At 40.6% G+C, this 60,948-nt stretch overlaps 1 protein-coding gene across 3 annotated transcripts; it reads left to right on the top strand.

Moving 5' to 3' along the window:
* Positions 1–262: 262 nt before the first annotated feature.
* On the top strand, positions 263–53,751 carry SAMD13 (sterile alpha motif domain containing 13). Of its 3 annotated transcripts, none has more exons than XM_006070871.3 (4): positions 263–353; positions 5,014–5,098; positions 32,541–32,652; positions 52,589–53,751. In XM_006070871.3, the coding sequence occupies exons 1-4, from the start codon at positions 344–346 to the stop codon at positions 52,730–52,732; spliced, it is 351 nt and encodes a 116-aa protein (XP_006070933.1). In that variant the 5' UTR covers positions 263–343; the 3' UTR covers positions 52,733–53,751. The 3 variants fall into 3 exon arrangements, with proteins under 3 accessions (XP_006070933.1, XP_006070934.1, XP_025144168.2); XM_006070872.3 differs by lacking the exon at positions 263–353 and adding an exon at positions 3,274–3,643; XM_025288383.2 differs by lacking the exons at positions 263–353; positions 5,014–5,098; positions 32,541–32,652 and adding an exon at positions 45,455–46,250.
* The last annotated feature ends 7,197 nt before the right edge of the window (positions 53,752–60,948 follow it).

Here is a 60,948-nt window from a genome sequence, read left to right as displayed (position 1 = left end):
TCAAAACTTCATCAGAATTGCCACGTGCGAATAAGACAGGAAGAAAATGGTATTAAGCCTGAAAATTCCCTGTTTAAAAACCTCTCTCGGAGTGTTTCACACCTCCAGCTCCCAGGAAGTTTTAAGTTCTTGCAAATGTCCTCCCTTTACCTTCTTAGCGCCCCGGCCCCATCCCTTCCCTCCCGGGCCTCTCAGCTTCCTCGCCGACCCAGCCCTCGGACCCTCGCCCCGAGGGCGGAGACTACAAGTCCCGGCGTGCCCCGCGAGCCCGGCCGGGTGCACTGGGGCTGGGCGCGTGGCGACCGGCGAGCTCTGCACCGGGGAAAGCCTCCCGGCGCTGGCCATGCGGGGAGGTAAGTGATCGCTCGTGCTACGAGGGCACTGGGAACGCGCCCGTCCTACCCCACCCTGTCCAGGATGGAAGGAAACGAAGAAAGCCACGAGAAAAACTGCCCTGCCCTCCCTCGTCTCTGCTGTGTGTCCGGTGCTCCTGCAGCTTGTTGTACCCCCCGAGTGTGTTATCTGTCATCCCGGAGTGGAAGTGGGGGCAGAAGCGTGCCCGGCCCCGTGGAGCGCTACGGCTCCCCGGGGGCTGCAGGGCGGAGCTAGCAGGAGGGGACCAGGAGATGGCAAGGCTCGGCTGGGCGCTTACCGAGCGCCACACCTCCCTACTCCCTTTCCAAAGATGAGTTCCCCTGGGGAGCCCCCAGTCCCAAAGACAAACGATTTCTTCTTGAAAATCTTAGCCAGAAACTTTCCCCTCTGTCACCAGTGCCACAAGCGAGTCGTTTGGCTGTCGGACATGACCGCTGATTCAAGAGTCGCTCCGGCATCCCCTCTCCTGCCCTATGTTCTGCCCCCACCGCCCCCTCTCCAGGCCCTCCTCAGTTTCCCCTAGAGACCCTCTAGGGCCCTGCTGAGCTCGGCCCTGCCCTTCGGCGACTTCTTGAGATGACTTCTGCAGCGCTGTGTACCCAGGTCTGCGCTCGGAGATTCGGGCTGGAGACGCCTGCGGGCGGATACCTGGAGGCAAGGCAGGGAGGATGGTTCCCCCGGGAGGGTGCTTGCTCACTGGGGGATGAGAGATCAATAAAAGAAGCCGATTGAGGCACCAGTTTCCCATCCTTCCTGACCCATCTCCCTTCCTATCTGAGCCCATTTCCAAGTGTCCCCGAAAGTACTGCTCCGAAATTTCAGCACGAGGACTTCTGAAGTTACTTTAGCACATCCCATGATATCCTGGATTAGAGGGTCTTGTTGGTTTGTATCTCTATCTCTCACTCCTCTTACACACACAGACACAAACACAATGCATACTGCACATTCTGCAAACACACGAATACCACGACACTACGCACACCACAAACACACACTTATACCACAGGTACAACACCCACACATATTACACAGCATACGCTTATCACACATACTGCATTTATGCTATGCCCTACACACACACCAGACACCACACTACACACAAATAAACTTAATTTTTATTAGCAGAGAAGAGGGTTAATATCACTTTGTGGAGGGAGTGAGGAGGAAGTGGTTGAGTACTAGTATGGATGCTTACACCCACAAATGTCAGTTTTCTCCAAAATTAGAAATTAGCTGATGAATGAAACCTGTTGTCAGGATATGTGGCTCATTTTTTATAAAATGGGATTGATTTTTCACAACACCTTCTGAAACCCATACCCTTGTCTAACAGGCAAATTTTGATCACAACAGGCAAGACAGTAAGGGATGTCCTCTTCTATACGTAGGAAGAAATTCTTGGAGGAACAGAATCCTTTCTCCTGTGAGGGTGTCTGAGAGTCAATGTAACTACACTTGCTTTGCCTCTCTCCTTTCAAGAGTGGTGGGCTGAACCTAGTATTGTTCTAAGCAGTGCCATGACAGTGCTGTCAGGGTGCTCTCTTCTCTATCCCTTGCCCCCAGGACTCACAGCCCAGCCCCCTTTCATTTGAATTTAGTTGGAAAACAGTTTAGACACCTCAGATCAAGTTCAAAAGCATTATGGAATCTGTTGGTGAAAGAGTCCTCTGTCTCCAGAAGAGTTCATCATTTTGATCATTGGTGATAAAACAAACCAAGAAAAAAACCCACTTGTTTGAGCTGTGCTCAAAAAATAGTACTCAAAAATAAAAGAATATTTAGAAGTCTTCCCTAAATTATTATTATTTACTCTTTCAAGGGGGGCAATGGCAAAGATGTGCAGAGAGAGCATTTGAAATTTTTCTCAGCGATGATCTTCCAAGAAGTTGAAAATTTCTAATACCATTCCTGCAATAAGTAAGGGGAAGAAAATTGACTTTGAAATTCAGACTGCAAATTTAGATCATAGTTGCTGATTTTCTAGTACCCTTAAAAATTGCTAAAGAAAAGAGAGACTAGCAGCTTTTTCCTCAGTTCTGCCCACTCTATACAGTATTTCAGCAGGAGATGACTTTTTCTAGGATCCTTCTGCCCTACCTTGAGAGGTTTTGTTGACATCTTGACCTAAAAGTGTGCAAATATTGATTGTTTATTTCCGTGAGAACCATTTATGTTCCTAGTTATATACAGTATGTTTGTGGAATGGGAATGTTTCCCTTGAGCAGTAGTTCCTAGTCAAGCAAGAGAACTGTAAGAATGATCAGGGTAACTTAATCAAAAGATCATGCCTGGCCTTTATTCTACCTTCCCCTTTCCTGAACTGGGACTTAGGATGGTGGAAGATACTATGAATTTGGGGGTTGGCACAAATCCTTTTTTTCATATGTAATTAATATAGTAGCAGGTGCTCATAGAAAAGAAATGTTGAATTTGTTGAATTATGCTTTTTATGCAACTGGGGAAGTATGGTAAAATGAAACCTCCCAGACTAATTGTTTTTGTTTCGTAGAATAAAGTTTGTTTTATTTTGAGTTTTTGGCTGACTTCATCTGGTAGGATGAATGCCAAAATTAAAGAATGTGGGCGTCCTCAAGCGATCTGGTCATCTCCTTTGCATCCTCTCTGAAATATGTTACTTCCTGCATAATGAAGTAAAAGGATTTTCTGCTGGGCAGTACTTTCCTTATTCTCACAAAGAGCTTGAAAGCCAGCCCTGGGAATTTTGTCAGCAAAAGAGTAACACAGGACTGCAGCTTCTGGGTGTTCACTGAATATAGTCCATAGGCACTGGACTTTCTCTTATTTTTTCTCCCACAGGGAAGAAAAAAAATAGTTTGACACATGACATTCATGCTCAAAACAGCAAAGACATATGATGCAGAAACAAGGAGGGGGAGGGAGAAAATAATAGCCTCTTGATACAGTTTGTTTTCCTTTGATCAAGACAGGTGCAGAGAGAATTCTGCAGCTTGGGGACTTGTGATTCATTCACTTCCACTAATTGTGCTGAAGGTAGTTAGCAAAAGTGAACCGGCACACTGTAGCTTTAAAAAGTCAGCCATGAACCAGAAGGCAGTTGGTGCAGCTTGTGTGTGATTCCTAACGTCATGTTGGCTGAGAGCCAGCCTGGTTTTATTTCACTGTGTCAAATTGTACCTCCTTATTGAATTCCTTTGCCAGCCTACTTTGTGAAAGAAAACATTGGGGTTTCTTTGGCTGTTCTTGATAAGCCTATAAAAAAATGACATGTTTTAGTTGCTTCTAGGTAGGTTTTCTTTTTACTCTTCCACAAGAAAAGAAAATAATAATAATAAGACAATGTAGTGTGGTGTTGCAGAGTATCATTGTGAGTGTTTTGTTTTGTTTTGTTTCTGAGATGCTTAGAAAATGGTGAATGTGTAACAGTTTCCAACTGAAGTGAAATCATTCTTTTGGCATGGAGCAAGCAGCACTATCTTCTGTCTACTCTATAGCGGTGTGTGGATGTATGTTAATATCTAGATGTATATTAAATGTTGGATTTCTCTATGAATGATCTAAGTGGTATAGTGACTGGAAGTTTGTGTGTGTGTGTGTGCGTGTATATCAGCAGTGAAGATTATCCCACACTTAACAGTATTATTTGTTAATCATCTACTTCTGTAACAGTGATAAAATCTTGTGAATATACTAAATGATGCACTTGTCATGTCAGAGTAATAATCCCTAGGGAAGAAGTGCCGAAGTATAAAGTGATTTGAGAGGAAATGTATTTAATTTATGGCTTCAGCTGTAGAAGAACAAGCACGTTTCAGAACTAGTTTTTTTTTTTTTTTTCCAGCAGTTTTGTTTGTAGCTTTTTCGTCTTGCTAATTGCATATTAATTGTAGAGGGATTTTATTTTTTCTGTGTTCTTCCTACTAAACAAAAAGACAAAGTGATGGATGCTACTATATCTCTTTGAATGTTTTGATGATTTTTACATAAATCTAATGAGCTGCCTACCCTCTCTTACACACACACACACACACACCAGCAGCACCTTTCTGTGTTAAGGGCTATCTGACATTTTCGTGAGCTTCCAGCTTTACCAGAGCATGGCCATCTCACAGACAGGTTTTTAAGGTTTTCATTGAGAATATATGAGGTAGGGGAATACTTGCTGACAAAAGCTTTAAGTGCTCTTTTGCATCGCAGTGAAAAAATAGAGGAGAAGTGGGAGTGGACAGAAAAAAAAAAATACAGTAAGAAAAAAAGAAATCACAGCCCGAGGTGGAAAGGGGAGGAAAAGGGGGATTGTTTTTGTCGACTTTGACTCATTTATGAGTTGCAGTGTCTTAAGTGAGAGCTTGGCACTGGGAGAAGCTGTGCCAGTTCACACAGCACTTGTTTTGAACAAGGATTCAATTTCATTTGCAAATGCTTATTGTCGAGGCAGGGAGTGCCAGCACAGATGAAAGCACCCCAATCTGTCTCCTCCAATTCTTTAGGTTTAATCACATCTCTCCAATCACTGAGGGAACTGAAGATTTAAGCAAACATATACGTGAATTGGTGTGAGGCTGTAAAAGGGACCATTATGTTTCCGATTCAGAGTATATATTCTTCTCTCACTTTCAAAGAATTAAACACGAGCTTTTCTCCCTTATTGATTAGTTGCTGAAGTAAAGGAACCCTGCAGCCTCCCCATGCTATCTGTTGACATGGAAAACAAGGAAAATGGCTCTGTCGGTGTAAAAAAGTAAGTGAAACTGGCTTGTGAGTTCTGCTTCTGCAAACAACAGAGGGACTTGGGTTCTATTTTTATACTTCTTGCTTACCTACTACAATACACTGTGGGGGCTGTCTTGGTTGAGTGGTCTACACTGGTGACCAGCTTCCCCTCTCCCCCCAGCCTCAATTGCCTTTTTCTGTATTCCATTTCTAAGAGATGACTCAGACATCAAAGTGCATAAAGGGTTAGTGTATCAGGCTTTAAAACAGGGAAGGTTGAAGATTCCAGTCCTGAATTCTGTATATTGAAACAAAAACACAAAGCAAACACAGACTCTGCCTCCCAAGTCCATTGGCTACATGGAGTATGGGGGGGGGGGGCGCGGGAGTGGGGGGTGGGGTGTGTGTGTGTGTGTGTGAGGGGGAACAGAAAAGAGAGATTGCGTCTTTTTTGAATAAAACCACCTATCTCAAAAATGAAAGCTATAGGAAGGGAAGGAAAAAAGTGTCAGAATACTAAGTTTAACAACTTCTCTGTCCTCATTTTATGAACTGTTCCTTGAATGTGAAACATTTCTGCATATACCAAAGTCTCTTTTTTATATCTGCTCTTACAATTGAAACTTCTGATTATATCTATTGTGAGTTATATGCTTGATACTTTTAAATAGGAAAATTCAGTTGCATTATGTGGTGTATTCTGAAACATGCTACGTATTTTAGACATAAAATATCTGTAAGTATATGAAAAAATATTTATTCTAGGAGTTATATTTTGGCTGTAACCATATTGCTTACAAGGAAGAAGTATGCTCCAAGACAGTGTTGTCTGTTTCATTTTTTCCCTGTCATTTTAGTTTAAAATCTCCTTCAACTTGAGCTTTGGAAGAAGCTAATGTAATCTGTAGAAGTTGTGATAACTGAATGAAAAAATAGTATGCTATATATGTTTATGAATAGAAGGTATCTTTTATATTAAAGTTACATTAAACTTAATAAAATCTGCTTTAAAATTTTCTCCTGTAATTTATATATCAATGCCATGCTTCCATGCTTGTTCCCATGTTTGAAGTTTGGGGAAGGTAGGTGGAGGAGGAACGAAAGAAACAGATGCTTTTTGTAATGTGTTGGTTAGACCAACTGCTTCCAATAGTACCCTGGGCAGTGATGGGAATGACCTACACAGATATTGTCCACCATGGTAGCCACGAGCTGCATGTGGCAATTACAAACTTGACATATGACTAATGTCTGATGAACTGAACTTTTAATTTTATTCAATTTGAATCCATTTTAAAAGTTAACAGCTTCATTGAAATATGATTGCCATATAATAAACTGCATGTGTTTAAAGTATAAAATATGATAAGCTCTGACATTTGTATACACCCATGAAACCATTACCAAAATTAAGATAACAAACATATCCATCATCCCCACAGGTTCCTCATAAACCTTTATAATCTCTTCTTCCTGCCCTTCTCTGCCCTTATATTCCCCAGGCAACACTGGTAGTCTCTCACTGAAGATTAGTTTATTTTTCCTAGATTTTTATATAAATGGAATTATTCAGAATGTACTTTTTTAGGGGGAGGGAAGGGGTCTGGTTTCTTTCTCCCAGAATAATTAATTTAGGATTTGTTTATGTTATAATATGTATCAATAGTTCATTGATTTTTATTACTAAGTAATGTTTTATTGTATGGATATACAACACTTTGTTCATTGTTTGTCCACCCACTTGTTCATAGACTTTTGGGTTGTTCCCATTTATTAGGGATTACAACTAAGCTGCCTTGGTCACTTGTGTACAAGTGTGTGTGTGAACATATACATTCTTCTTGGATAAGTATCTAGGAGTGAAGTGACTGGGCCACGTGGTAAGTGAGTAAGTGAAGTCGCTCGATCATGTCCGCTCTTTGCGACCCCATGGACTGTAGCCTACCAGGCTACTCTGTCCATGGGATTTTCCAGGCAATACTACTGGAGTGGATTGCCATTTCCTTCTCCAGCGGATCTTCCCGACCCACGGATTGAACCCGGGTCTCCCACATTGTAGACAGACGCTTTACCGTCTGAGCCACCAGGGAAGGCCATGTAGTAGGTATATGCCAAACTTTGTAAGAAATTGCCAAACTATTTTCCGAACTAGTTGTGCCATGTTACATTCCCACCAGCAGTGTGTGAGCATTCCAGTCGTTCTGTGTCCTCAGGAACTTGGTGTGATCGGTCTTCTTCATTTCATTAGGTGTGTTTTGTTTTGTTTTTTAATCTGAAGATGCTTTGTGTAGTATGACCATTTTAACAACATCAATTCTTCCAATCCAAGAGCATGGTATATCTTCCCATTACTTTGAATCATTTTCAGTTTCCTTTATCAGTGTTTTAGATAGTTCTCTCCTTGGTTATTAGGTATGGTTTTAATTTTCATTTCTGTAATGACTGAGGATGTTGAGTTTTTTTTTTTATGTGCATGTTTTATCTACAGATCTTCTTAAGTATTGTTCAGATCTTTTGCCCATCTTTTTATTGGGCTGGTTTTTTAGTATATTATTATGTAGAATTTTTACATATTCAGGTTACAAGTCCTTTGTTATATACATGATTTGAAAATATTTTCTTGTTGTGTATAATTTGTTTTTTCATTCTCTCTACAGTGCCTTTCAAAGTGCAGAAGTTTTAAATTTTGATGAAGTCCAGTCTATAAATTTTTTATTTTATGGATAGTGCTTTTAGTGTCACTTATCTAAGAAATATTTGCCTCGCCCAAGGTCACAAAGATATTCTCTTATGTTTTCTTAGATTTGGGACTATAATTTTTGAGTTAATTTTTGTATATGGTGTGGAATAAGGATTAAAGTCTTACTGTTGATAGTGGTTTCGGTTGTTGGTTTTTTTGCCTTTGGATACCCAATTGTTCCAGCACCATTTGTTGAACTATCTCTGCAACTTTGTTGAAAAAAAAAAAACTGATCATATATCTGTAGATCTAGTTCTGGACTCTATTTTATTCCATTGATATTTTGTATATATTTATGAGAGTCCCATGGATGGAGGAGCCTGGTAGGCTGCAGTCCATGGGGTTGCTGAGGGTTGGACACGACTGAGCGACTTCCCTTTCACTTTTCACTTTCATGCATTGGAGAAGGAAAGGGCAACCCACTCCAGTGTTCTTGCCTGGAGAATCCCAGGGACGGGGGAGCCTGGTGGGCTGCCGTCTACGGGGTCACACAGTGTCGGACACAACTAAAGTGACTTAGCAGCAGCAGCAGCAGCATCCCAATACAACACTGTTTGGGTAACTATACCTTTATGATAAATCTTGAAATCAGGTAGTATTATCCATTCAACTTTGATTTTTTTTTGGAACTTGTTTTGGCACTCTTAGGTCCTTTGCTTTTCCATATAAATCAGCTTTTAAATTTCTACCCCAAAAAATGCCTGTTGGTCATTTGACTGGCATTGCATTGAATTATAGATCAATTTAAGGAGAATTGACATCTTAACAATATTGTGTCTTCCAACTCATTAACACAGCATTTTGATCCATTACTTAGGTCCTCTTTAATTTCCCTCAGCAATGTTTCATAGTTTTCAGTGTGCAGGTCTTGCACATATTTCATCAGATATATCCCTCCATATTTCATATTTTTATACTATTATTAATGGTTGTTGTTGTTTAGTTGCTAAGTCATGTCTGACTCTTCTGTGATCCCATGGACTGTGGCCTACCAGGCTTCTCTGTCCGTGGGATTTCCCAAGCAAGAATACTGGAGGAGGTTGCCATTTCCTTCTCTATGAGATCTTCCAGACCCAGGGATTGAACTTGCATCTCCTGCATTAGCAGCAAATTCTTTAACACTGAGTCACCAGAGAAGCCCCATTATTGATAATGCTTTTTAAATTTAAATTTCTAGTTGTTTATTGCTAGTATAAAGAAATATGGCAGGTTTTTTTTAATGTTGATCTTGTATCCTACAACCTTGCTAAACTCACTTATTACTTCTAATGGCTTTTTCATAGATTCTATCAGATATTTAACATAGACAGCTATGTCTTGTGAATAAAGACAGTTTTACTTTTTCTTTCCCACTGTGGATACCTTTCATTTCTTTTTCTTACTTTATTGTGCTCAATAAGACCTCCAGTAAAAAGTTGAATAGCACTGGTGAGATTAGACATCCTAATTTTGTTCTCAATCTTAAGACAAGAAAAACATTTTTACTTTTTTTCTTGTCTTTCTTTTCAGCCTGCTTTTAAATTTTTCTCTGGGTCATTGATTGTTGAGCAATTTGATTATGAGACTCAGTGTAGTTTTATTCATCTTTCTTGTGTTTAAAGTTTGTTTTTTGGGAGGGGGAATCTATGGGCTTAGTTTTTATCAAGTTTGGAAATTTCTTTTTTTTTAAATTTTATTTTTTTCTTTTTATTTTAATTGGAGGCTAATTATTTTACAATATTGTGGTGGTTTTGCCATACATTCACATGAATCAGCCATGGGTATACATGTGTTCCCCATCTAGACCCTCCCTCTGACCTCCCTCCCCATCCCATCTCTCAGGGTCATCCCAGGGCACCAGCCCTGAGCACCCTGTCTCATGCATGGAACCTGCTCTGGTGATCTGTTTCACATATGATAATATACATGTTTCAATGCTATTCTCCCAAATCATCCCACTCTCACCTTCTCCCACAGAGTCCAACAGTCTGTTCTTTACATCTGTGTCTCTTTTGCTGTCTCGCATATAGGGTCATCGTTACCATCTTTATAAATTCCATATATATGCATTAGTATACTGTATTGGTGTTTTTCTTTCTGACTTACTTCGCTCTGTATAATAGGCTGCAGTTTCATCCACCTCATTAGAACTGATTCAAATGTATTCTTTTTAATAGCTGAGTAATATTTCATCGTGTATATGTACCACAGCTTTCTTATCCATTCGTCTGCTGATGGGCATCTAGGTTGCTTCCATGTCCTGGCTATTGTAAACAGTGCTGCGATTAACATTGGGGTACGTGTGTCTCTTTCAATTCTGGTTTCCTCAGTGTGTATGCCCAGCAGTGGGATTGCTGGGGGAAATTTTCAACTGTTATTTTTTAAATTTTCTTTGGTCTTTCTCCACTTCTCCTTTGGGGACTCCAGTTATAGGTTTATTTGATCACTTGATATTGCCCCACAATTCACTGATACCCTGTTAATTTTTTTTCCAATCTTTTTTCTGTGTTTCATTTTTGGATAGTTTCTATTGCTTTTCCTTCAAGTTCACTAATCTTTTCTTCTGAAATGTATAATCTCTTGTTAATCCCACCCAATGCATTTTTCATTTCAAACAAGTTTTCATCTCTAGAAGTTCAGCTTGGTCTTTTTAAATCTTTCGTGTCTTCACTTTACATATCCTTCCCTCTAGCTTCTGAACGTATGAAATATAGTCATAAAATTGTTTCAATGTCCTTGTCTACTAATTCTATCACTTCTCAGTCGGTTTCAGTTGATTGGTTTTTCTTTTCACTATGGGTCATATTTTTCTGCTTCTTTGCACGCTTGGTAATTCTTTATTGAAAGTTAGGTGTTTTGAATTTTGCCTTGTTGAATGTTGGATAATTTTGTATTCCTGTAAATATTCCAGATCTTTGTCCTGGGATGTGCTTAAATTAGTTGGAAACAAGCAATTGATCCTTTTAAGCCTTATTTTATTAATAAGTATTGTTAGTCAGGACTAGAGCTGTATTTACCCTTTTTTTTCCCCCTTTTATTGAAGTAAGACCCACATTTCTACTCTAACCAATACTCCTGAATGATGCAATATTCCTCTCTGGAAGATAGAAACAAGCACAATTCCCAACTCTGTGTGATCTCTAAGGATTTTTGTCTCTAATTCTTTTTCATGATTCTTTCCCCAGCTTATTTCTTCATGTGTATGTGATAATCAGTACTCCACTGAGCACTTGAAGGGAAACCTCTACACATCTCCAGAGTTCTCTCTCTGTAGCTCTCTCTTCTCTGGAACTCTGCACCCAGGCACAGCCTAAAATCTCTCTTCAGGCAGTAAGTGGCTAGGGCTACCATGCTTGTTTCCCACCCTTCAGGGACCACTATTCTTTACTGCCTGTGTCCAGTGCCTTGAGTGCCAGTTTCATACATCTTGTCAATTGTTTTAGTTGTTTTAGGCAGAAGTGTAGTTCTGGGCCCCATTACTCCACCTTGATCAGAAATAGCAGTCTCAGTTTATATAGCAAGTGGCTATTGGCTAACCTGTTGGCCAAGATAGAGTTAGATTATAATACTGAATCCCTAAAACATAGAGTCTTAAGGCTGTCTCTGAGATCTGCTCAAATTGGGGTCACAGTTGCTTCCATTTTGTTTTCCAGGCATGGAAAATAAAGTTGCTTTATTAGACAATGTACTTCACAAAGGATCATTTCCAAAGAAGCCTAGGATAATGACCTATTCACTGGCCATGTGCTCCTGCTCAGAGCTTTAGTTTTACAAGCCTATTATTTATGGAGTCCTTTCTCTGTGTCTAGCACTTTGTGTGAGCCTTGTTAATCCTCACAACCATATTTTGAGGTATGTGCTATAATTCCCGTTTTATAGTGGAGAAAACAAAAGCTCCAGGAGGTAAAAGACCTTCTAAGAGTTCATTGCTTATAAGTCCTGATGTTGGTATTTAGGTTTAAAGTCTGGCATTGAAAACTGAGCCCTTTCTTCTGCACTGGGGTGACTAGGTTGTCAAAGGTAGCTTTCAGTCTCTTTCACCAGAGGCACAGCTCTCACTCCCAGGGGGCTATAGAAGCCTAAGTACCCAAGATTTGTAAATGATGGAAACATTCAATACTATGACCATAACTTAACAAAGACAGGACTTCCCTTTTCAAAATGGCATATTTCTTCTAAGTATAAAATATATCATATGTCCGTTCTAAGTTACGCTAGGCAGTGTTTCTCAAAGCGAATTTGTATCACTTGGAGGGCATGTTAAAATACAGGCAGCTGGGCCACACCTCCAGAGTTTCTGTTTGGTACATCCCAAAGGCCTGGGAACTTGTGTTTTAACATGTTCTCTCGTAATGTTGATGCTGATGTCCAGTGGCTTTGGAAAACAATTTGGCGTTATTTTCCAGTGTTGAACCATAAAATATTTTATAACTCAACAATTCCGTTTCTGGATATATGTTAGTGCCAGATATATACTAGAAATGACATTTGAGCCATAGATGTAATTTAACATTTTCTGGTGGTCATATTTAAACAGATGAAATTAATTTTAATATAATTTATATTTGACTGAAAATACCCAGGATGTTATCATTTTTAAATGTAATCAACATAGCACATTATTAATGAGATAGTTTATATTTTTGTGCTAAATTTTATCAGTCCACTATATATTTTACACTTAGAGTATGTCTCAGTTTGGATGGAAAAATTTTATTATAAATACTTGATCTCTATTAGATTTCATAAAATTTGTGATTGAAAAAGTAGAATCACATACCTAAATAATTCTTAAAAGTCTCAATAAATGAATCAAGTACCAAAAATTATTTTCCTTTAATACATTCGTGTACATCGACACAACTTGTTCTTCTTCTAGTTTGTATATTTACTTTTTGTTCATTTATTTGTCTGCAGGTCTTAGTTGTGGCATGTGGGATCTAGTTCCCTGACCAAGGATCGAACCTGGGCCCCCTGCATTAGGAGCAGGGAGTCTTAGCCACTGGACCACCAGGGAAGTTCCTGGTTCTTCTCTTTTAGATTTGATTTGACTTAGAAGCAATAGCATATCCTTTCAAAACTGTCTAAGTTAAATTTGCTGATACTCAAAAAAATCATATTGTTAGCATTAAATTCAAAAGTGTATTACATAAATTTATAAGACATATAAATTTATCCAATAAATCATTCTTCAAATTTCTCTTAAAATTGATTTATGTTTAAAAGATGTGTAAAATTATTTTTACTATACTCTGAAAAGTTTCAATTTCAACACAAAATTTTGTGCCTCTTTACCTAGGTTACAAATCAGCATTTCCTTTTTTTTCTTTTTCAGGAGCTTCAAATTAATCTCATTTACATGTAGTCTGATATGTCAATGAGAAAATACAAATTTCTCTGCCATTTTTTGTCTTTAATTATTGACTATTTGGAAAGCATTTTTTGTTTTAATGAAATCTTGAATTGGACTTAACAATACAATAAGTCTTTGTATATTTCTTCTATGACTTAACAAGTATTGGCAAAGAACATAGATCTTTAAATATGCTCTGTTTCTTTTAAGAGGTCCATTGTTTGGCATTGATCTGTGGCATTTACAAATATTTATGGAATGATTTAACAATGGCATTCTTGACACTTTTCAGGAGTCCGCTTCAAAAAACCGAACACGTGTATCATACAGTAGAATGAAGCAACGAAATATGTCTCCTGTTTTAAAAGTATATTAAAACCAGATTTTTTTAAAACTTAGTGTGGCTGAAGTACCATCTACCAGGATAGGATTTAATTTTTTCAAATCTAGCTGAAGTTATTCTTCAACAAATATAAAACATTTAAAATATTTAAATAGAAATTCAGTTTTTCAGGCCATAAGTTGATAACATTTCTTCTTAAATTTGGAAGTCTTCTGAGATAAAGCAAGACTCCAAGAATGATCTTGGCAGTGTCTTTGATGTTCCGGGCTTCCCTTGTGACTCCGAAGGTAGAGTCTGCCTGCAATGCAGGAAACCCGGGTTTGATGCCTGGGTCAGGAAAATCCCCTGGAGAAGCGAACGGCTATCCACTCCAGTATTCTTGCCTGGAGAAGTCTATGGACAGAGGAGCCTGGCATGTTACAGTCGGTGGGGTCACAAATAGTCAGACATGACTGAGTGACTAACACTTTTCACTTTTGATGTTGCACTACTCATCTAAAGCTAAAGAAAAGTAGCTGTGTTTTTCCAAATTTGAACCAATCAATCTTAGATACTGTTAAAAAGATCTTACATTCTTCAGGCAATTGTTTGATGGCATGATTGAAAAATGTCTCACTTTTGATGAGACTGCCTTTTTAGTATTTTATCATAATATTCTAAAAACTGAATATAACAACATAGCTATTGAAAAAACTGTGTTCTTTTTTTGTGCTAGAATCCAAGTTGTTTATAGCTGGGCAAATTTATGAGCTCAGATTCTGTTTAAAATCACTTCAAAATGTTTTGCTGGACGTTGAATTTTGATTACAGGTGACTAATGTTATTAGCTCTTTTTGACTGTTGAGAAGCAAGTTACCAAATTCGCCATGTCTTTGCTAAAAATGTCACTTAATGTTTATCCATTTTTCAAACAGCTTTTTTTCCTTTTGCTCTGCTCCAGTGAATTGCAATTGCTGTTCATCATGAAATTTCCAATATACTTTGAGTTAGGCTCCTTTTTTCTTTACTGTTCTGACTCTGGTGCTGGTTTCTGCATCTCCTTTTGATTCTGCATCAGTGGTATGCCTCCTTTTTACATTTTAAAATGTATCCATACTTACTTTTAACTAAAATATTTTATTGCAATTAAAATTGTAAGATTATTAATTACCAATTACAACATACAAAGAGAGTCTTATAACCTGTGCTGTCTGCATCAAACACATTACAATATTACATGGGTGCATAGAAAAGATCATTTATCCTGAATCAATGTATAGATGCCAACTGGATTGCCGTGTGTTTATGTGTAAAACTAGAGAAAGAGAGCTGCATCTGATTGAACTTCAAAGTAGTATCTAGGCACTGCAATGGTTAAAGAGAAATGTTATCACACCAAAACAATGAAGTTGTGTCGATCAGAAACATAATTTACTTTAATTCAGGTTTTTAAATTTAAACTAGTTAAAATGAAAAACCCAATTTCTTAGTTGGATTTTTAATGCTCAACAGCCACTTGTGTTTAGAGGCTACAATATTGCACAGGTTATAGCCAAAACAAGCTCTTGCACACATGCATGGGGAGAAAGGTTAAATGAATATGGGATTGGGGAGGATGATTCCCTCAGGTCAGGGATGCAGGGGTGGGATGGATATAAGCATTGTCAAGATTATAGTTTTTTAAAAAAATATGATACCTTTTATTTTGCATGGTAGATTCATGGTGATTATTAAGTTTTAAAATAATTAAATAACTAAGAGGGAGCCATCTTAATAGTTTGGGGTATGTTCTTCTAGACAGTTTCTATATAGAGCTCTCTGCATCCATATATATGTGTGCTGTGCTGTGCTTAGTCACTCCGTCATATCCGACGCTTTGTGACCCCATGGACTGCAGCCAGCCAAGCTCCTTTGTCCATGAGGACTCTCCAGGATACCACTCCAAAAATACTGGAGAGGGTAGCCATTCGCTTCTCCAGGGGATCCTCCTGACCCAGGGATCAAACTCAGGTCTCTTGCATTGCAGGCAGATTCTTTACTGTCTGAGCCACCAGGGAAGCCCAATGTATATGGAGACATAAACTTTTATTGAACAAATGGGATCATAATGTTCTCTTTTTTATGGATTTCAGAATCACAGATTTTGAATTAATCAAAACTTTGGTACATGACACTCTTGCTATTGATCTATGTTTAATCATGTAGAATTTTCAATAAATTATAAAAAATTCTAGGTGTTTCACATATATGTGCATATCTATACAACTTACAAGTATACATGTGAATATTTTTGCCCATTCATTTAGTCTTATTACTCCATTTTTCATCAGTTGGTCTTTTATCCCTTTTTTCCTTTTCTTCTAGGAGGGAGGAGGAACTAATATTCCCACACACAATAGATGCTTTTAGTAAGTTAGCAGCTTTTCAAGTGGTTTATCTCCTCACCACCACCAACCCCTCACCCCACAATGGAGAAGCTCTACTGCAATAGAATGCTCACAGCAACAAAGTTTAGCAACCTTCGAAAGAAGCTATTTCTTATTAAAAGCATGCCTTTTCTTGCTCATGTATCTCACCATCTTCTGCCTTTGTGTTCAGTTGGTGGTTTTATTATGAAGCAAAGACTAAATTTTGGAACTAACATTTCTTTTATAATTAGTAAAGTGATACTTTTCTTAGTAATGAATGTTGGAAAGTTTTAAACTCACTTTAATATTGAAATACTAACTTTTAAACATTGAGATATAATTTTCATATAATCTATTAGTTTCAGATATACCACATAATAATTCATTATTCACCATGATAATTCAAATGTTCACCATGATAACTGTAGTTAACATGAATCACATACAGAGTTAAATTTTTTTCTTCTGATAAGAATTTTTAAGATCTACTATCTCTAACAACTTTCGAATATACAGTGCAGTATTATTATAGTTATAGTTACCATGCTGAATGTTACATCCCCATGAATTACTTATTTTATAACTGGAAGTTTGTACATTTTGACCACTTTCACCCATTTAATGCTCTGCGACCCCTCCCCCCACCTCTGGCAACCACCAGTCTGTTCTCTGTACCTATGGTTTTGGATTTACATTTTTTTAATATTTTATTTTTAGATTCTACATATAAGTGAGATTATGTATTTGTCTTTGTCTGACTTATTTTACTTGTAGAGGGCATTTAAAATGCCCTCACATTCAATTTATATTGTCAGAAAAGACAAGACTTCCTTTTTATGGCTGAATACTATTCTATTTTATATATATATATACACACACACACACACACACACATATATATACACCACATTTTCTTTATTTTCCAGTGATAGACACTCAGATTGCTTTCATGTCTAGGCTATTGTAAATAGTGATGTAATGAATGTGAGGGAGCTATATCTTTTTGATTTAGTGTTTTTCTTCTTTTAGTTAGATACCCAGAAGCAAAATTGCTGAATTGTATGGTAGTTCTGTTTTTAATTTTTTTCGGGAACCTCCCTACTATTTTCCATACTACAATTCTACTAATAATGCATAAGGGTTCCCTTTTCCACATCTTTGCCAACATTTGTTATCTCTTGTTTTTTTTCTTATGCCTTTCTAAAGGGCATAAGATACTTCCTTATTGTTTTGGTTTGCATTTCCCTCGTGATTAATGGTTCAGTACATCTTTTCATATACCTGTTGGCCATCTGCATATCTTCTTTGGAAAAAATGTCTATTCAAATCCTCTGCCCATTTTTAAATTTGATTGTTGATTAATATTTATTTTTTACTGTGGAGTTATATGTATTCTTTATGTATTTTGGATTTGCAAATATTTTCTCCTGTTCAGTAGGTTGCCTTTTCACTTTGTTGGTTCTGTTTGCTCTGCAGAAGATTTTTAGTCTAATATAGTCCCACTTGTTTATTTTTGCTTTTGTTGCCTCTGTTTTTGGAGTCAGATCCAAAAAAAAAAAAATCATCACCAAGACTGATGTCAAAGAGCTTACCACTTATGTTTTCTTATACAGGCTTTATGGTTTCAGGCCTTACATTCAAATCTTTGATCCACTTTGAATTAACTTTTCTATGTGGTATAAGGTAGTGTTCCAGTTTCTTTCTTTTGCACATCGTTCTCTTGTTTTTCCAGCACCATTTATTGAAGAGACTATCTTTTCCCCTTTGTTTATTCTTGGCTCATTTGTCATTAATTAATTGGCCATATGTGCATTAATACTAACTTTTGAAATAGCCCTCTCTGAGGACTGTTAACTATTAAATATTAAGCTAATTATTAAATTTAAAGAAGTTGTCATTCTTAATGTGAATTACAAGATTAAGAAGTGAATGATAGAAGTAAGATATTAGGATAAAGTTAGAAATTATTATTGGTATTACTAGAATTTCTATTGGTATTGCTAGAATTTTTAGGTAGGGCTTCCCTGGTAGCTCAGATGGTAAAGAATCTGTCTACAATACATGAGACCTGGGTTCGATCCCTGGCTTGGGAAGATCCCATGGAGAAGGGCATGGCAACCCGCTCAAGTATTCTTGCCTGAAGAATTCCATGGACAGAGGAATTCAGGTGGGCTACAGTCCCACTGTAGATGACACAAAGAGCTGGACACAACTGAGTGACTAACATGCCAAATTTCAAAACTCTGGCTTCATTGTAGAATTATTAAAGAGACCTTTCATATAACAAAAATAACAATAGCTACCATTACTTCATAAAAAAAAATGCAACAATGTTTATGTGTATAGCAGCCCACATATCAGTCAGGCATCTAATTCTAAGGGAATCAGTCACATCTAGGGTTAAATAAATAACTTCACAGGATATTTATTTATTTGCCTGGAAGTCCTGCCAGGTTCCTTAGGGAAGGAGGAAGAGGAAGCTGTTAGAAGTAATTGTGCATCTGATCACTGGCTTCAGCTTTTGTTCATTTACTCGTATTCCTGTCCTTTTGTGTTGTCAAGTAAATAATCAGCAGTCCTTAGATGTGTGTTCTTTGAAAGCAAGGAGGAGATTGCAACCAGCTTGCTAGGTAGTTCCTGGATGTTCGGTTTCATCCACCTTTCCCAGACCCCACCACAATACTGCTTGAGTCTACCTGCTTGAGTGAGGGTTCCTGGCATGCTGGTCTTTCCAGGGAACAGCAGTCTGGAACAGGGAGTGATCTCAATGTAAGATTCCACTCTACTAAACACATGGGAGAATAAAATAAAGCTCCCAAGACATTTAAGTGGCTAAATACCAAATACTTCTTAACAGATAGTTTGTTAGAAAGAAAGGAAGAAAGGGAGGGAGGGAGAGAGGGAAGGAGAAAAAAAGAAAGAAGAAGAAAAGAGAAAGAGAAAGGAGAGGGGGGGAGTGAAGAGGAGAGGGGGAAAGTGAGCCACTAATTCAAACATGCAACATGACCTTTCTAATCAGAATCTGATGTCGTAACCCTTCTGTGGATATATTTGGTAGGATAAGTCAGAATGCTATATGTATGGATTCTTGAATCAGAGAATATATGGTAGTTGATAGTGATACTTGTAATTGGTAGTTCTATTTTTCTTCAGTTCAGTTCAGTCACTCAGTCGTGTCTGATTCTTTGTGACCCCATGAATCACAGCATGGCAGGCCTCCCTGTCCATCACCAACTCCCAGAGTTCACTCAAACTCACGTCCATCAAGTCGGTGATGCCATCCAGCCATCTCATCCTCTACTGTCCCCTTTTCCTTCTGCCCCAATCCCTCCCAGCATCAGAGTCTCTTCCAATGAGTCAACTCTTCGCATGAGGTGGCCAAAGTACTGGACTTTCAGCTTTAGCATCATTCCTTCCAAAGAACACCCAGAGCTGACCTCCTTCAGAATGAACTGGTTGGATCTCCTTGCAGTCCAAGGGACTCTCAAGAGTCTTCTCCAACACCACAGTTCAAAAGCATCAATTCTTCGACACTCAGCTTTCTTCACAGTCCAACTCTCACATCCATACATGACCACTGGAAAAACCATAGCCTTGACCAGACGGACCTTTGTTGGCAAAGTAATGTCTCTGCTTTTCAATATGCTATCTAGGTTGGTCATAACTTTTCTTCTGAGGAGTAAGTGTCTTTTAATTTCATGGCTGCAGTCACCATCTGCAGTGATTTTGGAGCCCCAAAAAATAAACTGTGACACTCTTTCCACTGTTTCCCCATCTATTTCCCATGAAGTGATGGGACCAGATGCCATGATCTTCGTTTTCTCAATGTTGAGCTTTAAGCCAACTTTTTCACTCTCCTCTTTCACTTTCATCAAGAGGCTTTTGAGTTCCTCTTCACTTTCTGCCATAAGGGTGGTGTCATCTGCATATCTGAGGTTATTGATATTTCTCCCGGCAATCTTGATTCCAGCTTGTGCTTCTTCCAGCCCAGCGTTTCTCATGATGTACTCTGCATATAAGTTAAATAATCAGGGTGACAATGTACAGCCTTGACGTACTCCTTTTCCTATTTGGAACCAGTCTGTTGTTCCATGTCCAGATCTAACTGTTGCTTCCTGACCTGCATACAGGTTTCTCAAGAGGCAGGTCATGTGCTCTGGTATTCCCATCTCTTTCAGAATTGTCCACAGTTTCTTGTGATCCACACAGTCAAAGGCTTTGGCATAGTCAATAAAGCAGAAATAGATGTTTTTCTGGAACTCTCTTGCTTTTTTGATGATCCAGCGGATGTTGGCAATTTGAGCTTTGCTTCCTCTGCCTTTTCTAAAACCAGCTTGAACTTCAGGAAGTTCACGGTTCACGTATTGCTGAAGCCTGGCTTGGAGAATTTTGAGCATTACTTTGCTAGCGTGTGAGATGAACGCAATTGAGTGGTAGTTTGAGCATTCTTTGGCATTGCCTTTCCTTGGGTTGGGATGCAAACTGACCTTTTCCAGTCCTGTGGCCACTGCTGAGTTTTCCAAATTTGCTGGCATATTGAGTGCAGCACTTTCACAGCATCATCTTTCAGGATTTGAAATAGCTCAACTGGAATTCCATCACCTCCACTAGCTTTGTTCATAGTGATGCTTTCTAAGGCCCACTTGACATCACATTCTAGGATGTCTGGCTCTAGGTGAGTGATCATACCATCATGATTATCTTGGTCATGAAGATCTTTTTTGTGTAGTTCTTCTGTGTATTCTTGCCACCTCTTCTTAATTTCTTCTGCTTCTGTTAGCCCACCCTCATGACCACATTTAACCTTAATTGCCCTATCTCCGAAAAGCCCTAGCCCACACTGAGGGTTAGGACTTCAGCATAGGAATTTTGGGGGTCAGGTGGACACAATTCAGTCTTAACATATTGTCTTATGATAAAAGTTTGGTTATGTTTGGTTATTCCCTTAAATAAATGACAACTTGGGTTAAGGATTGAATCTGTTCAATTTACCATTTGTCCATTGTAAATAGCTACCTTAAGGAAATATACATTTCAAAAGAGTAAGATGAGCAAAACTTAGAGTCAGCTAATCATATCATCATATTTTAAATGTGATAACAACAAGGAGTTCCTATCAAAGTCAGCAGAATTCACAAACATGCATTGTATATCTTCTATACATTAGTAGCTTAAAGGGTTGCTGTTTTCTACATAGATTCTGGTGTGCTACTGATATTCCTACGAAGGAAAATCGAGTTTGTTAAAGCATTAAAGCCACAGTCAGTCCTTTGGAGTAGTGACCACTGTGCCTGGCTCAGAGCAGGGAGGGGGAGCTCTGCAGGCCGTCTGTATGCAGTTGTCTTTAATATTATTACGGGAGTATGAAACATTCCTATGTTTATGTGTAGTGTGAATGTAGGTGTGAATTGTATCTGATAGCAAATAAAATACAAAAATGCATGGAATCCTCTTGAGAGGAATGTCTTTATTTTCACCAGGTCAGAGGTCTTTATTTGTACTAGGAAGTTGAGAACAGGTGGGGGAAAAGGCAGATTTGTTTTCAGAAAAATGAAGTGGGGTGTTTGGGAGACATTCCTAGCAGAGGAATGCCAAGGACAGAGTGCCATGTGATTTCAGAGGAAACGCATGAGCCTGAGGGAAGATGTCTCTTAGGAAAGAAATGATGCAGGAAGACTGACCTCCCTGTTCCTGGGACCTGATCCTGGTGTTGCTCTGGATTCAGGGCTCCACACGCCTAACACAGCCTGACTCACACTGCCCTCCCTCCCTCCATTCCTCTTCTTCCTTAACTGCTCTTTGTAATAAGGCAGGGAACATGTTAAAACTGTTCTTCATCATGCAGCTGACTTGAAATTTTCCTTTTCACTAGACTGCAAGTTCCCAAGCCTTATTAAGTGCCAGACTCGTCGTGAGCTGGTGAAACTTAATTGATGATGGGAATAAAAGATTGATTGGGTTTATTAGGAAGGAGACATTTAACCAGTATCTATTTTAAATAAGTAGAGTTCTAACCCTTAAAAGCTGAACAAACAGGGCTTTGAGTAGCATAACCAAAGCTGTGGATATGGGAAGGTCCAGGATGTTGACTGGTTGGATTTCAGTACAAACTTGGAATGGGAAAGAAGCCTGGAAAGTTATGTTTGAATTAAATCCCTGAGTGCCAAATATACAGAAGAGCTATTTGCTCTTTCAGTACTTTTGTTGCTTGAGTATGTGGCAGTGAAATGCAGTCAACTCTTACATAGCTGGATATTAAAAAATGAAAAATGTCCTGTCAGGAAATTTTGAATCATCCTTTCTCTTTGTCTGGCTGTCTTTAAGCCAGATACCTACTTGTTAGGATGAAGGGAGAGGGAGAAAAAAAAAATGGAGATAAACTGAAAGCTCATTTGGTTACTTCATCCTTAGCTATGTCCATAGGCCAAGAGATCAATGTTGATTTATTGTGATCAAATTTATATTGCTTTTAGCCAAAGGCTGTTTTAAGATATGACCAAAGAGTAGGTTAATATAATTTGAAAAGTAAGTTATCAAGATCAAAATAGTACAAAGTTCAAGTGTATTTATGAGTGGAAACACAAGTAACATTGAGAATTAGCTTTATAAAAGGAGTAGCATGATAAATAAATGTCACCGTAATATATTAACTAGTAGAAAGTAACTTTTGCTCTGAACTTTAAAGTTGAAATGCAACTAATAGGTATAAGAGGGTTTTGAAATCCCATATGGGCTGTATTTATCCAGAGTTTCCTTCTGGTCTTATCAACCTTCAGAATCCATAAAAGCATAACTATCGTAAAATATACACACTAAATCCCAAGAAAGAGTTTCGAATATTTTTCACCTGTTTCCACTAATAAAATTAAAGGGCAATGGGCACTTTTGCTGCTAGCACTTCAAATTATCATGTGCCAACATGAAAACATTCACCATAAGGTCATAATCTGCATGTATCTGCCAAATTTGTTATTTATTGCATTTCTGTCCTCACGGTTGTGTCTCTTTAGCTCTCTCTAAAAGTGAGGTGATTGTTTAATTAAGGGATAATCAGTTCCCAGTGTGAAGTATTCATGCATGATATAATTCTTATCCATACATGATGTTCCCAATCATATGCACAGGGACTGAAAGGAGACAGTGTTAAATGGGAACATTGATTTGAATAAGTGATGGGACTGGAGACAAATTCTGCTGTTCATTTCTTGCTAGTCTTTTTATAATAAGGCAAAAATGCATATATATATTTTCAAAGTCTCCATGCCTGGAAAAATATTCATGAATTTATCATCTTTATATTTACATTATATTCTAGGAAATATTTTGCTGTGACAATAATAATAAATACCAAATGATAATGGAACTGTTATATCTGCCATCTCATTTCATTAGCAAAATTAGCAGCCACAAAGGGAACCACCATCTGGGAGCTGTTTCAAACAGCACCATTTAAATTCCTCCTGGAGTTTGACATGGACATGTTTGTTATAAGAAAAGATTTGAAGAGAATGGCCCATTTAAAAGGAAACAAAGCATCTGAGTTTGGCCACAAATAACAGTCCTTGAGGAAACATATGGCTTTCCCAGTGGGGAAAGGTGACGCTTAAATCCATCCTCTGAAATGTTCTCATCATTTTTTCTGGCCTTGGCACTCTGGCCTCCTGAACCCCCACCATCATAGGCCTTGGACCACCTCCAGGTTTCTTCTTAATACTGTTGCTGAAACCACTGGACAATTCTGCAGACAATTCTCCTCTCAGGGAGGACCTGAGTGTGTGTTTGAAGCAAGTGATGCCTTTCAGAATTGCATTAAAAATTTTCAAGTATCCTAGTCAAGCAGCATTCTCCAGGCCCTCCGGTGCATGCATCCTCAGAAGCACCAGTTCATTCCCCCAATTCTAACACTTAGAGTACACTGTTTACATGTCTGCTTCCCCTTACCAGAGTGCCGGCTCCGTGAAGGATATGCGTGCCTATCCTCGTAACCTGTCTCTAAGCACAGCACTGAGAGGACAGTAGGCTTTTAGTAAACATTTATTGTATCAGTAAGTATGGGCTGGAAAAAGAATCAATATGAAGACAAACATGTATGGAATTCAATCCTGGTTTTATATACTATGTGATTTGCGGTGAGTTCTTAACCTTTCTGAGCCTTAGTTTCCTGAAAATCAGGTCACAGTAGCCAGTTTACAAGGAGCTAGAAGACTGACAATAGGTAATAAGTGAAAAGCCTATTGTAGACTGTAAGTACACTCTGGTTGTTAGTCCATTAATGTAACAGATCTTTGCTGTGTATCAACTGTACATTCCAGTCCAACCAGTGCTGGGTGCTGGAGAGATGCAGAGATGGAGACAGTTTCTACTTTCAGGATGTGTGTGATCTAACATTGTGATTTTTATGTTACTTTGTCTTTTGAGCTAATCAGCTGTAACTTAGGTGGATCAGACGTTCCCCTAGATTCTTCTGTAAGGATCCCCTCGCCCTAAGTAGGAGACTTTCCTCATTACTCTTGCTCTTCATGGTAGGCTGCCAGCACTTATGCAAAGCCTTTGTTCTCTGCTATGATGCTAGTACTCAAGAATATTTCAGAACTGAGGAAGTGATGATGTCATATCCCAGCAGAATAAGAATCAGGAAAGGCTCCCATCCTAAAATTACAATGTAGCATACTTTGTATGTATATATATTATGTATATTATATATATATAATATATATATATAATATTTGTATGTATAGATGTAGAAGCTCTATACAGTCAGCAAAAACAAGACCAGGAGCTGACTGTGGCTCTGATCATGAACTCCTTATTGACAAATTCAGACTTAAATTGAAGAAAGTAGGGAAAACCACTAGACCATTCAGATATGACCTAAATCAAATCCCTTACGATGATACAGTGGAAGTGACAAATAGATTCAAGGCATTAGCTCTGAAGAACTATGGACGGAGGTTCATGACATTGTACAGGAGGCAGTGATCAAGACCATCCCTAAGAAAAAGAAATGCAAAAAGGCAAAATGGTTGTCTGAGGAGGCCTTACAAATAGCTGAGAAAAGAGAAGGTAAAGGCAAAGGAGAAAAGGGAAGATATACCCATTTGAATGCAGAGTTCCAAAGAATAGCAAGGAGAGAGAAGAAAGCCTTCCTCAGCAATCAATGCAAAGAAATAGAGGAAAACAACAGAATGGGAAAGACTAGAGATCTCTTCAAGAAAATTAGAGACACTAAGGGAACATTTCATGCAAAGGTGAGCACACTAAATGACAAAAATGGTATGGACCTACCAGAAGCAGAAGGTATTAAGATGAGGTGGCAAGAATACACAGAAGAACTATGCAAAACAAAGTCTTCATGACCCAGATAACTACAATGGTGTGATCACTCACCTAGAGCCAACATCCTGGAATGTGAAGTCAAGTGGGCCTTAGGAAGCATCATTACAAACAAAACTAGTGGAGGTGATGGAATTCCAGTTGAGCTATTTCAAATCCTAAAAGATGATTCTGTGAAAGTGCTGCACTCAATATGCCAGCAAATCTGGAAAACTCAGCAGTGGCCACAGGACTGGAAAAGGTCAGTTTTCATTCCAATCCCAAAGAAAAGCAATGCCAAGGAATGCTCAAACTACCTCACAATTGAACTCATCTCACACACTAGGAAAGTAATGCTCAAAAATCTCCAAGCCAGGCTTCAACAGTCAGTGAACCGTGAACTTGCAGATATTCAAGCTAGACTTAGAAAAGGCGAGGAACCAGAGATCAAATTGGCAACATCTATTGGATCATCACAAAAGCAAGGGAGTTCCAGAAAACCATCTACTTCTGTTTTTATTGACTATGCCAAAGCCTTTGATTGTGTGGATCACAAAAAAACTGTAGATAATTCTTTAAGAAATAGGAATATCATGCCACCTGACCTGCCTCTTGAGAAATCTGTATGCAGGTCAAGAAGCAACAGTTAGAATGGGACATAGAACAACAGACTAGTTCCAAATTGGGAAAGGAGTACATCAAGGTTGTATATTGTCACCCTGCTTATTTAACTTACATGCAGAGTACATCATGTGAAATGCTGGGCTGGATGAAGCACAAGCTGGAATCAAGATTGCTGGGAGAAATATCAATAACCTCAGATATGCAGATGACACCACCCTTCTGTCAGAAAGCGAAGAAGAACTAAAGGGCCTCTTGATGAAAGTGAAAAAGGAGGGTGAAAAAGTTGGCTTGAAGTTCAACATTCAGAAAACTAAGATCATGACATCTGGCCCCAACACTTCATGCCAAATAGATGGGGAAACAATGGAAACAGTAACAGACTATTTTCTTGGGCTCCAAAATCACTGCAGATGGTGACTACAGCCATGAAATTAAAAGACATTTACTCCTTAGAAGAAAAACTATGACCTACCTAGACAGCACATTAAAAAGCAGAGACATTACTTTACCAACAAAGGTCCATCTAGTCAAAGCTGTGGTTTTTCCAGTAGTCATGTATGGATATGAGAATTGGACCATAAAGAAAGCTGAGCTCCGAAGGATTGATGCTTTTGAACTGTGGTGTTGGAGAAGATTCTTGAGAATCCCTTGGACTGCAGGGAATTCCACCAGTCAGTCTTAAAGGAAATCAACCCTGAATATTCTTTGGAAGGACTGATGCTGAAGCTGAAACTCTAGTACTTTGGCCACCTGATGCGAAGAACTGACTCATTGAAAAAGACCCTGATGCTGCAAAAGATTGAGGGCAGGAGGAGAAGGGGACACCAGAGGATGAGATGGTTGGGTGGCATCACCAAAGCGATGGACATAAGTTTGAGTAGGCTATGGGAGTTGGTGATGGACAAGGAAGTCTGTCGTGCTGTAGTCCATGGGGTCGCAAAGAATGGGACACGACTCAGTGACAGAACTGAACTGATATTTTGTTATCACATTTTGATAGCTGTTCTTAATGAATAAAGGCAGCTAATTGAAGTCAGCCACAGGGGTAGTGAATTCAGATGTTTTCTGGGGGCACTTAAGAGTGTATTGGATGGGTCACTGTGCTTACTGCTAGAAGTGAGCTGATTAAAAAACGTAAAAAATGTTTTAGAACAATGAACTCCTTTCCAAACATTTTTTCAAGCCTATCTTAAGTAAGAGAGGGAAGGTAAATGGTACCTAGAAAAGAGTCCTCAATGTCAGCTCATGACTGCTTATGCTGATAGGATGATGGAAAATCCCAGCATGGTATTTTTTTTAAACCCATTTAGCTTTAATTTGAAAATACATGTTAACACCCTAACATGTTAAGAATGTTAGGATGAAAAATAGTTTTTCCCCATGTGTTTTGCCTAAATGGTAGGAAAGCGTTGTGGGGGTGGGGGTGGGGAATCAGGGTGAGGTGAGGGACATGTGGCATGTGTGAGTGAGCAAGTACATGAGTGTGTGCACACAAGGGCAGTACTGACAGATTTACAATCTCGATGCCCCAAAGGGACCGTACCTCTAATTAGTAAGCATTGATTCTGTTTTTAAATTAAGTGTTGTGTTAATAAGTAATTGATCACACGTGCCATTGATTACGGAGAAGGCAATGGCACCCCACTCCAGTACTCTTGCCGGGCAAATCCCATGGACGGAGGAGCCTGGTGGGCTACAGTCCATGGGGTCGCTAAGAGTCGGACACGATTGAGTGACTTCACTTTCACTTTTAACTTTCATGCATTGGAGAAGGAAAAGGCAACCCACTCCAGTGCTCTTGCCTGGAGAATCCCAGGGACAGGGGAGCCTGGTGGGCTGCCATCTTTGGGGTCACACAGAGTTGGCCACAACTGAAATGACTTAGCAGCAGTAGCAGGAGCCATTGACTAGTGACTCCTTTTTCTTTAGGAGAGAATTTTGTTGTTGTTGTTGTCGTTTTAATTACTTTTTACTGGAGTATAATTGCTTTACAATGTATTAATTTCTACTGTACAGCAAAGTGAATCAGCCATACATATACATGTATCCCCTTTTTTGGATTCCCTTCCCATTTAGATCACCACAGAGCACTAAGTAGCATTTGATGAGCTACACAGTAGGTTCCCATTAGTTATCTACTTTATACATAGTATCAGTAGTGTATACATGTCAGTCTTTATCTCCCAAATCATCCCACGCCCCACTTACAGCCTTGGTGTCCATGCCTTTGTTTTATACATGTGTCTCTATTTCTGTTTTGCAAATAAGATCATCTACACCATGTATCTAGATTTTTTTAATCAAATATTTTAAGTTTCTACTATGAGCAAGGCATTATTCTGAGGGTGAAGCAGAGGTACAGCTCAGCCCTTGACTTCTAGATATTCGAAGACTTTCAGAAATGCACAAACTCTGGGCAATTTTATTTCCATTGAAAGTAACATGAATCTTTTCAATTTGCACTGAATGTTGAATGTTTCCAAGCTTAGTTCTTGGACCCAGTTCTCTCCTTGTCCCCTCCCAAGGTTTCAAATGCCATCTGAACACTCTGACTCCCCACTGTGTACCTCTAGCCCACTTGTCTGCTTTGAGCTCCAGACCCATATTCCGAATTAAATCTCAACTTGGATGTCGATGGTACCCCACACTCAGTGTGTCCAGCTAAACCTGGGGGTGTGGTCTAAGTGAAGTTACCACCATCCATCCAGTTACAGGACACTTTCATCTCCTTAGTTCTCATGTTTAGTCCACCACTGGGCTTCTCAGGTGGTCCTCATGGTAAAGAACCAGCCTGCCAATGCAGGTAGACATAGTAGACATGGGTTCAGTCCTTAGGTTGGGAAGATCCCCTGGAGGAGGACATGGCAACTCACTCCAGTATTCTTGCCTGGAGAATCCCATGGACTCAGGAGCCCAGCAGGCTACTGTTCACACGGTTGCAAAGAGTTGGACACAACTGAAGCAACTGAGCGTGCAGGTACTTTGTCGTTGTTCACTTGCTCAGTCCTGTCTGATTCTGCGATCTAATGGACTGCAGCATGCCAGGCTTCCCTGTGCTTCACCATCTCCCGGAGTCTGCCCAACTCATGTCCGTTGAGTCGATGATGCATCCAACCACCTTGTCCTCTGTCATCCCCTTCTCCTCCTGCCTTCTCTCTTTCCCAGCAACAGGGTCTTTTCCAGTGAGTCAGCTTTTCAGATCAGGTTGTCAAAGTATTGGAACTTCAGCTTCAACATCAGCCCTTCCAGTGAACACCCAGGACTGATCTCCTATAGGATGGACTGGTTGGATCTCCTTGCTGTCCAAGGAACTCTCAAGAGGCTTCTTCAACACCACAGTTTGAAGGCATCAATTCTTCAGCTCTCAGCCTTATTTATGGTCCAACACTCACATCCATATTTGACTACTGGAAAAACCATAGCCTTGACTAGACAGACCTTTGTAGGCAAAGTAATATGTCTGCTTTTTAACATGTTGTCTAGGTTTGTCATAGTTTTTCTTCCAAAGAGCAAGCATCTTTTAATTTCATGGCTGTAGTCACCATCTGCAGTAATTTTGGAGCCCATGAAAATAAAGTTTGTCAGTGTTTCCATCATTTGCCCGTCTTTTGCCATGAAGTAACAGGACCAGATGCCATAATCTTAATTTTTTGAATGTTGAATTTTAAGCCAGCTTTTTCACTCTCCTCTTTTACCTTCATCTAGAGGTTCTTTAGTTCCTCTTCGCTTTCTGCCATAACAGTTATATCATCTACATATCTGAGGTTATTGACAGTTCTCCCAGCAATCTTGATTCCAGCTTGTGCTTCATCCAGCCCAGCATTTCACATGAGGTACTCTGCATATAAGTTAAATAAGCAGGGTGACAATATACAGCCATTGATGTACTCCTTTCCCAATTTGGAACCAGTTGGTTGTTCCATATCCAGTTCTAGCTATTGCTTCTTGACCTGCATACAGGTTTCACAGGAGACAGGTAAGGTAGTCTGGTATTCCCATCTCTTTAAGGGTTTTCCAGTTTGTTGTGATACATACAGTCAAAGGCTTTAACATAGTCAGTGAAGGAAAAGTAAATGTTTTCTAGAGCTCTCTTGCTTTTTCTATGATCCAACGGATGTTGGCAATTTGATCTCTGGTTCCTCTGCCTTTTCTAAATCCACCTTGAACCTCTGGAAGTTCTACAAAGCAGAAGTAGATGTTTTCTGGAATTCTCTTGCTTTTTCTATAATCCAATGGATGTTGGCAATTTGATCTCTGGTTCCTCTGCCTTTTCTAAATCCAGCTTGGACATCTGGAAGTTCTTGGTTCATGTACTGTTGAAGCCTACCTTGGAGGATTTTGAGCATGCCCTTGCTAGCATGTGAAACGAGTGCAATTGTGTAGTAGTTTGAACATTCTTTGCCTTGCCTTTCTTTGGTATTGGAATGTAAACTGACCTTTTCCATTCCTGTGGCCACTGCTGAGTTTTCCAAATTTGCTGGGATTTTGAGTGTAGTACCTTAACAGCATCACCTTTTAGGATTTGAAATAGCACAGATGGAATTCCATCACCTCTTCTAACTTTGTTCATAGTGATGCTTCCTGAGGCCCACTTGACTTTGCACTCCAGGATGTCTGGCTCTAGGTGAGGAATCACACCATTGTGGCTATCTGGGTCATTAAAAATTCTTTTTTGTGTAGTTCTTCTGTGTATTCTTGCCACCTCTTCTGCTTCTGTTAGGTCCATACCGTTTCTGTCCTTTATTGTGCCCATCTTTGCATGAAAATTTCCCTTGCTATTTCTAATTTTCTTGAAGAAATCTCTAGTCTTTCCCATTCAATTGTTTTCCTCTGTTTCTTTGCATTGTTAATTGAAGAAGGCCTTCTTATCTCTCCTTGCCTTTCTCTGGAACTCTGCATTCATTGTGTATATCTTTCCCTTTCTCCCTTGCTTTTTGCTTCTCTTCTTTTCTCAGCTATTTGTAAGGCCTCCTCAGACAACCATTGTGCCTCTTTGCATTTCTTTTTCTTGGGGATGGTTTTGATCACTGCTTCCTGTACAGTGTTATGAACCTCTGTCCATAGTTCTTGAGGCACTCTGTCTATCAGATCTAATCCCTTGAATCTATGCATGCACTACTCCACCACTAGCTGTTGCTGATTCTGTTGGTTAAATACTTTTTAAATCCACATGTTTCTCTCCTTTTCTACCATAGTCTCAGTCACCATGAGCTCTTACTTGGTCCTGTCTTCTCTGACTCCTCTCCAATACTCTTTTTCCAGAAATGTGAGTCAGATCAGGTCACGCCCATTACCTCAGACCATTTAACAAATCTCATTGCTCCTAGACAAAAATTCAGAATCCTCAATGTGACATCCAAGACCAGCATGGCTCTCTGTATGTATTCCTGTCAGAGAGCCTGAAATCATCTTTACCTGACTTCTTCATATGGTTAACTTTCTGGCTGCTCTCTAGACCTTACCTGAAAAGAAACTTCCACAAGAAAGCTTCTCATAGGCCCTCCCACTGCCATAGTACACAGTACCCATCCTTAGCTACATTGCATGACTATGCATTTAGTTGTATGATTGTGAGTCAGTGTCTACTCCCCCTGTGCTGTGTGCTCACAAAGTAAGGACTATTCTGTTTTACTCACCAAATGTATTCCCAGATGGAGGACTAGGAGGGGGCTTGGTCCTGAAGGACCCCTGAGCCAGGTGAAGCTATTTGGAATTTATCCAAAGGGCAATGGGAAGCCTTTGAAAGTTTGGAAGCAGGGGACAATGTGATAGGATGTATACTCTAGAAGAATCACCGTGGACAAGGCATAGAGAAATCCAAACAAGTACTCTTGAAACACGGAAATAAGCAGAGACACAGTAACTGCAGGTCCACTCTTTCTCTATTCCACCTTTCCTCCTCTCCTCGCCAAATCCAGTGAGGTTACCCAGATACCCTCTCAAACAAATGCTTGATCAATATCTAGTTGCCTGAACACTGAGTGAATTCCTAACAACTTGGTTGATGCAAGGAATAATAAAGTGAGAACTGGTCCAGACCCAAATGTACATCTTCAGCCCACATCTCCCACTTTAGTAGAAAGTCTAGAGACTGTCTAATAAGCAGAGTATAATACAATGTGGAAAGTGCTCTGATAGGAGTTAGAATGGAGGTCTGGAACTCAGAGGCGGTTATAACTAATACACTTTCAGGTGGAGCAGAAAATGCCTCACAGGGACTGTGGCATTTGATCCAGTAGGAAGGATAGGATTTTTTCAGAGACAGCTGAGGGGGGCCTTCAGTGGCTGGAACAGCACGTGAAGGGCATGGCTGTTGGGGAATGGCTTTAGCTCTGGATGGGGATGGGGGTGGGGAAAGTGGTGATGTGTTGGGGCCTTATTGTAGAAGGTCTGGTATTCTTAGTTCAGGAGTGTGAATATCATATTGTGGGCTGCCAGAAGTCACTGGACCACTCCGAATATCTCTAAATTAAAAAAAAATACATGAGGGAATACTTTATATTAAAGGTTTATAGAGAAAGCAGTGACTGGGCCAGTGAGAGCAATGATCTTCTGAACCCAAGAAACACAAGAATGATTCTGGTCCTGAAGCATGTACTGTGAGGTCTGGGCCCCCGGTTGCAGTGAGCTGACCCAGGCCTGCCCCCGGGAGACCGAGTGGGGACCTGGCCACACACGGTCGTGAGCATGCTCTGCCCTGATAGCCGTCCTGATTGGTATTTTATTTTGCAGTTCCATGGAGAACGGGAGGCCACCGGATCCTGCAGACTGGGCCGTGATGGATGTCGTCAATTACTTCCGAATGGCAGGATTTGAGGAGCAAGCTAGTGCATTTCAGGAACAGGTAACTCAGTCTAGAGAAATACACAATGAACATGATTGCCTCCCTTCCCCACAACAAGCAGAAGGGACTGAAAAGGAAAGGCATAGAGAGCAGTGAGGGATCAGTGATGCTCCAGGTCACCCCAGCCCCCGGGAAACTGAGAGGGTGGAGAAGGGAAGTATGGAAGTGACAAGCTAATGATTCCTTCCTGCAAGAGGAAAACCGAAGCTCTGAGACAGAGACATGGGTGCAGCTATAGAGAGGAGGTCCAAGTCTCATCTCCATCTGCATCTCAGAAAGCAGAACACAGAAAAAAGAGGAAAAGGAGGGGCGAATCTGGCAGAGAGACACACTTCTGTCTGCCACTGGCCTCTGCGCCACCTGAGCTGTTAATTAAGCCTCCTCCAATTTGCTTGCTGGGTGCTGAGCAAAGTCGAATGGAAAGAACACAGGGTTTGGACTTCAATCCTGCTTCTTATAATTCTGTGTGATCCCAGGCAAGTTGTTATTGACTCTCTGAGTCATGTTTTCACATCTGTAATACCAGGCTCTCAGTGCCTAGGGTGGTATTGTGAGAGTTAAAGGGTGAGGGCACAGTGCCTAGGGTAGGTGCAGGCCCAACTTTGATGCCCCCCAAATGTGAATTCCCTCACTCAGATCCAGTGTTGGTACTGGAGAGATGGAGAGAAGAGCAGGGGATCGCTCCCAGTTGTCTGGGTGATTCCTGATTCCATTGTCCAGGCTGGGCCAGCACTGCAGGGATGGTTCTCAAAGGGCTTTGACCATGAGGAAGCAAATCAGGGTACATGTGATCACCACCAGACCAGCTCTGTAGGAAAACACAGAGTTCCCATTTCCCTGTCAATGAAGTCTGCAGTCGTCTAAGCATTCAGTTCACTTTTCTAATTTTATAATGTAATTGAGAGAATTATAAACTGAGCAATACATTTTGCTGCTTCTTGCACATCCCCTTAGCCATTTCTTTCTCTCTCAAGCTAGGTTTGGATAAGTGTAGTTTTCTAATATCATATTTTCTAATGAGATATATATCTTGTATTCTAATAAATATCTAATATCGTATATAGACAAGTACACTTCTCTAATATCATAAATAAATCTAATCTGTAGATTTCCTTCAGCCAGTTTTTTCCTTCAACTTTATCCCTGCATATGTGTTTTTTGTTAATTTGGAAAATTTGCCAGAATAACAGCTTAAATCACTTCACACCCACCAGGACAGCTAAAATTAGAAAAACTGATAGCAAATGTTCATGAGGATATAGAGCAACCACATTCTCCTACATTGTTAGTGGGAGTGTAAAAAAACACTCATATATCTACCCCATGATCTAGCAGCTTCATTCCAGAGTGTTTACCCAAGGGAAATGAAAGCATATGTCCACCAAAGATTTGCACATCACTGTTCAAGTAGCTTTATTCCTAATAGTCCAAAACCAGAAGCCCAAGTGTCCATCAATAGACTGAATATACAAACTGTGGTCTAGCCATCAGATCAGATCAGATCAGATCAGGTCAGTTGCTCAGTCGTGTCCGACTCTTTGCGACCCCATGAATCGCAGCACGCCAGGCCTCTCTGTCTATCACCAACTCCCGGAGTTCACTCAAACTCACGTCCATCGAGTCAGTGATGCTATCCAGCCATCTCATCCTCTGTCATCCCCTTCTCCTCCTGCCCCCAATCCCTCCCAGCATCAGAGTCTTTTCCAATGAGTCAACTCTTTGCATGAGGTGGCCAAAGTACTGGAGTTTCAGCTTCAGCATCATTCCTTCCAAAGAAATCCCAGGGCTGATCTCCTTCAGAATGGACTGGTTGGATCTCCTTGCAGTCCATGGGACTCTCAAGAGTCTTCTCCAACACTACAGTTCAAAAGCATCAATTCTTTGGCGCTCAGCCTTCTTCACAGTCCAACTCTCACATCCATATATGACCACAGGAAAAACCATAGCCTTGACTAGACGAACCTTTGTTGGCAAAGTAATGTCTCTGCTTTTGAATATGCCATCTAGGTTGGTCATAACTTTTCTTCCAAGGAGGAAGCGTCTTTTAATTTCATGGATGCAGTCACCATCTGCAGTGATTTTGGAGTCCAGAAAAATAAAGTCTGACACTGTTTCCACTGTTTCCCCATCTATTTCCCATGAAGTGATGGGACTGGATGCCATGATCTTCGTTTTCTGAATGTTGAGCTTTAAGCCCGCTTTTTCACTCTCCACTTTCACTTTCATCAAGAGGCTTTTGAGTTCCTCTTCACTTTCTGCCATAAGGGTGGTGTCATCTGCATATCTGAGGTTATTGATATTTCTCCCGGCAATCTTGATTCCAGCTTGTGTTTCTTCCAGTCCAGCATTTCTCATGATGTACTCTGAATATAAGTTAAATAAGCAGGGTGACAATATACAGCCTTGACATACTCCTTTTTCTATTTGGAACCAGTCTATTGTCCCATGTCCAGTTCTAACTGTTGCTTCCTGACCTGCATACAGATTTCTCAAGAGGCAGATCAGGTGGTCTGGTATTCCCATCTCTTTCAGAATTTACAGTGGAATAAATAAAAATGAACTATACTGATACACACAACAGTTTGGATGAGTCTTAAAACATTATGCTGAATGAGAGAAGCTCTGCATAAAAGAGCTTGTTCTGAATGGTTTTTGTCTTATTCCATGTGGGTTGCTATAACAAAAATACCATGAACTGTGTAACTTTTAAACAATATTTATTTCTCATATTTTACAGGTAGGAAGTCTAAGATGAAAGCATTAGCAGACTGGGTGTCTGGTGAGGGCCCACTTCCTAGGCAGCCATCATTTTGCTGTGTCCTCACACAGAGGAAGGGATGAGCAAGCTCTCTGGGCCCGCTTTTATTAAGGCACAGATACACATGGGGGCTCTGTTCTCATCATCTATTAATAATTGTCTCCCAAAGGGCCCACCTCTTAATATCATTACTAATACCTTCAAGATCCATTGCGGGGTTGGTTTCAACATACAAATTTGGGGGAGAACACATTCAGACCACAGCAGTTCTGTTTAGATAAAGGATGAAAACAGGAAAATACACTAATGATAGAAAAAAAATCAGACAGTGCTCGCCTCTGGGTAGGTAGGAAAGGGGAATGACTAGGAAGGAGCATGAGGGAACTTTCTGAGGGGTGGTAGCATTTTGCATCTTGATAAAGCTTTGGGTTATGGGTATATGCATTGGTCACTGCTTATGCACAAACATATGCAGATGATTCAGATTTGTGTATTACACAGCCAGTAAATGTTTCCTCAAAAGTAAAAGACCTATAAAAAATAATTAATGGTATACAAACTGAAGTATTTAGGGGAGAAGTATACTGATTATGCAACTTACTTTGAAATGCATCAGAATACAGACTCACAGTTGCATAGAGGGATGAGTAGATGGATAGACATATGATACGGTAAGCGTGGAATATATTCATTGTAGAATCTAGGTGGTGGCAATACAGGTGCTCCCTATAATATTCTTACAACTTTATGTTTGAAATTTTTTATAATAAAATTGTGGGGGGAAATAACTGCGGTTGGAGAGTGGAAGGCTGATCAGCTGAAACCTATTTTGTTTTGGTCTAATGTTATAATGTCCCTTTGTGTCATTGCAGTTGAATAACTCACTTCTAAAATTAAATTTAAATAATATTATGAAAGGTTAACAAAAAAAAGAACTGAGCTAAAAGGTCTCTTGGCCAGATTCCCAGCTGCCCAAAAGCATTTTTCAGAAGGAGCTTTTGCTCAGACTCCTCTGATGCAGATGGCCCAGACTGGGGGTGGAGGGTATTCTTTGGGCCTTTCAGACTCTGAAATGGAACTGGCAAGCTCTGAGCTCTGCCCAGGAGCAGGCCCTTTCTCCCAGGAATGACATCAGTCTAGCACCAGTGACATGGGAGTCAAAAGGGGACACAGTTCCCCAATGCATCTCATTCAGAAGTCCTTCAAGGGAGGAAAGGAACACTGTCTTGTTTCTTCAACTCTGGAGCCTGAGAAATGAATTCCTGAGGGAGTGGAATTTTGCAAGCATGGTCTAGATGCTCAAGTTACTTCATTCTTATGGAAAGGTAATTGGAAAGGAAAAGAATCCGCCTTGAATTATTCTCTGGAAGTGACTTGAATCTTCCTCCTACTTTGAATCTCATATCTTTCCTCTTCTCATTAAATGAGGTAAACTTTGCAAGGAAGCAACCACTGGCCAGACTCAGGCTGACAAGACCAGCAGCTGCTGTGTTTTTCACGAGGACTGAGGATCAGGATCCTCTGCTATGTTATCCTCTTCCATCACCATGCTTCAGAGGCCTTCAGTGTTTCACCTCCAGTGATCTTCCTGGAAATGAACCCCAAGCAGTCAGCAGTCACTCACCACATTCATCCCTGACGGGAAGACTACAGGCTATCCCCGGCCCAAACACAGGACCCTTTTAGGCACTTCTAGGTCACAGCAGCTGAGAGAGAAAAAGAATGGCCACATCCTTAAATCTCCATAGGGTAGGCTCTGCCCTTCCATGTGATAGAAACAGGCCAGGAAAGTGAGCATCCTCTAAACCACCTTAGAAAGTGGCAGGTTCAGAAAGGGTAGTGCAATTGACAAACGCAGCACGTCTTGGTGTGAGAGCTTAGTTTCTTGGCTGTTATGGATGGAATTTTTGTCCCCCTCAAATTCATTTTAAAACCCTAACTTGCAATGTGATGGTGTTTGGAAGGAGGGCCTTCAGGAGATAGATTTAGATGAAGTTTTGAGGCTGGAACCCTCGTGGTGGGGTAAATGCCCTGGAAAGGGAGCTTGCTCTTTCTCTCTGTGTTATATGTAAGGATATAGCATGAGGGCAGCCATCTGCAAGATGGGAAGAGGGCCTTCACCAAGAGCCACATATTGGCACTGTGATCTTGGACTTCCCGCCCCCAGACTGTGAGTAATAAATCTCTGCTGTTTAGGCCACCTGATCCTTGGTGTCTTGTTACAGCAGCCTAAGCTGACAAAGACATGGACACTGACACCAGACATGTCCACCATGACATGTGCTGACTTTCAGGAGAATGTCCACCTTCTTGGTATGGTCTCACAATATATTACTGGATATCCTGTTGTTGTACCAACCAGACTAAGAGGTGGATTTCTAGCAGCATGTTCCTTTGGAAGAGGTCAGGCCATTGATTTGTCCAAAGTGCAGGGATGTCCCATGTTCCTGTGGTATGGAGGGGCAGCTGGATTAGCCGAGGGATCTTTGTGTAACCTCCTTTTCTCTATGCAAGCACACTGACACCTAATAATTATCTCCCTTAAGTTTCCCACTGGTGCAGTTATCACCATCAGGTTTTCCTTTGATCAACTTCTTTTGAGCTTCTGTGTGAGCCACAAGTACAGACCAAAAGAATTATCAAGAGGGAAGGCCTAAGAACCTGCCCAGTCCCCTCCACACCCCTGCACCAAGGATCCACTGTCAACAGTGTGTATGTTTGGGGTCGTTTCCTACTCTGGCCATTCTGTCATGACCAGTGACATGGCTCTCTGTCGGCCCACTGGCCTCATTAACATTGCTCCCCAGAGGACTCACTGGCCCATAAGAGGAGGAGGCACTGGGATCCCTTCCTAGACAAGGCAGTGATTACAGCTATTGCCAACACTGTCTCTCATTCCCACCAACATGGTAGTGTGGTGGCTCTTTCCCCAAGTGTCTTCCTGCATTCAGACCTCTTAGGCTGTGGTGTGAAGGATATGAGTGAGAGTCACGACTCCTGGTTTCTTTCCTTCTAATCAACTCATGGTCATTAGAAGACCCTACAGGGTTGGCCTTTCTGGGAATCAGATTTCTCTGATGAATGTTGAGTTAAACAAGCTGAATATTGCTCAAGTTCCTGCTTTAAGACTCAAGTGTTACCTTTCAGCTGGCCCTCACGAAGTAAGCTTTCAATGCACAACACAGGGCACAACTAGATGATAAAAAAATTGGCACTTGCCCAGGGATGTAAGTCACTTGCTTTTCAAGAGTCAAAGGTAACTTAGGAATTTTACTTTCCTAAGGGTTTAGTTTTTAAGAAAGAATTTCTTGACTAACTCATTCAGAGGCACCTCCACCTTCCTTACATAGAACATTTAGGATAAAGTTTATTTTGTTAAACTCTGAAGGCTAACTGAGAAGCTTCTGATGGTGCTTTCAGTTTTCAATTAAGGCCATCACAGCAAATTCATCACTCCAACTGGACCCTACCTGCCTGTTGTAGGGTAGTCACTTCGTGTCTTCTTTATCTGACTCGCACACTCAGAATGTATGTGAAGAAGATAGAAATGGAGAGCTGCCATTCAGTCACTGTCACACAACTCATATCGTTCAGATCCTCAGACTCACAAGTGAGCGACATCACTGACTCTGTTTCTAGAATAATATATATCACTAAGATCATTTTTTTTTTCAGAGTATCATGACAAAATAATATGCAACTCATGGTGACTAGTTTTACTCCATTATCTCCTCACATTCCCCAAACCATGTGACTGGAACAGTATTTCACTGTGAAATGTCCAACTGATTGTTAAAGCTGTTCATCTGAAATGCCAGGACTGATCATTCTTTTCAGATGGCTTATTACTAACTTTTGGTAATGTTTCTGAGGCCACTGACTTGCTGCTACTACTGCTGCTAAGTCACTTCAGTCGTGTCCGACTCTGTGAGACCCCATAGACGGCAGCTCACCAGGCTCCCCTGTCCCTGGGATTCTCCGGGCAAGAACACTGGAGTGGGTTGCCATGTCCTTCTCCAATGCATGAAAGTGAAAAGTGAAAGTGAAATCACTCAGTCGTGTCCAACTCTGTTCGACCCCATGGACCGCAGCCCACCAGGCTCCTCCGTCCATGGGATTTTCCAGGCAAGAGTACTGGAGTGGGGTGCCATTGCCTTCTCCGACTGACTTACTAACTATAAATAAAATAATTTATTGCTACAAATTGCCAAGTAACACTAACCTCCTCAGATGGAGCAGTAAAGTAGACAAGCCAGTCAGAGCAACTCTGAGACCTACTCTGTGTCCTAAGTTGTGGTCAGATGGACTTCAACTGTAGTGATTCTAGACAGACACTTCTAATCAGACCCAAGACACATCCAGGTTTGTGGAGGTAGCGGGAGAAAGGGGTCAAGATTATACAATCATAAAAGCCTTCTTTTGTAATAAAAGTACAAAATTATGATACAAATTTGCTAAGACAAAATTTAAGCTTCATTAGCTTTATGGTAAATCCAGCTCTGAATTAGACCAGTTAAAATCCCGCAAATTGGAACTAACTTTTATTACCTTGTTAGCATATTATAATACCAAGTACTAGAAGTATTCAAGGTGCTTTGACACATGATATTTCTTAACAGTTGAAGGCTTCTGAAATGCTTAGACTATTTTGTAGCATAATAAACAGGGGAAGTGGCAACTCAAACTCTGCTGATATGTCCTTTAAGCCCACAAAAATTTTGAAAAGAAAGAGTTAAAAAAACAAATGGGTAATGTTAGCAATAAGAAAACATCCAAAAGAATGGAAAGCAAAACTGAGAAGAAACTTCTGAATTTTTTGATTGAATGAAATAGAATAGATTTCTATAAACCAAAACCCCAAATGATTTTTAAATCATTTGCTTGAAATGAGAAGTTATAAGATAGCCAGGTACATGGTGCTTCTTTGGCTTATTCACTTGTTCAGTTGTTTCTATAGTAGTTATAGCTTTTTCTAATACTTATGAAGATAAATATAAAACTATTAAGTAAAATAATGGTCATTATTACAAGTATTTCATTTTACTTTAATAAGGCCACCCAAAAGCCTTGTAGGCATAAGAATCATTTGAAGGAAGCATGGAAGATTCTGGGCAGAAGGGGGATTAGATACAAAGGTATGGGGACATGAAAAAATATAGTTTATCTTGAAAACTCCTAGTACCTTGAAGTAAGAGATATGGAGCAGGGAATCCCTGAGGATAAAACTGAAAGATAAATAGGGGTCCAGATAACAGACAGTCTGTTTGCCTGAGAGGGACTAGGAACCACTGGAGGATATTGAGTGGGGAGTACCATGATGAAATTTGTGTTTTTCAAAGATCAGTCTATTGTCGATGGAAAGCAAGGAGACAAAACACAGCTGTAATTGTTCCACTGGGGATGGAAAGGCAGAAACAGAAAGTCTAGGGAAGATGGTCAAAGAATTTAGTGGATCATTGGCAATGGAGGATGAAGATTTGTCCTGTTTCAGTTCTCTGCCTTAGCACCAGGATTGAGCTCACTGCTCAAAATGGGAGAGGGAAGAGGCTTGGTTGATGACTGCAAGATTTCTAGATTGGTTAGTTGCAAAATCATCCCATTAACCAGGACATCTATGAGAGGTTTGTTATTTTTCTTTTTTTTTTTTTTAAACATTTTATTTTGTATTGGGGTAGAGCTGATTAACCATGCATGTTGTGATAGTTTCTGGTGAATAGCAAAGGGGCTCAGCCATACATATACGTGTACTCATTCTCCCCAAACTCCCCTCCCATCCAAGCTGCTACATAACATTGAGCAGAGTTCTATATGCTACACAGCAGGTCCTTGTTGGTATAGCACTGTATACATCCATCCCAAACACCCTAACTATCCCTTCCTCCTAGCCTTCCCTCTGGGCAATCATAAGTTCATCTCTAAGTCTGTGAGTTTCTTTCTGTTTTGTATGGTTCATTTATATTATTTCTTTTTAGATCCCACATATAAAGAATGTCATATGATATTTCTCCTTCTCTGTCTGACTTCATTCAGTAGGACAATCTCTAGATCCATCCATGTTGCTGCAAATGGCATTATTTCATTCTTTTTTATGGCTGAGTAATATTCCATCGTGTATATGTACCACATCTTCCTTATTCATTCAAGAGGTCAGTTTTAAGAGTTTTAAGAGGAATAAATGGATGGATGTAGAGATTGACCCAGCAGGTCAGCTCATGACAGTAGGGTTTCACTGGAGCTGAGGGGAGGCCTGGGAAGTGGAGGACACTTTCCTTCAAGTAGAGGAGTGAATGGGAGGTGAGTGGAGGGAGAACCAGCAGTGGGAGGGTTGTATAGACATGAGGGCTCTTTTCTAAGAGAGGATACTTATTTAGATGCAGGGAAGTAGCCAAAATAATTGGATAGTTTAAAACAGAATGAAATTTAGAACAGTTCAATGAAGCAAAATCCCTGAGGATAGGAAAGGGATGAGATCAAAGAGGGTGGAGGGACAAGGATATGGAGAAATTTAAACCCTCGTGCATCACTGGTGGGAATATAAAATAGTGCAGCTGCTACAGAAAACAGTTCTGGCAGTTCTTCAAAAGGTTAGGCATATAATCACCATGTACCTAATCCTGTCCAACTCTTTGCAACCTCATGAACTGTAGCCCACAGGGCTCCTCTGTCCATGGGATTATTTCCAGGCAAGAATACTGCAGTGGATTGCCATTTCCTCTTCCATGGGACCTTCCTGACCCAGGTATTGAACCCGTGTCTCGTCTCCTGCATTGTAGGTGGATACTTTACCACTGAGCTATCAAGAAGGGCTTGAAAAAAAAGAAATCACCATATGACCCAGCAATTCCACACAAAAGAACTGAAAAAAGGGACTCAAATAGATAATTGTACAGAAATGCTCATTGCAGCATTACTCACAATAACCAAAAGGTAGAAACAACCCAAGTGTCCATGCACAGATGAATGGATAAATAAAATGTGGTCTAGAACATAGAGGGCTTCCCTGGTGGTTTTAGCAGTAAAGCAGTGTAGGAGACATGGGTTGGATCCCTGGGTTGGGAAGTTCCCCTGGAACAGGAAATGGCAACCCCCACTTCCCCCAGTATTCTTGCCTAGGAAATCCCGTGAACAGAGGAACCTGACAGGCTACAGTCCATGGGGTAGCAAAAAAGAGTCAGACATGACTCAGCAACTAAACCACCACCCTCAAGGAACATACAAAGGAATGTTATTCATGCATAAGAAAGAATGAAGTTCTGATACAAGTTGCAAGATTAATGAACTTTGAAAATATTATGCTCAGTGAAATAGGCCAGTCAAATATTATATGATTCCGTTTATATGAGATATCTTAAATAGGCAAATTCATAGACATACAACCAGGTTAGAGATTATCAAGGGCTAGTAGGGGAGGAAGGGTTATTGATTCATAGGGTTTCTCTTTGGTGATGGAGGAGTTTAAAAATTAGTGGCAATAATTGCATAACATTGTGAATATAACTAATGCCACCACTGAATTGTACACCTAAAAATAGTTAAAATTGTCTTTTTTGTGTTATATATATTTTATTGGGCTTCCCTGGTGGCTCAGACAGGTAATCTCCCAGCAATGCAGGAAACTCAGGTTTGATCCCTGGGTTGGGAAGATCCCCTGAAGAAGGGAATAGCAACTCACTGAGTATTCTAGCCTGGAGAATCCCATGGGCAAAGGAGCCTGGTGGGCTACAGTCCAGGGGGTCACAAAGTCGGACACAACTGAGTGACTAACACTTTCACTTTTCTTTCATATTTTACTGCAATAAAATGTAATGTCAGGTAATATACATGATTCAACTTGGTTGATAAAATATTCAACTATTATATTTTTAAAAAGAACATGAAGGGGTTAATTCTGATCAAGACTGGTACATCGTCCTCTGTCCTTCCCGTGCTCTGGGAGCAAGGAAAGCATGTGTACAGAAACAGCTGAGATGTTCCTTTCCCTCGGGGACATTCAGGGAGTTCCTGACAGTTTCTGCTTTTTTTTTTTTTTTCTTTACTAACCAAGAGGCAAGCTTCTCTGCTTACAGTGGATAGGATGGGTAGAGGTTTAACAAGGAGCTAGAGGAGAGAGTAGTGAAGTTAAGAATGGCCACCAAGAGGAAAGGGAAAGGGAGCTGAGCAAGGACAAATAAAATAACTGTTGATATATTCTCCTGACCCAGCCAAGATGGGCATACTGCACATGTTTAGTGTTTATCTTCATGGTTTCTTGATTCCCACCCCTATCCTCATCCCCACTGCACCAGGTATAGGAATCAGAGAACCTGGATTGATTGCTAAATTGTTCCTGGGTGGAGTGTTCATGGCATGGGCACAATGGAGGACTCAACCATAGAGGGTGATTCTAGAGCATGTAAAAAAAATGGTTCCCAGGGCCACCCAATGTGTGCAGACTTGATACAAAAGAGGAGTCAGCAGGTGACACATTACCCTGGAGAAGGAGAAAGAGATGAAAAAAGTGGGTTTAATGGGAGGGAGGAGTGGGAGAGAGATGAAGATATTGGACCTTCAGTGTTACAGAGGTGGGGCGCTCCTGGCTGATGACATAGGTGATGTGATTGAAATGGTTGGTGTACTAAGAGCAGACGTCATGAAAATGGGTATAATAGCTTAACTACAGTAGAGGATTTTTACTCTGTAGTCTAAGGAGATTGGTTGGGGGGTGTTCTGCTTCACTGTAATTCAAGGTCCTAGGCTGATGGGAGCTCTGTCATCTTCAGCTGGACACTTTTAAGATCACTTGGGAACTGACATCCAGTTGGTGTAAGGATAAAGAGCAAGAAGGAGCACATGTGGGTGGTTCTATGGGTCATGCTGAAGAGAGGTCATCCTTTCACTTGTCATTGGCCAGACTGTGGTCACACGGCCACACCTAATTGCAAGAAAGTCTGGAAAATGTGTAGTTGTGTGCCCTGGGAAAAAGAGCGGCCCTGCTACACTTGAGCTTTAAAGCCATTCTTTAAAGCATTGGCTGTTGCAACACCAATACTCAGTTCTATCTTTAAGTCCAGAGAGGCTAACTTTAAGAGAACAGCTGAAGTGAAGAAGCCATATCTGACTGTACATGGAAGTCTTCACTTCTAATTCTGTTCCTTCAATCTGTTCTTTCTTATCTGGGCAGAAATCTCTGTAACCTAGTTTCCTCATTTGATGACATGAGTTTTGTTCCTTTGCTTCATCAGAAATGTGTACATGATTTTTTGGTGTAATAGAGCCCTTTATCACCCACTTTGTACCAGAAGCAGATATCCACAAGGAGATATCCATTACATTACTGAAGGCATTAGCCTGCAGAATGAGCCAACATGGATTTTGTGTTTGATATAAATGATACAGGGCTCCCCTGGTAGCTCAGCTGGTAAAGAATCCACCTTCAATTCAGGAGACCCCAGTTCGATTCCTGGGTCAGGAAGATCACCTAGAGAAGGGACAGGCTACCCACTCCAGTATTCTTGGGCTTCCCTGGTGGCTTAGTTGGTAAAGAATCTGCCTGTGATGCAGGAGACCTGGGTTCAGTCCCTGGGTTGGGAAGATTCCCTGGAGAAGGGCATGGCAAACCACTCCAATATTCTTGCCTGGAGAATCCCCTTGGACAGAGAAGTCTGGCAGGCTACAGTCCACATGGTCACAAATAGTCGGACGTGACTGAGTGACTAAGCACAGCACAGCACATAGATAATATAAATGCAAGACCTCATTTGTTAAAGTAACAGCTTCCGACTGTTACTTTAATGAATGAGATAGATTTCTTTTTGAGCCACACATTCTCTGTTAACAAGCTGCTCAGTGTTTTTAACTAGATGAAGTCCCTCCAATATGTATACTGCCCACCCCAAATTTTCCACCAGTAGGATTGCAAGACAAGCACAGCATCAGCTGATAGTCACTGGCTGAGAGTGTTGAGCTCATAATCACTCCACCTATGCTGAGCTGCAGACAATGGGGCGGCCGTGGGGACAGTGTAGAGGATATCAGCCCCAAAGAGGAATTCCTCCTCAAGAATTCTCCTCAAGAAGAAGTTTTGTCCCAAGAACCATGTAATAAGACTCAAAAGGCCTTAGTGTAGACTTCTGTAGCTCACCATCTTCCTTTCTGAAGTTTTATGGAAATTCTTCAGATAATACATTCTGTCTTGATGAGGAAGAGTCCTTTAAAGAAATATGGTGAATTACTACAAAGTCCTAGGAGTGCCTCAAAATGCTTCCTCCTCTGATATTAAGAAGGCCTATCACCAGTTAGCGCTTCAGGTCCACCCAGACAAGAACTCAGAAAACCGGGAGGCAGCTGAGGAGAAGTTCAAACAAATAGCAGAGGCCTATGCAGTCTTGTCAGATGCCAAGAAACGAGACAACTATGACAACACCAGGAGGCACTGCATCAAAAGGGAAAACAGAGGAGATGGCAGGGACAAGGATTATTTGAAGGAGGAACTGCGCTTTGCAAGGCCACACTGTGACTTTCAAAGCATCTTTGAAGATCAAGACTTCTTCTCAGGAGGCTGTTTTCCCACTGACAGTGTGGGAGGGGCCAGGAGATTCCGCTCCTCCTTCTTTGATGTGACCCCCATCCCGGATACAGGATTTTCCACTTTTGTATCCACGGGCTCTGGGCCAAATTCCCCTTCCTCCAGGACATTTGTACCCTTCATAAGCAGTGGAATGGGAAACTTCAAACTGGTCACCACTTACAGCCAGATAGTGAATGGCAAGAAAGTGGTTATAAAGAAAGTTCTAGAAAATGTCAGCCAAAAGACCGAAAGGGGAAAAGAACATCTGTTTCATCAGATTCCTCCACGCCATGGGTAAGGAGTTGCTGCCGTGTTCTTTCATAGGGAGACTGCTCTGAGGCTGGTGTGTCTGGTGCTGATCCCAGACAGAACTGGAATCTGAGAATGTGTTGAATTGGAATGGACAGGGTCTGAGTGAGTGAGTGAAAGTCACTCAGTTGTGTCTGACTTTTTGAGACCCCATAGACTATAATCCATGGAATTCTCCAGGCCAGAATACTGGAGTGAATAGCCTTTCCCTTCTCCAGCAGATCTTCCTGACCCAGGAATCGAACTAGGGTCTCCTGCATGGCAGGACAGGGTCTGCTTAGTCCAAATTTCTCATTTCACAGAAGAAGGGACTAATGGGCCAAATGCTCCACAAGGAGGAACCAGGAAGCCACAGAGTCTGGCTTACAGCCTAAGTCTTCTGATTCTAAACTGAACCTCTTTCCCCCTGTACTCTATCTGGGACAGTAGATCAGATCAGATCAGATCAGTCGCTCAGTCGTGTCCAACTCTTTGCATCCCCATGAATCGCAGCACACCAGGCCTCCCTGTCCATCACGAACTCCCAGAGTTCACTCAGACTCACGTCCATCGAGTCAGTGATGCCATCCAGCCATCTCATCCTCTGTCGTCCCCTTCTCCTCTTGCCCCCAGTCCCTCCCAGCATGAGAGTCTTTTCCAATGAGTCAACTCTTCGCATGAGGTGGCCAAAGTACTGGAGTTTCAGCTTCAGCATCATTCCTTCCAAAGAAATCCCAGGGCTGATCTCCTTCAGAATGGACTGGTTGGATCTCCTTGCAGTCCAAGGGACTCTCAAGAGTCTTCTCTAACACCACAGTTCAAAAGCATCAATTCTTTGGCACTCAGCCTTCTTCACAGTCCAACTCTCACATCCATACATGACCACAGGAAAAACCATAGCCTTGACTAGACGGACCTTTGTTGGCAAAGTAATGTCTCTGCTTTTGAATATGCTATCTAGGTTGGTCATAACTTTCCTTCCAAGGAGGAAGCGTCTTTTAATTTCATGACTGCAGTCACCATCTGCAGTGATTTTGGAGCCCAGAAAAATAAAGTCTGACACTGCTTCCACTGTTTCCCCATCTATTTCCCATGAAGTGATGGAACCGGATGCCATGATCTTCGTTTTCTCAATGTTGAGGTTTAAGCCAACTTTTTCACTCTCCACTTCCACTTTCATCAAGAGGCTTTTGAGTTCCTCTTCACTTTCTGCCATAAGGGTGGTGTCATCTGCATATCTGAGGTTATTGATATTTCTCCTGGCAATCTTGATTCCAGCTTGTGTTTCTTCCAGTCCAGCATTTCTCATGATGTACTCTGCATATAAGTTAAATAAACAGGGTGACAATATACAGCCTTGATGTACTCCCTTTCCTATTTGGAACCAGTCTGTTGTTCCATGTCCAGTTCTAACTGTTGCTTCCTGACCTGCATACAAATTTCTCAAGAGGAAGATCAGGTGGTCTGGTATTCCCATCTCTTGAAGAATTTTCCACAGTTTATTGTGATCCACACAGTCAAAGCCTTTGGCATAGTCAATAAAGCAGAAATAGATGTTTTCTGGAACTCTCTTGCTTTTTCCATGATGCAGCAGATGTTGGCAATTTGATCTCTGGTTCCTCTGCCTTTTCTAAAACCAGCTTGATCATCTGGAAGTTCACGGTTCACATATTGCTGAAGCCTGGCCTGGAGAATTTTGAGCATTGCTTTACTAGCATGTGAGATGAGTGCAATTGTGCGGTAGTTTGAGCATTCTTTGGCATTGCCTTTCTTTGGGATTGGAATGAAAACTGACCTTTTCCAGTCCTGTGGCCACTGCTGAGTTTTCCAAATTTGCTGGCATATTGAGTGCAGCACTTTCACAGCATCATCTTTCAGGATTTGGAATAGCTCAACTGGAATTCTATCACCTCCACTAGCTTTGTTCGTAGTTATGCTTTCTAAGGCCCACTTGACTTCACATTCCAGGATGTCTGGCTTTAGGTCAGTGATCACACCATCGTGATTATCTGGGTCATGAAGATCTTTTTTGTACAGTTCTGTATATTCTTGCCACCTCTTCTTAATATCTTCTGCTTCTGTTAGGTCCATACCATTTCTGTCCTTTATCGAGCCCATCTTTGCATGAAATGTTCCTTTGGTATCTCTGATTTTCTTGAAGAGATCTCTAGTCTTTCCCATTCTGTTGTTTTCCTCTATTTCTTTGCATTGATCACTAAAGAAGGCTTTCTTATCTCTCCTTGCTATTCTTTGGAACTCTGCATTCAGATGTTTATCTTTCCTTTTCTCCTTTGCTTTTTGCTTCTCTTCTTTTCACAGCTATTTGTAAGGCCTCCCCAGACAGCCATTTTGCTTTTTTGCATTTCTTTTCCTTGGGGATGGTCTTGATCCCTGTCTCCTGTACAATGTCACGAACCTCAGTCCATAGTTCATCAGGCACTCTATCTATCAGATCTAGGCCCTTAAATCTATTTCTCACTTCCACTGTATAATCATAAGGGATTTGATTTAGGTCATACCTGAATGGGCTAGTGGTTTTCCCTACTTTCTTCAATTTAAGTCTGAATTTGGCAATAAGGAGTTCATAGTCTGAGCCACAGTCAGCTCCTGGTCTTGTTTTTGCTGACTGTATAGAGCTTCTCCGTCTTTGGCTGCAAGAATATAATCAATCTGATTTCAGTGTTGACCATCTGGTGATATCCATGTATACAGCCTTCTCTTGTGTTGTTGGAAGAGGGCGTTTGTTGGAGACCACCACAAATATGGCCTTCTGAGAGGTGTACAGAGTCCTACCATCACAAATCCCCCTGACTTCTCTTCTTGACTTCTTTTTTCTACCCTACCTTGCTGATAGCCATTGCCTCTGTCTTGATGGCCCTCTTCTCTTCCGACCTCATCATCTTTCTCTCCATACATTTCCAATGGACTATATCACAATTAGGCTTAGTTGAAAGAGTCACCTATATATAGATTAATGTTGTTAGAGTGAAAAGTAAATGGGTGAAGATTGCTTAAATATACTTTAAAAACTAGCCAGCATTTTATCAAATGCTCAGTAGAAGTCAGGAATTCCACTTCACATGTGTTATTATCTCAATAATCTTTTCAGCAGTGAAGTACTGCTTTCCCCCATCATACAAATAAGGAAATGAGGCTTAGAGAGATTAAGTAACTTGCCCCAGGCCCAACCTAATAAGCAATACGATAGTGTCTCACTCTAAAATACAGGCTTATCTACTGAGCTGTAACATCTATTGATTCTACTCATTTATTTTTAGATCTAGGTTCTTGCCCTTATTGGAAATTTACACCTGTCATCTCTAAATCTTACTTTCATGCATGGGTATTTCATGAACTTAAGTAGGCAAGCATTTTGAGTGTTATTTCACAGCAGGCACTTGGTTATTCCACATGAAAACAGAAGCAATGTAAAAAGTTTCACTGAAACTAACAAATGATTACCACTTAACACAGAAATATAAACAAAATCCCAAGGTGTGAATTATATTTTTGTTTTGGATTAAGACAAAATCATGGGATGTTTTTGTTTGTCTAACTGGATCTGGTCACACTCCAACTCCTTCATTTATATAATACAACTACACTCCAGAGGATCATTTCCTTGTGGAAAGTTACTGATGGAGTCTGCATTAGACACCTCTGTCTTCTGATTTCCAGTCTCATGCCATTCTAGTATACTGTGCTGACTGGCAAAATTTGGGCTTCATTTGCCTTGCAAGCTTTTATAGAAGTTATATAACAAATGATTAGCTTTCTTAATCTAATCTAAAATAGGGAACTTTCCTATGTTTGTGATTTTTATAAGACACATTTTTATGTAGTCTTCGAACTTTTTAAATCTCAGTGGATTTTCTGAAGTTGAACAAGAATATGCCTGCATCCCATTGGCAAAGGGTAGCTTTCAGGCAGGGAGAGCACGTCCAGAAAGGAAGCAGAAGATGGGTTTGGAATGGGAACACATCCCATTTCTATCAAAGCTTATACTTTTCCACTTAGTAATCATTGAGAACATCCTGTATGTCAGACACTGTGCTAGGTGCCTTACATGAATCATTTTTTAACCTCCCAAAGCCTTCAGGGGTTTATTTCCATTTTACAAGCTTGGAAACTGAGGCTCAGGGAAGTTTAAGTCCCTTACCCAGAGCCACACAATAAGTTGTGGAGACAGAGTTCAGTCCGCAGTTTGACCTGAAAGATCCCATTTCCATTATGCCATCTTTACTCCCTTTCAGTTGAGCTGTAATAGTTATGGTTTAAGTTTTGTTATACATATGAATTCTGTTCATTTCAAAAATTTTTAAATGAGAAATTCCAGATGGAGTTTTCTTTTACAAACCCTCATCCGAGGTGAACTGCAGTGTGGCTACCAGACAAAGGAAAATCAAATTGGAGCGTGAAACATAATTTTCCATTTTGTCTTAAATAAAATCCAAATTTCAGCATTTTCATAGACGAACTTGGCTTTTGACAGAAATGCTGAGTTGTAGAAGGACTTTTTGCCAACAAAGATATAAAAAATTTCATTTTCAGTTAGTCAAGGAAGTTTTCTTGTATAGAAATGAAAGCACTATCATCTCTTCCTGGTGCCTGTTTCAAATATGTGGTAAGTTAAGTACAGGCAAGCAGCAGCAAAGGAAAAATGGAGAGTAGGGAAGGCTTTGCTGTTGTGTGAAGCATCCCCAGTGAATCCCTACTCATCTCAGGGCATGAGGTAGAGCATGAGCTTTGCTGTAACCTGTGATTCAGATTCCTGTGCCCTCACAATGCCCAGAGCTGCTACTGCCGTGTCCAGGAGCCAGGGGTCATCTGCCAACTCTCAGGCTTGTAGGTTTTGCTGATGGGACAGTCTTTGGGATTGCTAGCTGCCTAAATGGAAAATAATTAAGATTGGAAAGTCAGTTCCTATGTCCTTAAATAATTGTAAATGAAATCCTCTCAAATTTAATATTCCATATTATCAGCTGAGGAGATAGAGCAATGGACTTGCCTAAGGTCACAAAGTGGGTGTTTCTTCAATGCTGTTTCTCCCATACATTCAGAGCACATCTTCCTCACAGCTGGCGATATACATGAGAGGCTTTGAAGGAATGGCCCCCTTGGGGACAGTGTGGGAGGGAGTCACAGCTTTACGTAGCGGCAGAGGCACACGGTTTCTCCATGTCTGCCCAGTGGTCGGGGGTGGGTGGGAGCGGGGCGGGCGGGCGGACGGGTAAAATCATGTACAGCTGTGTGGAGTTTACTGAGCATGCGCAGCTGGTCCATCTCGTGAACCCAGGTTTCCTTGGACGTAGCATAGCAAGGCCTCACAATAACAAAGATAAGGTTGTATTCAGTGCTCTTCTCAGTGCTTCTTTTCCAAAGGTTTCAAACTACTTTCTATATTTCGGGTCCTCATCTCTTTCACAAGAAGCTTGCTTTTATGTCATTTCAAAGTTTTGTAGTCTCCACGGTAGAAGTCCACGGGGTTGGGTACCTGAGAGGACGGGGGCCGTGGACTGTAAGGAGAATCTGGAAGGGAATTTCCGGTGGGCACAGCCCTGCCCCTCGCTGCCTTATCTGGATCCTTGAGGCTCCACTAAGACGACGTAGGTAGCATGAGAGTTGATATTCGGATTGAAGCAGGATGGTTCTCCTTTTAAAGGGCAGGAAAGAAGTTTTCGGAGAGTGGGTCATTTTTCCAATGCCCATTGTTCTGATTGAAAAGGTTTCCGAAACCCTGACTCTGGCCCCCATTGGTCCATCGAGACAACACAGATTTGATTCTAAGTGTCAAGAGAAACAGAAGTGAGTTATGAGAAGAACATGGGCTTTGGCTGTAGGCAGATGGGAATTCAAATTCTGTGCCATTCTTTCGTAACTTATGGGCAAGCTAACTTTTTGCCTTTATCCTTGGTTTGCCTATAAAATTAAGTTGGTAATTCCTGCGTGTCCTAATTTATGGAGTGATTTTAGGAATTAAATAGACAAAAATTCTTCTTAAACTTCACTAATATTTTATAAATGTAAAGTGTCATTCTTCCTTTCAGAAGCTTCGTCTTTGATCCTTCAGGGTACATACTCCAGGCTTGCTGTCAGTTTTTTAAGATGTGACATTTATGATGTGATCTGAAAACAAGATCAGCTATAAGATTATATTTAACTCCAAAATAAATGGTGAAGATGGAAGATAAAAATAGAAGATTACATTTGGGGCACTAGTTTTAAAAAAATAGTAATGTTTTTAGTGTGGAGACAAAAACTTCTTCCTTTGACCTTCCGTTTTTCTTCATTATCCTTGAACTTTTGGACTTACATGTTGGTTTTACCTTCTGCTTCCATTATAGGAAATTGACGGAAAATCCCTGCTACTGATGACAAGAAATGATGTGTTGACAGGACTTCAGTTAAAACTGGGGCCTGCTCTGAAAATCTACGAGTATCATGTAAAACCTCTTCAGACAAAGCATTTAAAGCACAACTCTTCCTAGTAGTCAAATTGGGGTCTTGGACCTCAAAAAATACATAATGAAAGAATTTGGTTTCATGTGATGAAACTTTGTAAACAGAATACATACATGTGTATATGTAAAGAATTTCAATCAAATGAAACGTTATCCTATGGGATAGACTAGGCAATCCATCGGCTAACCTGAACTCAGCCAGGAGGAGTGAGGACATGGGAACAGGATGGTTTACCTTGTTGACCTAGTCAAATAGAGTGGTCTTTGATGAGATTAGATACCCTTCCCCACAAGGAGGGTTTTCTTCATAGATTACTTTCCCAAATTCCTTGAAAAAAGAACTGAATGGAATGAACATCTTCCAGTTACAGGTGTAACTGACTGTAACAGGAAAGATCAAAAGCAAGAAAACTTGGGGAGGGGGATAAAAGAGAAAGGGATTGCACCTCCCTTGGAGTCCTCTGCTCCTTAGAGCTTGTGTTATTTGGATGGAATTGCCAACACCCTTTTTTATAGAGGGTCCTCCACTTGACCTTATTAAGGTTTCACTGGGATATGCTGCCATGTTGGAGATGGACGTACATCATGGCCCCTTTAGGAGCAGAACTGTAGCTCTGGAAAGAGAAACTCTGTTGTGTTTTGGGGATATCCATCTATCTTCAGTTAGCTTCATGGGGGTTAATGGTATTTTCTGCATAGATCTGCTTTTAAATTGATTCTTGGTTTCTGAAGAAGACTTTTTTTTCACATTATGGTTTGTATTTATAATAATTTGTTTCTGAAGAAATTTGCCAAGAGTTATAGATCAAAAAGCCTTGTTACCAGTACAGAATATTTTTCTATATATATATTCCTTCATGATGGTGTAATATTTTTTTAATTGCTCCAATGCTTTGTTTGATTTCTTATTTGAGTACTTGTTTTTAAGAACTTGAAAAAGTGGGCTTGCTACATCTCTGTTCAAAGAGACATTTGTTCAGTCTCTGTGTGTCAATGCCATATTGAACTGGTGCTTTGTGGTCACAATAAAGCATTGCTTAAGTTTATTCTCAGTGTATTTATTTTTTATCTTTTCAGTTTAGTGCTTCTTTGGTTGGGCTTCAAGGTCACTCCTTGAAACCATGGAGAGAAAGTTAATCCTGCTTTAAGAAATTAATTATACATATAGAAAACGTGTAGATCTATTTGTAGATTTATCTTCTTTATAAACTGAATTGTCTAAGTTAGCCTATTCCTTACCTGTATCCTACAACTAATTTTATTATCATTTAGGGTATCATTTTAGCCAATGTTTGTCGGTGTTTTTCTTTTTTTGCTATAAGCCAGTGGGGGAAGGGGTGTCACAAATTTTTTAAATTCCGATGAAAACTTTGGACCTTCCCTCCAGATGAAAGCTCATATTCCCACATACAAAACATTGCAGAGTTGATGGACTCCGCAAAATTCCCTTTCCCCTCCTCAAGTTAAATAGTCCTTATTACAGGACTGTTACAATTCAATTTCCTATGGAGATGTTTTCTCTAAAGAAGAGAATGTCTAAATGGGTGGGGTTCAAAACTGTATTCCAGATTAATTCAATTATGGAGTTTATGGCGTGTTGTTTTTGTTTTTTTTTCGTGGCTTCACCATGTGGCTTGGCTTGTAAAATCTTTGTTCCCCAACCAGGGCTTAAACCTTGGCCCTTGGAAATGAAAGCTCAGAGTCCTAACCACTGGACATCTAGGGAATTCCGTGAAATGTAATGCTTTGTCTTGCATAAGTGGGAGAAGTGTTTAAGAAAGAGACATTCTCCATCCTGAAGTTTTCACAGTCTACAGAACATATAAGACCAAAAGGCAAAATGTAGTTAGGTACTGTGAACTGCCACAGTGTTCAAAGACGAGGACTGTACCTGCTGGAAACCTGCACTGGAAAGAAGTGACAGGAAATCAAATAGAAGGAAGATGGAAGGAAGAACTTAACCTCTCTGAAGGAGCTTTCCACAAGTGAAGTGTTGATGGTGCTTAAACTCTCTCTACTTCAAAAGGATAGCATGAGGATCGCCAAGCCCTCTTCTGTGCATCTATCTAATTCCTTCTGTATTAGTTAGGAAAAGATTTGACTGTGAATGATAAAAAATATGGTCTCCCTCAATCCCACCCTTCTTCTAATTCATGTAAACAAAACAGAAGCTTGCTTCTCTTTACGGGAATGTCCAGATAGAGGGACTAAGTGGTAAGGTCCTCCATGATTGTTGGGGACATAAGTTTCTCTTTTGCTCTATCGCACAGCTATTCATTCCTATAATCATTTTACAGCCCAAGATGGCTGCTTCAGCTGCCACCATCACCACTTGAATTCCAACTAGTGGGGAGAAGGAAAAAGGAACATACATCCTTCCTTTAAGAACACTTCTAAGAAATTTAGTAGTGTTACTTCCTCATATTTTTCCATCCAAAATTCAGTCATACCTAAGCACAACCAAGGCTTGAAATATCTCTTTTTCTTAGAGCCAATGAGCCCAACTAAAAGTCCCATTATTCTGTAGACAAGGGGAAAGGGATATTAGGGGACAACTTCCTTTTACCACTGTCAGCAAGCCATTGAACACTGGGAACAAATGACACTGAAAGTGTGTGTTTTTCTCTATGTATTTTCTATATATTATATTTTCTCTAGATTTTAACTTGGACTCACACTTCCTTCAGTCTCTGGATATTTTTATCACAGTCCCCTTTCACAGCTATTAGAAACCTTGTTCACTATCCCCAACCTAGCTTAACTAAGCTTTAGACCTAACTACTCAATAAATGCTTGTCAGGGAAAAAAATAAAAAGGAAAATATCTTAATTGAAAAGCAAACTGAAAAAAATAAAACTATTTCTCAGTCTCTGTTGATAGCTTTCAGGCAAAATTAGCAAATTAAAGATAGTCTGCCTTTCTTATACTGGGAATAAAGGCCTATGACAGGCAGGCCTGAGTGCCTTAGCAATATCGTTAGGTGCTTTCATCCCTACTCCTTCCCCGACCCCATCTAGGGAAAAAACGGTGTGACCAAAATAGGCCATAGACACAGTCTGGAAGTACTTGAAATTCAGCAGGTAGACAGCCTTTGTGTCCAGACAGCTGTAAAACCAGAGATGTCTGATTTCTTCTCAGATCACACTGGATTTCTATTAATGTGATCTGGGTCTGCAACTAGCAGCAAATACACATGCTGTGTAAGGAAGCACTTCACGAGTATAAGTGGAAATGAGTTTGCCTTGATGTCAATACATTTTGTGTGAGAACTGTTTAATGTTGAATTTGACTATTCTCAATCAGTGGGACAGACAAGATATCAGAATCATGGGAGATTTAAAAAAGTAATTGCCACTCCACCTCCTCCCCTCCCCACATTTGAACCTTGGATTCAGACTCTATGAAGGAAATTTAATGAATTGATTTAAAGACAAGGTCACAAACCGGTTGCTTTTCAGTAGAGTCTAAGCCGATATGTTTTCCTTTGGCCATTGCAGTATGTGTATATTTTTACAACCACATTTATGTTCTTATAGGTGACGCTGAAAACTCCAATTTATTACAGATTCTTTGATTCCCTAATATCTTGCAACCAGCAGCTGCACACTTTTACATTAACTGTTTAGAACCTGATCTAAAGCAAAGAACATATAGAGACAGCCTGCTTAGAGTAAGTTAACTCAGGAACTAGAAACTGCATGTAGATTTAGTTTAAAAGAAAACAAGCCAGCATATTACATTGGAATGTGAACCAGGTTTAAGCATCATTTTTTGATGCTTAGTGGACAGGATGACAATGAAAAAGAAACCAATTGGCAGCTGTCTCTTCATTTTGTCCTTGACAAATATCCCATGTGAGCATGAATTTTGTCCCTCTGAGCTTAGCATATACCGTCAGGGGCATACTGCTCTTCCACTGCATTAGTTAAATGTATCTTCGAAGGAATTTAATTTGGAAAAGTCTAATGACCCAGAGTTGCCCAACCACTCTCATATTTAGAAGCTGAATGAAAAAAGTACTTGCTGATGGTGATCCATCTGTCTTTGACGGTCATTACAAATGGGATCTGCAGGGGTCAGGTCTGGGCGCAGAGCCATTAAGTGTTTTCTGTAATGATTTGGAAGATGAAGTTAAATGTTCAAAGAGCTGACTGCTATAGGACTGATATGCCTCTTAGAAAAAAACTTGTTAATTCTGTTTCTAAACCAGGAACAGAATCTACAGGAAGGAGAGAGAACTCAATGGGTGCATTAATGAGCAGCTTGTTAGCTTCATGCTGTAGCTCTGTAGGCAATTAAGTATTTTGTGTATCATTCCTGGCCAGTAGTGGCAGTTCTATAAAGAGAGAAAGAGACTAAAATGATCACATCCAGGCTTCATTTGGTGTCTGCGGCTGCCGTGTCTTTGTGAACCTCAAAAAAATAGTTGTGTCTGTTCTAAAACGGAGGCAGAATAATGGAGGCCCTCTGAGCAAAGCAAGGACAGTCTTTGGGTCCCCACAGTAGGTAGCTAGGTTGATGTCTCTTTACTGTAGTTGGGCTGGGTGTTCCCGTTTACAGTTGTCTTTAGGGAGAAATCACAAAAGCTGGGAATGCCTGGCAATCTCCAAATAAAAAATATGTCCCTCCTCCATAGAATAAATACATGGGAAGGCCTACCACTTTTATCATAGTAGAGGTGGGCAAGAGGTCAGTGGGAAAAGATGTAAATAATACTGAACTTGCTGGGCCATGGCCTGGGCAGCCAGATCTGCAGACAGCCAAGATAAGGGCACATGTGCCATATTCAGCACATGCTATCACCTAGGCACCAACCCACAGAGCAACTTGGGTCACAGAGCTTAGAGGCCTTAAGCTTCCAGAAATGTCAAGGAAAGATCTGCCATGGGAGTCTCCAGCTCTGTCATGCGTGGAGCATATTTATGGCCAAGTTTTCAAGTTAACTGTCTTCTTTCTGAATTAAAGATAGCAGAATGATTCAGTAAATTGTGTCTCAGTCACTTTTTCAGTGAATTTTACTCTTTTTATATACTGGAAAATAAAAAAATTTGAAATTAGACTATGAAATTTATTAGATTACAAATACACTTTAAGAAAAACTCAGTAAAACTCTTCAAGCAGCCAGCAGTTCCTGCCTTTAAAAGTGAATGTCTGGGACAGTACCCTGTCTCCTGTGCCAGGACCCAGTGACACCGGTTGAGAAGCACTGTGGTGTCGTGGTGGAAACCCTGAGGCTGCTCCAGGTGTTTACAAGCTTGAATACAGCCCTGCCATTGACTTGACCTGGGAACCTGGGCAAGTTGAATGACTCCTCTTAGCCTCAGATGTCTCATCTTTTCTTCAATGCAAATATTGACAGACAAAGCAGTACAATAATGTGAGCCACATATGTAGTTTAAAGTTTTCTAGTAGTCACATTTTTGAATGTGGAAGGAAACAGAAGAATATATTTCAGTTCAGTTCAGTTCAGTCACTCAGCCGTGTCCAACTCTTTGCGACCCCATGGACTGCAGCATGCCAGGCCTCTCTGTCCATCACCAACTCCCAGAGTTCACGCAAACTCACATCTATTGAGTTGGTGATGCCATCCAGTCATCTCATCCTCTGTCGTCCCCTCCTGCCCCCTATCCCTCCCAGCATCAGTCTCTTCCAATGAGTCAACTCTTCGCATCAGGTGGCCAAAGTACTGGAGTTTCAGCTTTAGCATCATTTCTTCCAAAGAACACCCAGGACTGATCTCCTTCAGAATGGACTGGTTGGATCTCCTTGCAGTCCAAAGGACTCTCAAGAGTCTTATCCAACACCACAGTTCAAAAGCATCAGTTCTTCGGCACTCAGCTTTCTTCACAGTCCAACTCTCACATCCATACATGACTACTGGAAAAACCATAGCCTTGATTAGATGGACCTTTGTTGGCAAAGTAATGTCTCTGCTTTTGAATATACTATCTAGGTTGGTCATAACTTTCCTTCCAAGGAGTAAGCGTCTTTTAATTTCATGGCTGCAGTCACCATCTGCAGTGATTTAGTATATCCAAAATACTGGGCTTCCCAGGTGGCACTAGTGGTAAAGATCCCACCTACTAATATAAGAGACATAAAAGACTCAGGTTCGATCCCTCAGTTAGGAAGATCCCCTGGAGAATGGCATAGCAACCCACTCCTGTATCCTTGCCTGGAGAAGCCCATGGACAGAGGAGCCTGGCAGGCCACAGTCCAGAAGTTCTCACAGAGTCAGACATGACTGAAGTGACTTAGCACAGCATGGCATCCAAAATATTACCATTTTCCATATGTAATCAGTATAAAATGATTAATTATGCACTTTACAATCTTTTATTCATGTCTTCAAAATCCACAGCACCCATCTCAGGACAGACAGTTCAAGTGTATCAGTTAGAATTAGCCTCAGTTGAAAATCAAAATAACAATGACTTAGACAAGACAGAATTTCTCTACAGTATATGTGGGGGTTTCCCTGGTGGCTTAGTCCCTGCAATACGAGAGACTCAGTTTCAGTCCCTGGGTTGGGAAGATCCCCTGGAGAAGAGCATGACAACCTGCTCCAGTTTTTTGCCTGGAGAATTCCATGGACAGAGGAGACTGGTAGGCTACAGTCCATGGGGTTGAAAAGAGTCAGACATGACTGAGTGACTAACACATATGTAAAGTTTCAGAGTAAAATCAGAGTTGGTATGGTCACTGCATAATCACTGAGTCCCAGTCTTCTCCTAGCAATTTGCTGCACCATCCTCAACACACAGCTTCCTGTACAGTCCAAGGTAGCTGCTTAAGCTTCAGTATCACATTTGTATTCTAGCCAAGGAGGAGAAGAGGAGAGAAGGGTACCTGTTATGAGAAGTTACATATAGCATTTCCACTTACATCTCTTTATCTGAAACTTAGTCATTTGGCCATACCTAGATGCAAGGAATCTAGGCATCTAGACTTGATGGACATAAGTTTGAGCAAGCTCTGGGAGTTGGTGATGGACAGGGAAGCCTGGTGTGCTGCAGCCCATAGGGTCACAAAGAATCAGACATGACTGAGCGACTGAACTGAACAGAGATGCAAAGAAAGCTGGGAACTCTAGTCTTCTTTCCAGCAGCCAAGTATTCAGCTGAACAAGGACAAGAGGATGGATAATGGGGGAAAGCTAGCAATCTTTCCCTAATACCAATCTCATAAGATTGATGGAGGATTGAATGAAAGTATGTTGTACAATCATTAGTATTACATGACAAGTGCATTAAAATATTGTTTTATTACTTGTACAATCATTAGTATTACATGACAAGTGCATTAAAATATTGTTTTATTACTATGATCTCACTCCTTTTCAAGCTTAGCCCAGCCCCAGAATTAAAAAATGTGTGTGTATGTGTGGGTGTGTGAGTGTGTGTGTGCTCGGTCATGTCTGACTCTTTGTGACCCTGTGCACTGTAGCCTGCCAGGCTCCTCTGTCCATGGAATGTTCCAGGCAAGAATACTGGAGTGGGTTGCCATTTCCTACTCTAGGGGATCTTCCTGACATAGGAAGATTGAACCCGCATGTCTTGCATTTCCTGAATTGGCAGATGAATTCTTCACCACTAGCTCCACCTGGGAACAAACATATGCTAAACCCAAATACTGCTCATTTGATGCACCCTAATATTGCTGAAAGTGAAAGAGGAGAGTGAAAAGTTGGCATAAAGCTCAACATTCAGAAAACAAAGATCATGGCATCTGGTCCCATCATCTCATGGGAAATAGATGGGGAAACAGTGGAAACAGTGTCAGACTTTATTTGGGGGGGCTCCAAAATCACTGCAGATGGTGACTGCAGCCACAAAATTAAAAGAGGCTTACTCCTTGGAAGGAAAGTTATGACCAACCTAGATAGCATATTGAAAAGCAGAGACATTACTTTGCCAACAAAGGTCCGTCTATTCAAGGCTATGGTTTTTCCAGTGGTCATGTATGGATGTGAGAGTTGGACTGTGAAGAAAGCTGAGCACCAAAGAATTGATGCTTTTGAACTGTGGTGTTGGAGAAGACTCTTGAGAGTCCCATGGACTGCAAGGAGATCCAACCAGTCCATCCTAAAGGAGATCAGCCCTGGGTGTTCTTTGGAAGGACTGATGCTGAGGCTGAAACTCCAGTACTTTGGCCATCTGATGCGAAGAGTTGACTCATTGGAAGACTCTGATGCTGGGAGGGATTGGAGGCAGGAGGAGAAGGGGATGACAGAGGATGAGATG

Source organism: Bubalus bubalis, chromosome 6 (assembly GCF_019923935.1).
Source record: "Bubalus bubalis isolate 160015118507 breed Murrah chromosome 6, NDDB_SH_1, whole genome shotgun sequence".
Lineage (NCBI taxonomy): Eukaryota > Metazoa > Chordata > Mammalia > Artiodactyla > Bovidae > Bubalus > Bubalus bubalis.
Note: the sequence above shows the minus strand (reverse complement) of the source record. Positions and strands in the feature narration are given on the sequence as shown.

Coding starts and splice junctions, on each gene's coding strand:
- SAMD13 (XM_025288383.2), top strand. CDS start 45,610: ATGGTGAATTACTACAAAGTCCTAGGAGTGCCTCAAAATGCTTCCTCC. Junction 46,251..52,588: donor CAGATTCCTCCACGCCATGG/GTAAGGAGTTGC, acceptor CTTCCATTATAG/GAAATTGACGGAAAATCCCT.